At 38.9% G+C, this 72,089-nt stretch overlaps 3 protein-coding genes and 2 long non-coding RNA genes across 12 annotated transcripts; 3 read left to right on the top strand and 2 right to left on the bottom strand.

Annotated features, from left to right (window-relative positions):
- Positions 1-10,084: 10,084 nt before the first annotated feature.
- Positions 10,085-12,453, bottom strand: LOC147514796 (uncharacterized). Of its 2 annotated transcripts, none has more exons than XR_015213293.1 (2): positions 10,778-12,453; positions 10,085-10,578 (listed from the first exon to the last, which is right to left on the bottom strand). It is a non-coding gene; the product is annotated as an uncharacterized LOC147514796 (long non-coding RNA). The 2 variants fall into 2 exon arrangements; XR_015213294.1 differs by having other exon boundaries at positions 10,201-10,578; positions 10,997-12,453.
- A 4,887-nt stretch (positions 12,454-17,340) lies between these two features.
- Positions 17,341-24,835, bottom strand: LOC147514795 (uncharacterized). Of its 7 annotated transcripts, none has more exons than XR_015209669.1 (7): positions 24,306-24,833; positions 22,512-22,810; positions 22,282-22,398; positions 20,728-20,845; positions 19,553-20,299; positions 19,017-19,472; positions 17,341-18,726 (listed from the first exon to the last, which is right to left on the bottom strand). XR_015209669.1 is itself a non-coding variant. In XM_086585181.1 (7 exons), exon 2 carries the CDS (start codon positions 23,036-23,038, stop codon positions 22,619-22,621), a length of 420 nt encoding a protein of 139 aa, XP_086441307.1. In that variant the 5' UTR covers positions 23,039-23,458; positions 24,306-24,835; the 3' UTR covers positions 17,341-18,726; positions 19,017-19,472; positions 19,553-20,299; positions 20,728-20,845; positions 22,282-22,398; positions 22,512-22,618. The 7 variants fall into 7 exon arrangements, 5 of the variants coding, with proteins under 5 accessions (XP_086441307.1, XP_086441311.1, XP_086441314.1 ...); XR_015209670.1 differs by having other exon boundaries at positions 19,553-20,272; positions 24,306-24,813; XM_086585181.1 differs by having other exon boundaries at positions 22,512-23,458; positions 24,306-24,835.
- Positions 24,836-45,215: 20,380 nt separating this feature from the next.
- LOC147514794 (uncharacterized) lies at positions 45,216-63,604 on the top strand. Its single transcript, XM_086592689.1, is given in 9 exon segments — positions 45,216-45,488; positions 45,798-45,923; positions 46,104-46,274; positions 46,365-47,590; positions 47,658-48,164; positions 48,632-49,143; positions 49,146-49,438; positions 49,440-49,554; positions 62,532-63,604. Coding segments are annotated over 9 exon segments (4,296 nt in total).
- Positions 63,605-65,154: 1,550 nt separating this feature from the next.
- Positions 65,155-66,056, top strand: LOC147514793 (uncharacterized). The gene is made up of 4 exons (XR_015213292.1): positions 65,155-65,508; positions 65,610-65,676; positions 65,773-65,910; positions 65,991-66,056. It is a non-coding gene; the product is annotated as an uncharacterized LOC147514793 (long non-coding RNA).
- A 3,324-nt stretch (positions 66,057-69,380) lies between these two features.
- On the top strand, positions 69,381-71,239 carry LOC147514792 (O-fucosyltransferase 13-like). Its single transcript, XM_086594411.1, has 2 exons — positions 69,381-69,709; positions 70,312-71,239. The coding sequence occupies exons 1-2, from the start codon at positions 69,594-69,596 to the stop codon at positions 71,042-71,044; spliced, it is 849 nt and encodes a 282-aa protein (XP_086450537.1). The 5' UTR covers positions 69,381-69,593; the 3' UTR covers positions 71,045-71,239.
- The last annotated feature ends 850 nt before the right edge of the window (positions 71,240-72,089 follow it).

Genomic DNA, 72,089 nt, shown 5'->3' with positions numbered 1-72,089 from the left:
CTTGAGACATGTTCGTTGTTATCCGGACGATGATAAGATGTTGAAACATTTGAACGAATCTGGTGAACAAGAATGGGCCACCATTTGGCAAAGGCTTATCTTTTGGCGCAATGCTAAGGAAATGCATTTCACTAAAGAAGACGCCAGACCATCACCACATCCTGGATGGTAAACTTGAGTAAGGAATTATACATATATCTAACTGTATATAGTTGTATATAATGTGCTATTGTTTTTCTTTTTTTATATAATATATTATGTTACCACAACTTTCTGTTCCAACAATCCAGCTCTAATTTTGCTCACGGTTCTTAGGTAATTCCTTTCTTTATCTATTTTTACTTCGAGGACTAAGTATCATTCAGTTTGGGGGTGCTTTAAACCTGTAGCAAAAATTAGGCAACTTGTAAGCTGAATATAGTTTCTATTTTCTTGTTAGTAAATGTATTTAGTGACAAAGTCTTGTTTCATTTTCAATGATAAAAATTGTTTAGAAGTCTCACATTAGCATTCAAATTAGGATTCATTTTTAAGAAACTTAAGATAATACGTACGCAATAATTTTTATATCTTTCCATGAGTATTCATGCACTGAGTATCATTGATTGTACATAGCAGTAAGTTTCTGGAACCCACGGTTAGTCTACTTAAACTATCAATCCTATGAGAATCTAACCAAAAGCCTCGATATGAGTGTTTTGTGAGTAATGACACAAAGGAGTAGTTTTTCCGAATAGAGAAAATCACGTGTCTACTTACTTGATCACCATCCGAACCCTAGGGGAGAATATAGGCCTTCTTTGGATCGACATAGCTAAAAATTCTTACCTGTTACAAATTTTACCACTAGTCACTCCACTAAACCTTTCATCAAACCTTTCACTTTCACCAAAAATTCCTTACCCATCTATTAACCCCAAATAAAGAACCTACCTAAATGATGAGTATGAGAAATATGATGAAATGTAGAAAAATAAAGAGAAACCTTTGCCCCAAATAAAAGTTAGTTACCTGTTTCAAAAAAAATAATAAAAAAAAATTGAAATAAGTACAAAGGCTTAAGAGCAAAGTAGGAAAACTCAGGTAGAAGTAGGAAAAGAAAACAAGGATTTCTCGAGTGTAAATATCTTGAAGACCTTATTCTCTCATACTTATCATTTTTTATCTTCCACTTCTATTATTTTTCTACACCACCACCTAAGCCCCCTAATACCTAACAAAGACCTCTAGCTCAATTAGGAGTAGGATGGTGTGATAATAAGTAGTAGATGTGATTAATCGACCTCGGTTCCTCTGACTGTCATCGAGTATATGAGGAAATGTGTGCCCACTACACACTGAAGTTAACAAAACCTGAGTGGAAGAATTATGAGCAAATTTGTGTTTCAACATATACTTGTGAGAACCTATTTAGGTACGCTCTCTAAAGAATCCAGAAACGGCCCTGCTTGTGCATTTCAATGTAAAGTTCACTGTATGCATGTTCATATGTATATGTTTTAATTATTGTATGCATATTAACTTGAGTTTCAAAGGAATTAATCCTCATTCCCCGCTAAGGAGATGTATAGATATCTGAGATTAATTTAGGAAACAAGCTTTTGTTACTGAGTCATTGTAGTATAAATAAAGTTGGTGAGTATCGTCTCTGGAAAACTCTCACGAGGCTATAACTCATCCACTATGGAATTTCTAGTGATTTAAGGTCTTGTTGCATACGGTCAATGCAACCGCACTCTGCGAAACGAGACTTAGCTTAGAATGCACAGTTTTGGCCACTTATCTGTTTTAATGTCTTTTCTTTGCTTGAGGACAAGCAAAGTGCTATTTGGGGGGGGGGGTGTGATAAGCACCCAAAACTGTATTATAAAACTATGTAGAGACGTAATATTTCGGTTAATTTTGTGCTTAATAATCATAAAATAATCGCATTTTCGTCCTTTTGCAGGTTAGAGCAACTAACGTAAAAATAATGATAAAGCCAACATTTAAGCACGGAATAGGGAGTATACATAAGCTTTCCGATCAAGCCCATGTGAAGCCCAAGAAATCTGGACTAAAGCCCAAAGACTCAAACAGTACAGAATCTAATCAGAAATGGAATTACGTGCACAGAAGCATCAAACTGCCGAAGCTCATACCTCTTGAGCTCGGACTCTGACTGCGACAACTGAGCTGCTCAGATGATCAGTGTGACGAACTCTACGCATAGGTGGGAAGTTGCAAAAATGCCAAAAGACCAGACTGCCACTGGACACTGCACATGGACCCACTATGCAGGCCCGCAAGAGTTGATGAGTCATTATGCAAGTCAAGACAAAGGTGTAAATAATTGGTGCAAAAGTGACACCTTGCATGTAGTTAATGAGGTTAGATGAGATTAGGTGCTAATAGTAAAACAAAGCAAGGTGTCACTTTGTTTGGATTTTATGGATAAGGGAGAAATAAATGTGTGTGTGTGTTTCACGTGGGATGGAAGGAGAATGTTCTAATATGAGAGAAAACAAAACAAAGCATTCACTCCATTTTACTTCCTTATTTTACTTTTCCTTATGCCATTCCTTGTTTTAGTTTTTTAGTTTTTGGTTTTTAGTAAAAAGCTTGTAACATGTTAATGGTGAAAACCAACTTCTAGTTATTGAATAAACTACTTTCTTCATTAGGTAATACAGGTTGTTACATCTTGTTTACTTCTTTCTCATCTCTCTTTTACATACCTTTCTTGTAGTTTTAAAACAATCCTAGGATCATGAGTTAAAACCCTCCAAGGTGGTTAATGATGCTCATGTGAGGATTCGTAGAAATTTCTTAGAAATAGGATTCACTGCCTGGACTTAAAGGCACATATAGCACACTACCCCAAAATGGTAGTGTCCGGCCAAACTTGAGACCTGGAAATTAAGAAGGACTCGCATGCACCTCCCTTTTTATGGGCAAGGGGCTGGCTTGCCTTGAAGTCTTCTCTAATCTCTTATTTTCATAGTTAACAGGATTATGTTGTATGAGTTTAGGAGTTAAGATGGGATTTCAGAGATGAAATCCCAATTCAACTTCTTATGCTAGGGAAATGGACTTAGAGATGAGTTCATCTCGCTAGGGATCGACGCTCAAGCCGGTTCGGGTTTGATAATGAACCCAAAACAACTTAGAGAAGGTAGTAATCTGATTTTAAGAGAAGTTAATAAGACCTCGCATGAGTAGAATGATCCTCCACCTCTTCTTTCTCTTTGATTATCTTACAAAATTCTTAGTTCTTTTTCGTTTTTGTTGTGTTTTGCATTTTAAGCGTCTGTAGGATTTAAACAACAAAATTAAATGTAGCTAGTAATCCAATATGAAACTTACTCACTAGTTTCCCTACTTAGAGTATAAGAAAGTTGTATGCTGTCCTAGAATTTAGGTTGGTTTGAATCCCTACTCGAGCTAAGCGCATGAATACGTGAGTAAGGACTTGATTCTACACCGAACGGAAATGAGATTTCATATCTTTAAAACCCAAAGTCTAGATGTCATCGGACTGTAGTTATAAGTCCGCATCTGTAGCGTTGTGCTTGTTGGAAGGGATTATGCTAGACGGTGATCGGTAGGACCTGGATTCGAAGGATCTGGCTGAGAACCTACGAGCGTTGGACCGTGCTCACTGCTTGGTAAATGCCTAACTACGACCTGAAGTTGACGCTTTTTTTGTATGAGCTTTGTTCGTGCTTCTTACCATGTTTATTTTGCTACAGATTATAGCTGGGTATCAGAAGATGAAGACTGTTGTTCAGTTTGCTAAAATGGAGAAAAACAAACTGGAAAAGCTGAGGGACGAGCTCGCCGGTGTTCGAGCGTTGCAGGAAGCTGAACATGCCGAGTTGAACGACCTCAAAGCCCAAGTCGTTAACCTTCCCTTGGAGAGAATAGTCGCAGAGAACCGAGCGACCAAGCTAGAAGGGAAGTTGATTACAATGAATAACTTTGCTGATAAGTGCAAGAAGGTGGCAATGGAGGCTAAGGAGGCTTACGAGCAAAATTTCACCGAACTAGAGGAGCTGGAGGAAATGCATGAGCAGCTAGGGATAGAGCATGAACAGCTCAAGGAGGAGTATGCTCGTGTGGTTGCAAGCCAAAAAAAGGTTGCGCCCCTCGTAGATGCTAATGTCGCTCTTGCTACGGTACCTACTGTTATTGTTCCTGTTGGTGATTTGCTTGGGGCAACTGAGGTAGGAATGACCTCTGAAGTCCCTCCTGTCTTGACCTCACCCCAGGTCGCCTCTGGCCCTTCATTGGACCCGCTTCAAGTTGATGAGTTAATCATTTCTTTGTAAGAGTTTACGTTTCTTTGATTGGACGTGGGCCTGATACATTAGAACTGATAACCTGGGGAAACCTGGGCAGTTCGCTCCTATGATGTGTTTTTTAACAAGATTGAACGAACTGGTTTCCCGGATTGTTCTAGGCAGTTCGTTGTGTTATGAATGCTTTCTAGCCGAGTTGGTTTTCTGGGATGTCCTAGCGATTCGGCTAGTAGATGAACTGGTTTCCTGAGTCTGTTCAGGCAGTTCGTTTCTTTGCCTTTATGAAATGCATGCTTTTTCTTGTTGCTCCTTTCTTGATGTGTTGAATGCGTTTGTTGATGCTGTTACACTTGCCTAGCATTGTAGAATCCAACTGGTCAGGTACGTCAAGGCATTGAATCGTTTGAGCCTGATTAAGTGTCATGCTCTTGGGTAGCGTTCTTGCTTAGTCAGTTCTAATCGTTGTAAGGATCAAGTAGCGTGGGGAGCTAAGGCTATGTAGCCTGTGAACTGGAGGGAGAGGGATGCTTGTATAGATCGAGCATGCTCCATCTTAGAGCGTTCTAATTAGGGAGGACCTTAGCACATGTGCGGCACGTGTGAGGATGTGAACCATTTGGGAGCCACAAAGGGTAACCTCACTATTTTATGGAATTTTCAAAAAATGGCGGTTCCTTCAACACGTCGGTTAGGGTTTTGGTATATTTATGGCATGTCGCAGGTTCAATAGGCATATGACCAAGTGTGCGAAGATTACGCATTACTGGAGGAGACGTACTTTAAACTGAAAGAAGAGCGTGAATGTGGGGCTCAAGATGCAAGTGTGCTTGTTGTAATTGGAGATGTTAGTAACGCTCCATCTACCAGTATTGTCCCTACTGATCGAACTCTCATGCCTGATGAAGATAAACATGTTACTCCTGATGCGTGACCACTGCTATTGCATTTCTTCTTCTTTGGTGAGGTTTGTTTCTATGTTCTCTCTAATTCCAGAATTGTCAATAGTTGTAAAACAATAGAACTGGTTTCCTGGGCATGCCTGGGCAGTTCATTTTTTGAAATGGTGGGGGCTTAGCCCAGATACATTAAGAGTTGGAAACCTGGGCAGTTTGACTTATCTATTGCTTTATTTTTGAGATCTGGACGAACTGGCTTCCACCTGAGTGGCAATTCGGTAGGTGTTAAAGAACTGGTTTCCTGAGTGTGTTCAAGCAGTTCGAATTTGCACTTATGAAATGCATGCGTACTTTGAAGTATGTTCGTACTTTTGGCTGAATGCATGTTGCATATATTTTCGTACGAATTTAGCCTAGAAATATATATCTCGTTGTCTAGCCAGACATAGGATGATATGAAGCGTGTGAGCTCGTTTGAGAGTTTTAGCTTAAGCATGTGTGGTTCTCTTAGAGAGCATTCGTTACTACGTTAATCCTAGTAATGTAGGTTTTGACCATAGCGAGAGTTGTGTAAGTTATCAGCAACGACTTGACCTTTCTGAGATGTTCTTGGGGCGAACTCAATGTGGTGTTCACCGAGTTCTTCTGCCCATACTGCCATGCAAGTTGTCTTATTGGCTTTAAGAAGGATCTTCTTAAGTGGCAGATTGGTGAGCACTTTGATTGGATGTGCTTGGAAGTAGGGCCTGAACTTTCTTGCTGAATAAAGCAAAGGCGAAAATCTTGCGCTTTTCAATGTGGGAGTAGTTCTTTTCAGCTAGCAGCAAAGTCTTGCTTGTGAAGTAGATCTGTTTCTCCGCGTTCAGGTCCTCTTTGAAAAGAACTGAACTGATAGCGAAGTAAAAAATAGCTAGGTACAGCCCCAGCATTTCATCATCAATCGGTTTTGCCATCACAGGTGGTGTTGTCAAATATTCCTTGAAAGTAGAGAATGCTCGGTGGCATTAATCATTCTAGGAGAATTGTTCCCCTTTCTTGAGGATTTGCAGGAAAGGTTGACACTTATCTAACACTCTTGATATGAATCGGTTTAGGGTGGCCACCATTTCTGACAATTTCTGTATTTGTTGTTTTGTTTTTGGATCGGGCATATCCAAGAATGCTCGAATCTGGTCTGGGTTCGCTTCTATCCCTCGTTGGGATACTTGATACCGTAGAAATTTCCCGGAGGACACGCAGAAGATGCATTTCTCTGGGTTGAGCTTCATCTGAGTTCGTCTGAGTCTGGAGAACGCTTTTTCAAGATGGTCTAAGTGATCTCCGGATCTCTTGCTTTTTACGACCATGTCGTCTATGTATACTTCTATGGTGTCTCCTAACATGTCCTAGAACATTTCAGTTACCAATATTTGGTAGGTTGTTCCAGCGTTCTTTAGGCTGAACGGGAGGACTTTGTAGTAGTAGATACCTTGTTCTGTGACGAATGATGTTTTCTCTTGGTCTTCTTCAGCCAGAGGAATCTGGTTGTAGCCACTGTAGGCATCCATGAATAACATGAGTTCGTGGCCTGCGGTTTGGTCTACGAGCTGGTCGATTCTTGGTAAAGGGAAGCTGTCTTTAGGGGTATTTTAATTGACGTTGGTGAAGTCGACACATAGGCAAATTGTGCCATTCTTTTTTGGGACTGCTACTATGTTAGCAATCCATTCGGGGTATTCCGCCTCTATAATAAAGCTTACCTTTTTGAGATTGTTGATCTCATCATTTATTGCTTTTCTGAACCTAAGAGATAGTTTCCTAGGTTGTTGGCAAACTAGCTTAGCATTGGGGCTCACATTTAACTTATGGCATGCAATATTAGGATCGATTCTGGGCACATCAATATACGACCAAGCAAAAACATCTTTATTCAATAATAAAAAGCTTACAAGTTGTGTCATGAGAGTAGGATCAAGGTTGGCTCCTACATAAACAAACTTGGGGTCATCCTCCATTCCTAGGTTGACCTTTTCCTTCATCACGGTCTGGGTAACCACTTCAGTGGGCTGGGCGACCTCTGGTGTCTTAGTCCCCTGCGATGTCTCCTCCGCTTGTATGGGTGGAGCGATTTCTGGGAGCTGGAGTCCTGGAAGGACATTTTCTGCCGAGCCGCCAGTGTTTTCTTTAGCAACCTCGATACAGGGAGTATTGATCAATGTCTTGACCTCAGAGATGAAGTCTTTCGCTAGCTTGGTTTTGGCGATCTCTCCCTTGTTGCTGAGGGGAGCCCCAATGGGTTTGCTAATTGAGTGGATCTGATTACAGTTGTGAGCATCAAGCTGGTTGCTTCGGAGTTCCATCATACCTCTCGGGCCAGGGAAACACAACACTTGATGAAGTGTTGATGGGATGGCTTGCATCTTGTGGATCGAACGGCGTCCTAGTATAGTCGTGTAGGACGAGTTGACATCCAGGACGCTGAAGCGTGTGTTGATGTTGACCTTGTCTTCATGCGCTCCCACTAAGACAGGTAGAATGATATCACCTATTAGATCGACCATGACCGACTTGTGCATGTTCATCTCTTTCAAAGTTTGATAGAATAGGATATCTCATGAACTGCATGGATCGATGATGATGCGTTTGACAGTCCAGTAGCTGATTTTGACGTGGACTACCAAGGCATCATTATGAAGGAGGCACACCTTGTTGAGGTCGGCCTTAGTAAAGGTGATGTCTCCTGAGCTGCGGCCATTTGTGCATGGGATGGGGGCTGCTTGTGAGGAGAACTTGGAGACTTCCTAGAGGGCGCCTACTCATTTCCTTTTTTCTCTGGAGGATGTGACAGAGTCATCCTGGAAGGTGATCATGTTGATTGTTCTATCGGTGTCTCTGTCAAAGGAGTGCTAGCGACACTCGTGATGCGATCACTAGTTTGAACGTCCTCTAGCATGAGAGCAAGCTCTATTGGTTGATCGTGATGGAGTTCGGCTTCGCTCCCTGTGAGCCATGAGTTTGTGGCGCAGGTCACCATCAGGTATATCGGTGTAGTGTTTAATATGCCCTACCTCGATGAGGTCTTGAAGGTAGCTCTTGAGCCCCCGGCATTCATTAGTCTCGTGACACTTTGCTTTATGAAAAGCACATTACGGCTTCCCTGGTGTGTCCTCTGGGCATTTTACCTCAGGTCGATAATAAGCCGTGTTTTTTATCTTCTCCAATATGTAACTTGGAGATCTTGTGTTTGCGAATTCTCTTTGCTTTGATTCACGATGCGGTCCGCATGGCCCCGCGTTTCGGGTCGCTTGTTAGAAGATGGGGCGTTATCCAAGATCGCAGCAACCTCGCCTGCTATCTTCAACCTTTCTTTCTCGAAGCCTTCGGCAAATTTGATGTATTTCTCCACTCGCATGTACAGCTCGGCAAGCGTTTCAGGGTGCTCTTTCATGAGCGACCTGGATAACTCAGTGCTTTTCCTGATTGCATTGGAGAAAGCTACTGTGGCGAACGACTCCTTGAGGCCGCTTTCCATGGACAGTAGCTCTATCTTGAAATGTCCGAGGAAGGTGCGAATTGGCTCGTCACTCTTCTGAGACAGTTGGTAAAGTGAATTCAGGTCAGCCGTTTTACGTCTATTATGGACGTACTGGCTGGCGAACTAGTCAGTGAGCTTTTCGAAGCTGTCGATGGAGTTTGGCCCTAAGGAGTAAAACCAATCAAAAGCTCCATCCTTTAAACTTGCTGGGAATAACCGGCATTGTAGGTTGTCGAACTCCTGTGCACTGTAGAGTGCAAGGCTCTGAATGTAGCGAGCTACGTGATGATCGGGGCACGTACTGCCATCTTACATTGCGAACCTAGGCTGAATGAAATCCTGAGGGGAGGCTTTGCTAAGTACCTCGAGTATGAAGGGTGATGCCCGTTACGTCTTTAGCATCTTATGGATGACCTGGGTGGCATCTTTCTTTCCATTGCTCTGTTCGATCCGCTGGGAGAGGCTATTAATCTGCTAGTTGACCTCATTAATCCCGCCCTCAGCGGTAACTCCGTTTAGGTTCTGAGAATCGACCTGTGTTTTAAGAGTGGCATTCTCTTGTCGGAGTTGGGCAATGCTACCAATCATGGCTTCCATCTAGGTAGCCATATTCTGCACTTGTTCTTGAAGGCTTTCCATGCTTCGTGGGCTTGAAAATTTGGGAATCGAAGAAGATTGTTGGAAGTGATGTAAACTCTGAGTATATGAATTTTCAAGTAATTCAATCCACAGATGGCACCAATGTAAAGGTTATATTTGGTTTTACCTTACAGATTCAAGGAAGTGGGGGAGATGATGTGTAAATATGGTATTGACCGAGCTCGTATTGGCAAACTGCCTACGTACCAAGTTCTCTCCTCCGGGGGGAACTTGAATCAGGTCAGACGTAGTTCCTCATCCTCTTTATATAGGCAAGGGGTTTGCGCCTCCGGCTCTCATGCATCAAGTCAGATCCAGGTCTTCAGGTCACTCGCGCACCATGATGACAAGTTAAAGACATTTATGGTGAAGCGTGCCTGAAGCTCCGATCTTGATAATGTTATTTAAGACTTACATTACCTCCCATTGGTGTGAGCGAGAATCTTGGAGATTGTTGTTCGATCGAGGTCGTCCGTGTGTAGCGAGTTACTATGGAGCGAGCTCGTGTGACGAAGACTTCAGGTCGGTTGACTACTATTTAGTCAGATCGATTGTCATAGTTGAGTCGCTATGAAGCGAGCTACGAGGACGAGGATTGAAGGTTAATATGCATTCACGTCTGTGCTGAACACGTGCTTGATATTCATTAGATGTGAATATTACTCTCTCACAATCATCTAGGTCTGTATATCAAAGAAGAGAAGTGGGCGACGTAGCTCTATATTTTCTTTATCTAATCTGTTTCTATTTTTCCATTTCTTATTTTTTATCTTATTTAAATTACATCTGAATATATTCTTTTTTTTATATAATGAATCTGAATAGATTCATATGAAGCAACAATAAACCAAAAGAGGTTAACAACAGCATATTAAGGAACATGAGTCGTAAATAAAAACACTTATACATCACTGTAGAATACAAAGTAAGAGTCCAACAGAACGGAGTCCGTGAGTGAGGATATTTTCTTATGTGAGGAAGTAACTTAATGTTGCCCTGCCTCTCTGATCTGGTGCTCCAACTTTACTACTTTTAGATTTAAAAAGTTGGTGTGGGCATTCTTATCCTTCTGCTTCCCTCCTCTTTTACTATTTCGGGTATAGAAACACATACCACAAAGGAAGAAGAAGAAAGGCCGCCTTTCTTCCTGCTTTCATCGAAATCATCATTTTACAACCACTACAAGCTTTAATGGCGAGTTCTTCGCAACAAGCTGGTGACTTTCCACCACTTCCATCTTTAGCTCAAGCTGGAACACAACCGCAAACAGTAAGGGAAGAAACACAGGTACATGCAAGTCCTTAGAGTTCACTTTTCAAAGGTACAAACTCAAACAATGAACATTAATTATGTTAATGGAGTAGCAGAAATTCCTATGGATATAGGGAATAAGGATCTTTGTGAATGGAGGAAATATGTGGCGGGATTTTTTGTTGGAAAAAGACTACCTTTTTCTTTTGTAGCCCCAGGACTTCTTGCAGAAGAGTTGGAAAATCAAAGGTGGATATTCAATTCTATCACAACAGATAAAGATTTTTTTAATTTTAAGTTTAATTGTGATGAAAACATGAAGTTAATCTTGGAAGCTAACCCCATGTACATAGCTAGTAAGTTGTTTGGCGTAAGGCAATGGACGCCTGAGGTGGAGAACAAGTTTTTGAACTTACCAAAGCAATTGTGGACTAAAGCTGGCATCATTTTTGCATCCTGTTTAATTGGTAATTTGTACTGATAAAACTACAAAACTTAAGTAAAGGTTGTCATTTTCCAAAGCTTGTATTGAAGGTTAAAGTAAACCATGTATATAAAGATTCAGTGAAATTTAAAATGGGGGAAAAGGAGGTCACTCTTGACTTGGAATATCCATAGATACCTGTTGTTTGTACCAACTGCAGTAGGTTTGGTCATAAGGATAAGAAGTGTTAAAGTAAGGACAAGGTTAAGAAAGTGTGGGATGTTAAAAAAAAGTCAAACAAATGATTTTAACATGGCCAAGCAGAAGGAAATTGAAGCAGTTTTGGAAGTGGTTATGGTACCAGGTAACAGTGGAGATAAGTAGATAACCTTGAAGTACTACAACAAAAGGAGAATGAAGCACCACCAGTAAATCGATTAGGAGGGACTTCAACTAGCAGTTTTTACTAATGCATTCCCATTCCAAGTTCTTGAGGCGTAAGAGGATAACAATGTCCAAGAAAAAGGAGTAAACAAAGATACTAGCTCTGAAAATGGCAACAATGACCAAGGGACTACACCAACTCATTTACAAGTTCAGAACTAGGATGAAGAGGTGACGATGACACCAAGACATGGTGAGAGTAATATGGTGGAGTTTCAAGTATACCCAATCTCCAACGGCAAATAACCTCTCTGTTCTTTTCTTGTCAGTATAGAATTTCATCCTCTCTTGGGCCTTGTACAAATCGTCTTTAATCACTTCAACCATGGACTGACTTTCTTTCAAATAATCATCAACTGCTGCTATGAAATGAATAACATTAGCAGGGATAGCCAAATGGGGAGAGTAGCCATACAAGGCAGTAAATGGAGCCATTTTATGGCTGGTGTGGTAGTTGGTATTAAACCACCACTCAGCAAGTGGCAACCACTTGACCCAACTCTAAGGTTTGTATCTGTCATGCATCTCAAGTAGGTCTCAAGGCAAGCATTAGTTCTCTCTATTTGCCCATCTGTTTGGGGATGATAAGAGATGTTGAGGTAGAGTTCAGTTCCAAGTACTTTGAAGAGATTCAACTAGAAAGAGTTGATAAAGATTTTGTCTCTGTCTGATGTAATGGATTAGGGAAGGCCATGTAACTTGTATATGATGTCCATGAAGACCTTGCAACCGTAGTAGCTGTGTATAGGTGACTGAGGTTAATGAAGTGACTATATTTAGTCAATCTGTCCATAACAACTAATATAATTTCTTTACCTTCAGCTTTGGGTAGTCCTTCTATCAAGTCCATGCTGGTGTGTTGTCAGGCATGATGTGGTACAAGTAGTGGTTGTAGTAAATCACCTGGAAAAGTGTGTTCTCCCTTGCATCTTTGACAAACATCACATGTACTAACAGTGTCTAAGACCTCCTTCTTCATGCGAGGCTAATAAAAATGTGATTTTTCCCTAAGGTAACTACCTTGATCAAATGCTTGAGTGACCTCCAACAAAAGAAAAGTGCTCATTAGCCAATAGTCTCTTCCTCAAGTCATTGTTATTGCCAATATATAGCCTGCCTTTATATCGCACCATCCCAGCCATATATGAATAGTTCTTGATGTTATCTAGTGTCACTAACAATTGTGAAATGAGTTGTTGTAGCCATAACCTTGAACATATCTCCTGTAATAGCCAATAAACCCCAAAAAACCTAGTAGACCTTTAATTGTTTTAGGTTTAGGCCATTTGACCATGGCCTCAATCTTAGAAGGATTAGCAGCAACTCCCGTAGGTATAATGAGGTGGCCTAGATATTCTAATTAAGGTTGAGCATGCAAAGGTGCATTGGAGAGCTTGGCGTATAGGGTGTGTGTTCTAAGAGTGTCCAACACCTATCTTAAGTGTATAAGGTGTTCTTCAAGTGAAGTGTTGTATACTAGGATGTCATCGAAAAAGACTAAGACAAATTTCCTGAGGTAAAGGTTTAAGATGTCATTCATTAAAGCTTGAAATGTCACAGGGGTATTAGTAAGTCCAAACGGCATTACCTTAAACTCATGGCCTTGGTGAGTTCTGAAGGTAGTCTTGTATATGTCAGCATCATGTACCCTTATCTGATGGTATCCGGACCTGAGATCAATCTTGGAAAATATTTGAACCCCATGTAACTGATCGAGAAGTTCATCAATAATTGGCATAGGAAACTTGTCTTTTATGGTCATCTCATTCAGTTTTCTATAGTCGACACAAAATCGCCATAAGCCATCTTTCTTTTTAATAAGTAGAACTTGAAAAGCAAATAAAGGACTATGACTTGATTGGATGAGGCCTGAGTGTAACATTTCATTCACGAGTGTTTCCAACACAACCTTTTGAATATATGAGAGTTTATAGGGACTTTGATTGGTGGATTTTAGATTTGGCTTAAGAAGGATATGATTGTCTAGGTTTCTAGAGGGTGGTAATTTAAGCTTTTGGGTTCCTTAAAAACATCGGAAAATTCTTGTAACAATGAAGTGACTGATTCTAGGTTGTCTTGCTGAAGTTCTGTAATAGTGATTGAAAAGATTTGTCCTACTAAGGCATGTGTATTCTTCCTCAAAAACTTGGTTAAGGCCTTAGCATAAATCATTTTCACATAAGTGACCTCTTCTTTCCCTTTCAGAGTTATCTCTTTCCCCCTTTTTTGAATGACAGATGCAATTTCTGAAGGTTAATCAAAACATCACCACATTGCTTAAGCCAATCCCCGCCAAGCACCATATCACAGCCTCCTAATGGTAAAAGTCTTATATTGTCTTTGAACATGTGACCTTGCATTTCCCATTTTAACTTATTACATATGGCTCTTCACACAGTTCTATCTCCGTTAGCTACTGTCACCAACATATAAGCAGCTGGTTCTATGTGACAAGCCACTTGTTTAGCAACTTCGGGGTCCAAAAAGCTATGTGTACTACCAGTGTCGATCAAAACAGTAATGGGTCTCTTCTTGATCATGCCTTGAATTCTAATCATGTTTTGCCCCACATTCCCTGTCAATGCATGGAGGGATATGATATCTCCATATCAGTTTCTATCTGCTGCAATGATTTCTCGTCCTCGGTTTCAGTATGTTGATCCTCTTCACCGTCCTCTTCTTCTGTACCCACCAACATGTACAAGTATTGTGTCTTGCATATGTGCCCAAGCTTGTATTGTTCTACACAGTTGTAGCAAAGTCCTTTCTCTTTTCTAATTTTCATTTGAGCTGGTGTGAGTCTCTTAATAGGAGGTAAGTGAGTAGTTTGTGTTGGTGGTGTATTGGTGGGAAGTGTAGGCTTTAACGTGGATGGTGGTTTGGGTGTGATGGTTAGTTGGAGAGGAGATCTGTTTATTTGGGTTGTTGTTACTTGAAAAGTATGAAGTGGTACTGGGAAATGTTTTGGCAACTAGTTTGGTTTTCTTGAATTGAGTTTCTAATGCGGACTCTTGCATTCTTGCGAGATACCATGCGTGGTGTAGACTGGTAGGTTTAAACATCTAAACTGAAGTTCTAATTTCATCCTTTAACCCACTCAAAAAATTGAGTACAAAATACTTTTCGGTTAGCTGTTTATTCTTGCTCACCATGATAGCTTTCAATGCCTCAAAACGTTCATAATACTCCTCTACTGTGTTAGTTTGAACCAGTTTATTAAAATTTCCTACATAGTTATCTTGCCCCACTTCTTCAAATCATTTGCAGATCTGTTCTGTTAACTCATTCCATTCAATAAATTCTCTGTCCTCTTGATACTCAAGGAACCATGAATCAGCCTTTCCCTCTAAATACAGTGAAGCTACATTAACCTTTTTACTCTCTTCCATGAGGTGAATGTAGAAAAACTGATTACACTTGTGAACCCAAGCTCTTGGATTAACTCCATTAGTAGAGTTGTCCATGTCGATTGTGGTCCTTTGTCGCAAGCCATTAGTGGAGCGTTCATCATCGATTGTTGTCGCTAATGGAGTATGTGAACTAGAAGGTAACCCCATTGCTACTGTACTCTTCCCCTTTTCATTTAACAACTTGAAAAGCTGGTCGAATATGTTGTCCATCTTCTTCTCTGAGAGATCAAATCTAGCCTCCAGTTTCTTTACTGAAACTTCCCTTACTTGGACTTCCCTGATTAATCTATTATTTATTTGATTAACTAAACATTGCATCTTAGTGACCTCATTCTGGATTCCCTTAGCCAGTTTCTCTACTTCTAAGAAAGTCATTTTCAGCGGGAAAGAATGCTCTTGATACCAATTGTCCTATACTAGGGACTGAAACAATAGAAACACTAATAAAAAAATCTAAATAAATGAATCAAACAACCTGTGATTCAAAGAATACAGAGCCTCTTTTCTTTTCTAATATTTTCTTCTTCCTTTTCTTACAACTCTCTTTGCTTTTATACCAGTTTCTCTACATCATATCCAAGAGGATTTCTGGTACTTCTATACTACCTACACGTGGCTCTTACTAACAGCTGTAGGCCACTCCATACCTAATATAAGGAAAATACTAAAGGGGTCCTGTATTGGGCACTCATCAAATTGGAATGGGCAACCCCCAAAAGAAAAAGAAATATTACAAGTTTGTCATATTACAAGTTTGCCATCAAAGCCCAGGCCCAACAACCAATCCAACCGGTCTCGCCATAACGAATCCCTCAAGTCGTTTGAGTATACACTCAAATGTTCTCGCCATGTCATTTGAGTGTACACTCAAACAACCTCACCATGTAGTTTGAGTGTACACTCAAGTGGTCTGTGCGTGTCGTTTGAGACAAAACTCTTGGTTTTTTGCTAGATGATATGGCGGCAGTCTCCAGGACAACATGGTGGGGTTGTTTCGAGACTCTCTTGGGTGACATGGCGGGGTCGTTTGGAGACTCTCTTGGGCGACATGGCTGGGTCGTTTGGACTTAAAAAATTCGGTTTGTTTGTCACGATGTTCATTTTAAAAATCAATTTCCACTTAATCAACCCAAACTCAAAAATGACTTCATCAAGCTTGGACAAACTCGAACTCAAGTTTAATTAACCCAAACTCCAAAAAAAACATCAAGTTTGAAATCATCAAGTTTAATCAACCCAATCTTCCACCCCAATCAAGTTTAATTACCCAATCTTCTACCCAATCAAATTTAATCAACCTAATCAAGTTTAATCAACCCAACCAAGTTTGAGTATATACTCAAACAGGACACGACTCGAATTGGGTGAAATCGTTAACTTCAATTCCCATTGTTGATTCACAAGTCAACACTCAAAGTATGAACACGACAGAAAACACTTTTTTTTTTTTTTTTTTTCTAGGGTTCACTCTCGCAAGAGAGATTATACCGGCTACAAAAGGTTTGAAAAAAATGGTAGCAAGTTTGCGTTGAGGTGGGGGGTGTATTGGGTTATTGTTGTTGGACTTAGTTGTCGGGCTTGGGCCGGAGGCTGCCCAATGCAATTTGATGAGTGCCAGATTAAATCACCTTAAAGTACTCATAAACTAAAGAGATCTCTATGTATGTCCTAATAGGACATGACAGAGATCAAAAACCAATCTTTGATGAAGAGAGTGAATACCTATCTTCGCTTCAAACTTAGCTTTGACGCCATAAATGGTGTCACATTTCAACTTGAAGCTTAGTGGTTTTCTTTTCTAGGTCTATCACGAATATATGCATCGTCCCTTGTCTCTTCTTCTTCTTTTCAAGCCTTCTTATTAAAAAGTCTTCCTGAACAAATATAACATAGATCTCCAGAGTAGTGGAACAAATCCAAAGGGCGGTCTTTCTAAACCAATGGTTAATAATCCGTCTCCAATAAGGACTCGGATTCGGGTCAGTTTCTAAATATCGATAAGCTTTATCGAGAAATAAAAAAACTTTGCCAATACACGGCTTACCTAATCTATATAATAAAAAACAATGGTGTGGGGCCCGCAGGGCCTCCATCCAGTAGTTGTCATTGTCTTTTAGCAAGTTGTGACATGGCCGATCTAAGTGTTTGGAGGGTTTGTACAATTTTGTTAAGTGTAATCAATATTATGAGATCTGTCCAAAAATCAACCAAAAGTCAACAATTGCGGCTGGGCTTATAAATTGTTGGGTTAGCCCATAAACTGTTGGGCTTATAGATAATGGGCAATTGGGATGGCCTTGTGGCTGGGCTTATAAATTGAGTTGTTGCGCCGAATATTTTGCGCCTAAGATGCGTGTACGCCTTGCGCTGAAGTCGTGACGAGTTGTCGGGATAGCGCCGTAGGCGCATCAGGTCTTGCGGGCGTAGGCACGGGCATACCCTAGTAACTCTATAAATACACAACACTATCAAGAATTTGGTTATTGTTCTCGCCTACAACAACAATTCGTCATGACTGCTGCGGGTTATTATTTGTTAATACTGTCTATTTGCTGTTACTTCTTCTACTCCTCATACGCAACACCAACACCACCAGCCTCTAATGAAGCCAGTCATAAACGCGTAGTTTTCTTTCAACTAGGATCTGAACATCCTCATTATGGCCATGAAGAAAAATCTGAAGAGTTTTGGAAGCAAAGAAGGGAACAGATAGACCAAGCTATACGTCGTGATTATGCTAGGGCATGCAATCGTAATTTCCAGTTTTACCTACGTAGTTTAAGATCCCAGTATCCTTCAAAGCCCCTTGCAGAACTGGTGGATCCTAACTGGGGATACAACGACAACGGCTTCCCTTGTTCAGCACGTAAATATGTAGATCGGTTGCGCGGTCTGCAGGCTTGACGGTCTTCTGGGCTCGTGTGTGTGGATAATGATTGATTAGAGTATTATTCTGAATGTATTGATCTTACATTGTTGTTGTTGTTGTTTGAATTTGAAGATGTTTTGATTGCTAGAGGCTTTGATCTTGCACGTGCCCGTATCAAATTAAACCACATCAATTGTTGTTCTGTCTATGATTTTTATTTGTATCTTTTTTCGCTTGTTTGTTTTATTGAATATGATAGAGAAGGGCACGCTTCGTATGAATTTTTCAACGGACAGCATTGCCAATTTCCCACAAGGAAAGGTATTAGTTGGTCTCTTTTTCATCGCCTTGTTGAAGAAGCAAGACAAGATCACATGTTGTAGTGCAAAACTGCAAATAGGTTCTGATCTATAACTGCGCGCAGAGGCGAAATGCGATGTTTTGTAACCAATCACCTTGCAAATATACTTCGAGTCCTGCACTCGGATGAATTTAGTAATGAATTTTAACTTTTTGGATTAGTACGATGTATCATGCTGATACGACTTTCGGACGATATATTTGTGCATTGTCGTGTGTATAGGCTCGTGTAACAACTACATATAATAAGCAGTCTTACGAGAAGGAAAGCCTGGCTAGTGTAGCGTCCTGAGAGGGAAACAAGTTGTTCTGCAAAAACCCTTCAATGAGACGAGTCTCGTGTATTTGATCCTTTGACCTTTACAATCTTCAGCCATACCAAAGTTTTGGAGTTAACAAGGTCCAAACTGCAACTGGTATAATCTCATAACGAGTTACTTTCCTGTGTTTAAGGAAAAAAAATCAACAAAAAACAGCATTTTCCATAAAGAAGCATTCTGGCTGGAGTCTGGACGTTAATTCTGTAGTAAGCTTCTAACAATCGTAGAGACTTGGTTACCGCCATTGTTACTTTACCACTGCCAGTATACTGTCTTCAGAAAATGCCAATGCCACATCGCAACCATTCTCTCATGCAACCTGAAATTGCAAGGATGGGCATATGATTGATATAAGAAACAACATATGCATTCAATAATAGCTTTACCAAAGATCAGAGCCTGACAGTATTTTACAAGCAAACCAAATATTAGATCAACATAAGAACAATTTGTTAGATCTTATGAAAAGACTATTAATAAATATAAAATCCAAAATCAACTGTTACAAAAGTAGAGCCTATAATACTTCATCACGTGTATATAATTTCCAAAAAAGTAGTTGTCTATCTTCTGGTTAGAGAATTGTCATTAAGGTCTGAGGGCACTTACTTGACTGAATAAGGCAATGGATGGAAGGTCCTTCCTTGCTCCAGTTTCAATAGGCTATTGATCCGTTGTTCCCCATTATGCACTTGAAACGTTCAGTATTCTAAAGAAGTTGTATAAAAGAATTGAGGCTCCCCTTCAAGGCCATCTCTACTTCTGAGGTTGCTACCTGTAAGATTGTTTCATGTGCAGACGTGCTACCCCCAACAACTAAATCAAATCCACCAAGGGTCATAGTTCTCCAGCTTATCTGCACTCAACTGTTGCACATCATGTTCAACAAGGTCACTCGACTTGTTCGTTTGTTCCCACCAGCTACGAAATCTCTTGCACTTCAGCGGAATACCAAGTTGCTGCAGTGGAAGGTCAGCACCTCCAATCCCAGAAAAGAGACAACCTAGTGATGCCACTAGGAAACATGTTCTTTAAAAGAGAGAAATGGCAAGCCACTGTCTCAACCTGCGACAGATATATTGGTAGCTAAGTAATGAGAAATAGTCGGAGACGGTAGAAACTGGAAAGAGTACGAGAGTGCAAACCTGATATGAAGTGCCAAGGACTTATATCTCTCAGCTCCACTGAATCCCATAGTATGGTTCTCTGGATATACCAGAATCATCTCTATCTCTTCAGGCTCATCAGGTGCTGCTCTATTATTTCCAGTCCACACCAAAATTCCAGATCATACACTCACAAAGGACATAATTTTGAGTCTCTAAAAGGAGGTGTTGTCCCAGCATCTACGCATTTTAATCCTCTGTAAAGTTTGCAATACCAATACAAGTATGCAAGCAGTTGAACATATCTCTACTGTCCCATTAAGGCCCACTTTTTTGAGTCTCTAAAGGAGGGTCATCGTCAGTGGTAAGGCTCTCTGAATCGTAAGTTGATGAATCAATTTGAGAGGGTATCTGTTGCCGATTGGAAGGTTGTGAAGATACCGTCTTTTCCTTGCAAGTGAGTCAACAGACTCAGGTTTAACTTTGTACACAAAGCGAAAAATTGTGCTCTAAACCCTTAATGGAGTACAATCCACTTTTTCAAAGTAACATGTGTCCTGATTGCTGCCTCAGGGAGCTTTCGCTGGAACGTTGGTCTGTGCTCATTCAGAACTCCACCCAATCATAAGATTAGGGATATTAACTCCATCTTCCTCTCACATAGTCTCTTACAATTTGTTCTAGATTCCTGTTGCTGCTTCCTTCCATATCAAGTTTTCTTCCCAATCTTTCCTCTGCATCAAAGAGCTTTTTCCTCTCCTGAATGTAGGAGGAATCAGGAAGTGTCTATAACAGAGCAGTAAAAAGCAAACGTTATGAAGAACAAAATAACTCCATGCATCATTTAGCAGAAAGAATATGAGATTACGATTGTACTGAGCTTTCAGTTATGAAAGAGAAGCATTTATTCTTAATTCTTAGTTTTTATAAAAAGCAGATACATTATATTATACACAACCACAACTCTAAAAAAAGCAACGCAACAACATCAGGAATCAGATGATGACCTGGAAGCTATAACAGACGAATAAAAAAAAAGAAATAGAAAATAAAATATTATGAAGAAGAAAATCCCTGCACCGTCCAATAGGAAGGACGGAAATTATGCATACAGTGAGCTTTCAGTTACGAATGAAAAAGAAAAACTGAAAGATTACTACTAAGTAAGCATGCATATCATGTCATACACACGCATTGAGTCATAACAACCGCACCTCATCATGACCAGAGCAGGTGAGGTGGCTCTCTAGCCTGTCTAAGAGAAAAATCACCTCTTTGGCATTCGAGCAGCATATATAAAATCTACCAGATCTGTAATTAAGGTCTCACAATCTGCAAAACACAAAAAATTGTGACAGTATGAGAAATAGAAAAGGAATCGGCAATATAGCTGCAGTGCTGCACTAGTTACTATTAAAACTTGGCTAAGTGACAGTCAAATAATCAAACTATATCGCACAGTTCACAGATTTGGGAAATATCATAACTATGTTGAGTAGATTTATTCAGTCCAAAACACGGGAAGCTGACAGAAAGAGCATGTCAAAAATGCAATTCATCAAGCTAACATGGACATTCCATGTTTTTAGCAAACTCATTTCACATGAATGCACGGGTGGAGGGGAATGATTATACGATAGACATGTTATTGATGAGTAAACAATAGGTCTTGATAAATCCTTGTAAGGCTAAATATAATTGCTGTTAACTGCTTTTGAGTCCAAATCCAGGACGACTCAAGACTTCTAAAAAGTTTCCATGGAAGAGACTGGATTTGGACCTTAAGAATTAGTTAATACTTGAAACGTAGACACATTGGTCTTTTTGCATCTAAGACAAGGCACGCACAGAAATAATGCTATGACTGAAAAGAGACTTAGCATATCACTTAAAAATGACTGAAAACCAAAAATGTCTATACTGAAAACCAAGAAGGGCCATACCGTGAAGATAGTTTGAGTTATTAATTGTGGGAGAAACTAAAAAACAGAAAAAAAAAAAGTAGATAATTCAAGTACTCCCCGAAAGAACACTTCAAATCGCAACCGGTTTTGAATATGGAAATGACCATCTTAAGATTTTGGTCATGAAAAAAGATAACATAACAAACCATACAAGCAAAGTATATGTGTTTTGGACCTCTAGAAGCCTTTAATGTCAGGAAGCTGGAATCTACATCATCTCAATTAAGTACACATGAGCTTCTCACATTTGTCTGGACATATCATCATAAATGGCTCATATACAAAATAATAAACTAACAGCATCTAAAAGGGCCATTACTACGACATGAGTTCTGGATACACACTGCATGCATGATGCATCCCAGGCCGTTATACAGCGCAAAAACAAACTTTCCTTTTTCTCCAAGTATGCATAGAGTCAAAGGCGTACGGAGATACATATTACAAAGTATGAGAGTACCTTATATGCACCCACCACAATCACATGCAAAAGCAGCGACCACACGCAAACACCCACCATATCTACAGACAGTTTAGAACTAATACATGAAGCTGTTTAATCTTTTGAGCTAGCATTTATCAGTACTAGTTCCACAGCTTAAGTAACACAAGATTAAACATATTTTACAAAAATATATTAATATAATTAAAATGTTGCCAACTTTTTCAAAATTATGTGCTATATGCCATGCTCTATATTATTTTCATGGAATGCTTATCGGCTGAATATGGTTGTTATATGATTATCGTAAAAAAAAATATGGTTGTTATCGAAAATGGCATATATAAGGTGGCTTGATTTACCTGGATACAGAATCCAAACCAAAGAAACTATATTAGTCGCATAAGCTTCAAGGATGTGGCGGAAAAGATGCGTGAGTAGGGAGATAAAACATCTTGCACAAACATCACTGTGACAACCTGCAACATATGTGTAATGTGTTTGTAGCCAAGTAAATGAAAATTATCAGAAGGCAGAAGCGGGAAAGAGTATGTGACTGCAAACCTAAAATAAATTAACAGGGGTTTTATACCTCTCAGTTCTACCGACCGCTGATTATGGTTCTCCGGGTAACCCAAAAATCATCTCTATCTTGTCAGGCTGAAGAGATGCTACCTTATTCTTTCCAGTCCACACCATTCATGGTTGTGGGGGAAAGATGCGTGAATAGGGAGATAAAACAACATTTTGCACAAACTTCCTTGGATTATTTAAATCACGAACCCAACGGATTTCACTCATATTAGGTGTCTCGGCAAATGTCATAGTAAACTCTCCCACCTTCTCAGTCTTCCCTCTCCTGCCTGCCCTCAATACCAGAAGGTTGTTGTTCTGGTATGAGAAAATGCCATTAGTTAAATGGATTATATCACCAGGCTCAAATGCATCACACTCAGTTCCCCACAGCAGGAAGTGAACTGAGGCAGTGTTATCTGCAACTAAGGCTAAACAAGTCTTTTCCTGACCTTCTTTTGACAGCTCATCGTCCTTTTGTACTAGTATAAATTGTGTGTTTATTGCGTTCTGAGCAGAAACACTTATGTCCTTTAGCAGCACCATTCTGAAATTTGGGGTTTAACTAACCTGAGGGTTTGAACTAGGGCTCGATGAGAAGTTCTGAAGTTTGAAGAGCAAAATAATAATAAAAGCTTGGAGAATTTGGGCTATTTTCAGACTCAATAAAACGAGCTCACCTCTCTAAAGGCCCAACTTCAGTGGGTCCCTTGGATTGACTGGCCCAGATTGTCCCAAAGTTTAGATCGGCAAGGGGCAAGGGCAGAATGAACGTTCAGAAGAAACAATCTCTTTTTCAGGGGCAGTTGAACCGAAACGTACTGGAAGTCCGACCCACTTTGTAAGGACAATCTGACTGTGTAGATTGAAACGATTTCCGTATTAACATGTTTCTACATTTTAGAGTTCCCTACTGGTTCTTTGCAGGAGACTGCTAACTCTCAGTCTCCAGACTTGTTTTTTCACCTGTATGAATTACACGGCCAACTAGGTGAAAACTGAAAAGCTAGGCCTTGTGCTTTTAGGCACTATCGGCAAGTTCATTGGCTCAACCATTACTATAGTTCTAGATATCCGATTAAACCTTAAAAACTAGAGCACCTACTTTTTGTGGGAGAACCAAGAGTCTTGCCAAAACCTGTCATTAAGTGACACACAAGAGGCTTGCAGTGGTTGCAAAGTAAATTTGCTATTAATCCTTCATCAGTCATCAAATAGTGGGTAAATTATGCAAGACGCCAGTTTTGCCTGAAAAGCACTCTAGCGTAATATATACTTGACTCGAGTACTTCAATAATGAGGTCATTTTACTGCTTTGTTTCTGCCAAAACAACCAATAAAGAGGGCAGAAAGCAGAAACCATGTCCTCTAAATTGATAGTGCTTAAACGATGTCACGGTAATGCCTTACCCTTCCAAGCAAACTGAACTGAACAAAATAGTGCATCTACTGTCAATAGACTTATAGAAACTTTGGTAAGTAGTAGAAGATAATGCTAACACTACTAATAGATAATACACTGGCATCTATCAACAATTTGAATATATTTCATGCCATATAGTGCAAATATCCATGGATGGATATTAAGAACCTGTTGTAAGGAAAGTCTCAATTGTTTATCTAACAGTAAAGAGCATCCGGAAAAAAAAAAAATGTATTAAGCGTAAGAATATTGTGATTTCAAATCAACTGTATTACCAAACTTTGGTATTGTGGTAAATTCCCATCTTGCGCTCAACTTGCAATTCAAGTTGCAAACTCAAAATTAAAATTTGACAAAGCAATAAGGGATTAGGTTACCCAAACTGGTTACCTTCGAATTGCTCTTAGTTCCCAAAATTGAAAGGAGAAGCCTACTCATCCATCAGCTATAGAGGACCAAGTACACTAACAACTGAATTTGATAAAAAATAATTAGTTGTCCATAAGTCATAACTATAGTAGAATCATTGGAATGGGAAAACACAAAAAGTCAATGTGTAAAGAGAACGAATAAGAATAATACATGGCTAATATTTTGTGGGGGAAAAGCCTAATTTTGTAGACAAATTTTAAAACTTCATTGAATTTGTCTATCTCAAGCAACTGGCTGAAAGCACGTCTATAATTCTATAAAGCAGTGAAAGTACTTGCTATAACAATAAGCAAGAAAGAGAATGTATAATCATGGTATAAAACATGAATTTCTATAATTCTCAATTGAAGGTTGTAAATATGTTAAATAAAACCTAAATACAGCTATGCATGAAGATTAATATCAAAGAGCCCGACGGGTAACCAACTGCATTTGAATTCAAAGCTTTGATTCGTATGCTCATTGATCAACTGGTTAAGCAATAAAACGTCAAGTTGAAAATAAGAAAAAACCCAAATTGGTTAAGTCTAAGGGGGTGTTTGGATCCTATTTATTTATTGCCAAAAAGTGTTTATGTTGAAGTATTCACACACGGCTATGTGTGACTTGAGTCACAAGTGTTTCCTTCCTTGTGATGCAAGTATTTCTTTTCTCAGCTGATTTGGTTGTTCCTTTTATTGTATCCCTTGGGTAGCAAGTACTTTCCCTTATTGTAATCCTTGGTGAAGAAGTCACTTTCCTTGAAGGAGAAAGTTTCTATTTTGTATATTGTAAAGTTCATTATAAAACAGAGAAATTTAGTCTTCCAATATATTGGAGAGACACCAAAACTTCTTATTTATCATGGTATCAAGAGCTAAGTAACGATCCTTTCTCTTTTTTACGTTTTTTTTAGTCCTCTCTAGCTAGCTATCATGACTAAGCCCGACAATCACAAAACTCCACCATCTGATTTGTCCTCTAACAACTCTCTCAATGATCAAGGATTAACCAATGATCCTTTCTTTGTTCATCACTCTGATAGCCCCTCCGCTATTCTCGTTTCTCCATCTCTCTCGGGTGACAATTATGGAACTTGGGTTCGAGCTGTAACGATAGCTCTTCGTGCTAAAAACAAGTTGGGTTTTGTGGATGGTACAATCTCAAAACCTGAATCTCAAACTGATCTGCATAAGTGGGAGCGTTGTAATGATTTGGTTAGTTCTTGGATCTTAAACTCGGTATCTAGCGACATTCGCAGCAGTATCTTGTATGCTAACACGGCTGCAGAAGTTTGGGCTGATTTGAAGGAGCGGTTCTCACAATCTAATGCTCCGAAGATCTATCAATTGAAGCAATCTATTGCATCACTAAAACAAGATGAGTCGTCTGTGTCCGCTTATTTTACAAAACTCAAATCTCTTTGGGATGAACTCAATTCATTATGTGTTATTCATCCGTGTTCTTGCGGTAATGGGAAAGCTAACATGGAACGAACTCAACAAGATCAAGCAATGGAATTTCTCCAAGGTCTCCCACGATCGTTTTTAGGCTATTCAAGTCAGATTTTGTTAATGGAGCCTTTTCCCAATGCCACAAAAATCTATTCTTTGGTGCGTCAAGAGGAGAAACAAAGAAGAGATTCACTCTATGTTGTCTCCTACACTGAAGGCTGCAGCACTCAACACCACAAAATCCGGATTTCATATGAGCAGGTCCTCATTGACCCTAATGTTTTTGGCAACAACCAAAGTGGAGGATATCGAAAACCACGACAACGCGACTTTGTGAATTTTGTGGTAAGGATGGGCACTGGAAATCTACTTGTTACAAGTTACATGGGTTTCCTCCAAAGTCAGGGGACTCCGTTGGATCTGCTTCAACATCAAAACTTGAAGATAAGCCTATTGTGAATCCTCCAGTTATCACTTTCGGGAACAATACAATAAGTTGCTTGCAATGCTTTTCGTCGGTAGCAATAATTCTAATGCTCACCTAGCGGTATAGCTCTTCTTGTTCCTCCTAGTTCTATTTGGATTATAGATACTGGTGCAACAAACCATATGTGTCATTCTTTGTCTCTGTTTTCTTCATATAAATCTTGTTCCATGCCCTCTTATGTCCAATTACCAGATGGAACTAATTCTTTAGTTACACATATTGAATGCTGTTATTCTCGCACCTACTATTAAGCTTGAAAATGTTTTCTACATTCCATCTTTCAAGTTCAACCTCATGTCGAGTTAGTCAAATTTGAAATCTCTTAATTGTCAACTGATTTTTTACATGATCGGTGTGTTTTCGGGACCTGTTAACGAAGAAGAGGATTGGACGGGGTAGCTATCATGAAGGGTTATATTATTTTCAGTCTTAAATCGGCTTTTTTTAGCAGTTATCAAGCCACCTAGTATCGATCTTTGGCATTGGCGTTTAGGGCATTTGTCTTATCGTTCTTTAGAAATTTTAAGCCAAGATGTTCCGTTTATTTTGTGTTCAAATAAAAGTGTTTGTCAAGTTTGTCCGCAAGCTAAGCAACACCGTTTACCTTTTCCTTCTAGTAATATCACTACTAGTGAACCTTTTCAATTAATACATTGTGATATTTGGGGTCCTTTTTCTTATCCTTCATTAAATGGGTCTCGTTATTTCTTGACTATCGTAGATGATTATAGTCGATGTACCTGGATCTACCTGATGCATGTTAAATCTGAAACAAAAAGATTATTACAGTCCTTCTTTGCCATGGTTAGAACACAATATAAAACTCACATTCATACACTGTATTCAGGGAATGGTCCTCAACTATTCTCACAAATCCAAAAGATACGTTCTGATAATGGTACAGAGTTTCTTTCTAATGACATGCAGTCTTTCTTCTCAGATCATGGTGTTATCCACCAAAGAAGTTGTGTGGCCACACCACAACAAAATGGTGTAGTAGAGCGCAAGCATCGTCACCTCCTTGAGGTTGCTCGTGCTTTACGTTTTCAGGCTCATTTGCCTTTAAAATTTTGGGGTGAATGTGTGCTCACCGCAGTATACCTCATAAATAAAATGCCCTCACCTCTTTTGTCTGGTAAAAGTCCACATGAGGTCTTGTTTAATACTAAGCCTTGTTACTCACATTTACGAGTGTTTGGTAGTCTTTGTTACGCTCACAATAATAACATCAAACACAAATTTGATCAAAGAGCTCAACCTGGAATTTTTGTTGGTTATCCCCATGGTCAAAAGGGATATCGTATTTTTGATATTACTAGTAGCTTTATTTATGTCTCCACGAGATGTTATTTTTATGATGAAGGAATTTTTCCTTTTTAAGTGATCTAAATAAATCCGATTCTTCACCACCTTGTGTTATTCCTCTTCCCTTGAATGATAATGATGTTATTGACATTTCGAATCACTCTCATAATCCGGTTGAAGTTGAGATCGATACTAGCAGGGAAGAAACTGTTGACAACACTGTTGTTAATGTCGACAACTTGGAACTCCCTGATGTGGCACCTGCTATTGTTCCTGATGATCAAGGAAGGCATATGCCACCACGTGATCGTCGTCCTCCTGTAAAACTTGCTGATTATGTATGTAACAATGCCACTCATGATAGCTCATCCACTCCTTCCAATTCTAAGTCAATAGGTACTCCCTATCCTATGAATCATTTTCTCTCCAATTCTAATTTTTCAATTGCGCATAGAGCATTTCTTTCCAATGTTTGTTCTAGAGAAGAGCCTAAGTATTTCAATCAAGCTGTTAAGTGTCCACAATGGCGAGCAGCAATGCAAAAAGAAATAGAGGCCCTTGAACAAAACAATACTTGGAGTATCACATTTCTTCCTTCCAACAAGAAGCCAATCGGATGTAAATGGGTATTCAAAATCAAGTATCATTCTGATGGGACAGTGGAGCGATATAAGGCCAGGTTAGTGGCCAAAGGTTATAATCAAGTGGAAGGGTTGGACTATCATGACACATTTGCACCTGTTGCAAAACTTGTTACTTTTCGTACTTTGTTGTCTGTTGCTGCGGTTAAGAATTGGCCATTACATCAATTGGATGTCAATAACGCCTTTCTACAGGGTGATCTTGATGAAGAGGTTTACATGACTTTGCCACCGGGTTTTGCACGACAAGGGGAGAATAAAGTTTGTAGGCTAAATAAGTCTTTATATGGCTTAAAGCAAGCTTCACGTCAATGGTTTGCAAAGTTCTCTTCAGCACTTATTCAGGCTGGATTCATTCAATCAAGGTCAGACTACTCCTTATTCACTAACATCAAAGGTACCTCCTCAACCTTTGTGTTAGTTTATGTTGACGATATTGTTATAACTGGGAATGATGATCCAAGAATCAATCCTTTAAGAAATTTCTTGAAGCCAAATTCTTCATTAAAGATCTTGGACGTCTTAAGTACTTTCTTGGTATCGAAATCGCTAGCGGCTCGTAAAGGATTATTTTTATCTCAAAGAAAATATCTTCGGATATTCTCAAAGATCTTTGGTTTGAGTGGTGGTCGTATTTCAGTTTTTCCTATGGAACAAAATATACGGTTATCTCTCGATGATGGCACCTTGCTTCTCGATCCGACTTCTTATCGGCGACTTATTGGGCTTAACTTATCTATCGACCGTCACTAGGCGGATATCACTTATTCTGTTAGTATTCTCGGTCAATTCATGACATCTCCAAGAAGTAGTCACATGGAGGCAGACGCCGAAGTTCTTCGCTATCTTAAAGGTTCAATCAATAAAGGAATTTTTTGTCATCAACAAACTCTCTTCACTTGCATGGTTTTGTGATTCAGATTAGGCGGGATGCCCAATTACTCGGCGGTCTACCCTCGGGATATTGTATTCTTCTTGGCTCTAGTCCTATCTCTTGGAAGACAAAGAAGCAAAGTCAAGATATCTTGTTCTTCATTTGAAGTTGAATATCGTGCTATGGCAACTTTAACTTGTGAGCTTCAATGGTTGTATTATCTACTTTCAAATCTTGGAATTCATCATTCATCACCGACAAGATATGTCTCTGCGATAATCAAGCAGCTATACATATAGCTGAAAATCCAGTCTTCCATGAGCACAAAGCACATTGAAATTGACTGCCACTTTGTTCGTGAAAAGATTCAAAAAGGACTTGTCACACCTCATTATCTGCCTTCTTCAAATCAAATTGCAGATTGTTTCACCAAACCGTTAGGAGCAGATTCATTTCATCGTCTGATCGGCAAAGCTGGGTGTTATTGACATACACACTCGGCTTGAGGGGAGTGTTGAAGTATTCACACTGCGGCTATGTGTGACTTGAGTCACAAGTGTTTCCTTCCTTGTGATGCAAGTATTTCTTTTCTCAGCTGATTTGGTTGTTCCTTTTATTGTATCCCTTGGGTAGCAAGTACTTTCCCTTATTGTAATCCTTGGTGAAGAAGTCACTTTCTTAAGAAGGAGAAAGTTTCTATTTTGTATATTGTAAAGTTCATTATAAATACAGAGAAATTTAGTCTTCCAATATATTGGAGAGACACCAAAACTTCTTATTTATCATGGTATCAAGAGCTAAGTAACGATCCTTTCTCTTTTCTGTTTTTTTAGTCCTCTCTAGCTAGCTATCATGACTAAGCCCGACAATCACAAAACTCCACCATCTGATTTGTCCTCTAACAACTCTCTCAATGATCAAGGATTAACCAATGATCCTTTCTTTGTTCATCACTCTGATAGCCCCTCCGCTATTCTCGTTTCTCCATCTCTCTCGGGTGACAATTATGGAACTTGGGTTCGAGCTGTAACGATAGCTCTTCGTGCTAAAAACAAGTTGGGTTTTGTGGATGGTACAATCTCAAAACCTGAATCTCAAACTGATCTGCATAAGTGGGAGCGTTGTAATGATTTGGTTAGTTCTTGGATCTTAAACTCGGTATCTAGCGACATTCGTGGTGATATCTTGTATGCTAACACGGCTGCAGAAGTTTGGGCTGATTTGAAGGAGCGGTTCTCACAATCTAATGCTCCGAAGATCTATCAATTGAAGCAATCTATTGCATCACTAAAACAAGATGAGTCGTCTGTGTCCGCTTATTTTACAAAACTCAAATCTCTTTGGGATGAACTCAATTCATTATGTGTTATTCATCCGTGTTCTTGCGGTAATGGGAAAGCTAACATGGAACGAACTCAACAAGATCAAGCAATGGAATTTCTCCAAGGTCTCCACGATCGTTTTTCGGCTATTCGAAGTCAGATTTTGTTAATGGAGCCTTTTCCCAATGCCACAAAAATCTATTCTTTGGTACGTCAAGAGGAGAAACAGCAAGAGATTCACTCTATGTTGTCTCCTACACCTGAAGCTGCAGCACTCAACACCACAAAATCCGGATTTCATATGAACAGTCCTCAGCCCCAGCCTAATGTTTTTGGCAACAACCAAAGTGGAGGATATCGAAAACCACGACAACGCACGCACTGTGAATTTTGTGGTAAGGATGGGCACTGGAAATCTACTTGTTACAAGTTACATGGGTTTCCTCCAAAGTCAGGGGACTCCGTTGGATCTGCTTCAACATCAAAACTTGAAGATAAGCCTATTGTGAATCCTCCAGTTATCACTCAGGAACAATACAATAAGTTGCTTGCAATGCTTTCGTCAGGTAGCAATAATTCTAATGCTCACCTAGCAGGTATAGCTCTTACTGTTCCTCCTAGTTCTATTTGGATTATAGATACTGGTGCAACAAACCATATGTGTCATTCTTTGTCTCTGTTTTCTTCATATAAATCTTGTTCCATGCCCTCTTATGTCCAATTACCAGATGGAACTAATTCTTTAGTTACACATATTGGTACTGTTATTCTCGCACCTACTATTAAGCTTGAAAATGTTTTCTACATTCCATCTTTCAAGTTCAACCTCATGTCAGTTAGTCAAATTTCGAAATCTCTTAATTGTCAACTGATTTTTTTACATGATCGGTGTGTTTTCCAGGACCTGTTAACGAAGAAGAGGATTGGACAGGGTAGCTATCATGAAGGGTTATATTATTTTCAGTCTTCGTCGGCTTTAGCAGTTATCAAGCCACCTAGTATCGATCTTTGGCATTGGCGTTTAGGGCATTTGTCTTATCGTTCTTTAGAAATTTTAAGCCAAGATGTTCCGTTTATTTTGTGTTCAAATAAAAGTGTTTGTCAAGTTTGTCCGCAAGCTAAGCAACACCGTTTACCTTTTCCTTCTAGTAATATCACTACTAGTGAACCTTTTCAATTAATACATTGTGATATTTGGGGTCCTTTTTCTTATCCTTCATTAAATGGGTCTCGTTATTTCTTGACTATCGTAGATGATTATAGTCGATGTACCTGGATCTACCTGATGCATGTTAAATCTGAAACAAAAAGATTATTACAGTCCTTCTTTGCCATGGTTAGAACACAATATAAAACTCACATTCATACACTGTATTCAGGGAATGGTCCTCAACTATTCTCACAAATCCAAAAGATACGTTCTGATAATGGTACAGAGTTTCTTTCTAATGACATGCAGTCTTTCTTCTCAGATCATGGTGTTATCCACCAAAGAAGTTGTGTGGCCACACCACAACAAAATGGTGTAGTAGAGCGCAAGCATCGTCACCTCCTTGAGGTTGCTCGTGCTTTACGTTTTCAGGCTCATTTGCCTTTAAAATTTTGGGGTGAATGTGTGCTCACCGCAGTATACCTCATAAATAAAATGCCCTCACCTCTTTTGTCTGGTAAAAGTCCACATGAGGTCTTGTTTAATACTAAGCCTTGTTACTCACATTTACGAGTGTTTGGTAGTCTTTGTTACGCTCACAATAATAACATCAAACACAAATTTGATCAAAGAGCTCAACACGGAATTTTTGTTGGTTATCCCCATGGTCAAAAGGGATATCGTATTTTGATATTACTAGTAGCTTTATTTATGTCTCACGAGATGTTATTTTCTATGAAGGAATTTTTCCCTTTTTCGTGATCTAAATAAATCCGATTCTTCACCACCTTGTGTTATTCCTCTTCCCTTGAATGATAATGATGTTATTGACATTTGAATCACTCTCATAATCGGTTGAAGTTGAGATCGATACTAGCAGGGGAAGAAACTGTGACACATTGTTGTTAATGTCGACAACTTGGAACTCCCCGATGTGGCACCTGCTATTGTTCCGATGATCAAGGAAGGCATATGCCACCACGTGATCGTCGCCCCTCTGTAAAACTTGCTGATTATGTATGTAACAATGCCACTCATGATAGCTCATCCACTCCTTCCAATTCTAAGTCAATAGGTACTCCCTATCCTATGAATCATTTTCTCCAATTCTAATTTTTCAATTGCGATAGAGCATTTCTTTCCAATGTTTGTTCTAGAGAAGAGCCTAAGTATTTCAATCAAGCTGTTAAGTGTCCACAATGGCGAAAGCAGCAATGCAAAAGAAATAGAGGCCCTTGAACAAAACAATACTTGAGTATCACATTTCTTCCTTCCAACAAGAAGCCAATCGGATGTAAATGGGTATTCAAAATCAAGTATCATCTCGATGGGACGGTGGGCGATATATAAGGCCAGGTTAGTGGCCAAAGGTTATAATCAAGTGGAAGGGTTGGACTATCATGACACATTTTTGTTGCAAAACTTGTTACTTTTCGTACTTTGTTGTTCTTTGCGGTTAAGAATTGGCCATTACATCAATTGGATGTCAATAACGCCTTTCTGGGGTGATCTTGATGAAGAGGTTTACATGACTTTGCCACCGGGTTTTGCACGACAAGGGGAGAATAAAGTTTGTAGGCTAAATAAGTCTTTATATGGCTTAAAGCAAGCTTCACGTCAATGGTTTGCAAAGTTCTCTTCAGCACTTATTCAGGCTGGATTCATTCAATCAAGGTCAGACTACTCCTTATTCACTAACATCAAAGGTACCTCCTCAACCTTTGTGTTAGTTTATGTTGACGATATTGTTATAACTGGGAATGATGATCCAGTAATCACACGCCTTAAGAAATTTCTTGAAGCCAAATTCTTCATTAAAGATCTTGGACGTCTTAAGTACTTTCTTGGTATCGAAATCGCGCGCTCTCGTAAAGGATTATTTTTATCTCAAAGAAAATATCTTCTGGATATTCTCAAAGATGCTGGTTTGAGTGGTGGTCGTATTTCAGTTTTTCCTATGGAACAAAATATACGGTTATCTCCTGATGATGGCACCTTGCTTCCTGATCCGACTTCTTATCGACGACTTATTGGGCGACTTATCTATCGACCTATCACTAGGCGGATATCACTTATTCTGTTAGTATTCTCAGTCAATTCATGACATCTCCAAGAAGTAGTCACATGGAGGCAGCACTTCGAGTTCTTCGCTATCTTAAAGGTTCAATCAATAAAGGAATTTTTTTGTCATCAACAAACTCTCTTCACTTGCATGGTTTTTGTGATTCAGATTGGGCAGGATGCCCAATTACTCGGCGGTCTACCTCAGGATATTGTATTCTTCTTGGCTCTAGTCCTATCTCTTGGAAGACAAAGAAGCAAAGTACAGTATCTTGTTCTTCAGCTGAAGCTGAATATCGTGCTATGGCAACTTTAACTTGTGAGCTTCAATGGTTGTATTATCTACTTTCAAATCTTGGAATTCATCATTCATCACCGATCAGTATGTACTGCGATAATCAAGCAGCTATACATATAGCTGAAAATCCAGTCTTCCATGAGCACAAAGCACATTGAAATTGATCGCCACTTTGTTCGTGAAAAGATTCAAAAAGGACTTGTCACACCTCATTATCTGCCTTCTTCAAATCAAATTGCAGATTGTTTCACCAAACCGTTAGGAGCAGATTCATTTCATCGTCTGATCGGCAAGCTGGGTGTTATTGACATACACACTCAGCTTGAGGGGGAGTGTTGAAGTATTCACACACGGCTATGTGTGACTTGAGTCACAAGTGTTTCCTTCCTTGTGATGCAAGTATTTCTTTTCTCAGCTGATTTGGTTGTTCCTTTTATTGTATCCCTTGGGTAGCAAGTACTTTCCCTTATTGTAATCCTTGGTGAAGAAGTCACTCGCAGAAGGAGAAAGTTTCTATTTTGTATATTGTAAAGTTCATTATAAATACAGAGAAATTTAGTCTTCCAATATATTGGAGAGACACCAAAACTTCTTATTTATCATGGTATCAAGAGCTAAGTAACGATCCTTTCTCTTTTCTGTTTTTTTAGTCCTCTCTAGCTAGCTATCATGACTAAGCCCGACAATCACAAAACTCCACCATCTGATTTGTCCTCTAACAACTCTCTCAATGATCAAGGATTAACCAATGATCCTTTCTTTGTTCATCACTCTGATAGCCCCTCCGCTATTCTCGTTTCTCCATCTCTCGGGTGACAATTATGGAACTTGGGTTCGAGCATAACGATAGCTCTTTTCGTGCTAAAACAAGTTGGGTTTTGTGGATGGTACAATCTCAAAACCTGAATCTCAAACTGATCTGCATAAGTGGGGCGTTGTAATGATTTGGTTAGTTCTTGGATCTTAACTTCGGTATCTAGCGACATTCGCAGATAGATCTTGTATGCTAACACGGCTGCAGAAGTTTGGGCTGATTTGAAGGAGCGGTTCTCACAATCTAATGCTCGAAGATCTATCAATTGAAGCAATCTATTGCATCACTAAAACAAGATGAGTCATGCCTCAGGTCCGCTTTTATTTTACAAAACTCAAATCTCTTTGGGATGAACTCAATTCATTATGTGTTATTCATCCGTGTTCTTTGCGGTAATGGGAAAGCTAACATGGAAGCTAACTCAACAAGATCAAGCAATGGAATTTCTCCAAGGTCTCCACGATCGTTTTTGGCTATTCAAGTCAGATTTTGTTAATGGAGCCTTTTCCCAATGCCACAAAAATCTATTCTTTGGTGCGTCAAGAGGAGAAACAGCAAAGAGATTCACTCTATGTTGTCTCCTACACTGAAGCTGCAGCACTCAACACCACAAAATCCGGATTTCATATGAGCAGTCCTCATTGACCTAATGTTTTGGCAACAACCAAAGTGGAGGATATCGAAAACCACGACAACGCACGCACTGTGAATTTTGTGGTAAGGATGGGCACTGGAAATCTACTTGTTACAAGTTACATGGGTTTCCTCCAAAGTCAGGGGACTCCGTTGGATCTGCTTCAACATCAAAACTTGAAGATAAGCCTATTGTGAATCCTCCAGTTATCACTCAGGAACAATACAATAAGTTGCTTGCAATGCTTTCGTCAGGTAGCAATAATTCTAATGCTCACCTAGCAGGTATAGCTCTTACTGTTCCTCCTAGTTCTATTTGGATTATAGATACTGGTGCAACAAACCATATGTGTCATTCTTTGTCTCTGTTTTCTTCATATAAATCTTGTTCCATGCCCTCTTATGTCCAATTACCAGATGGAACTAATTCTTTAGTTACACATATTGGAATCTTTGTTATTCTCGCACCTACTATTAAGCTTGAAAATGTTTTCTACATTCCATCTTTCAAGTTCAACCTCATGTCGAGTTAGTCAAATTTGAAATCTCTTAATTGTCAACTGATTTTTACATGATCGGTGTGTTTTCCGGGACACATTAACGAAGAAGAGGATTGGACAGGGTAGCTATCATGAAGGGTTATATTATTTTCAGTCTTCGTCGGCTTTAGCAGTTATCAAGCCACCTAGTATCGATCTTTGGCATTGGCGTTTAGGGCATTTGTCTTATCGTTCTTTAGAAATTTTAAGCCAAGATGTTCCGTTTATTTTGTGTTCAAATAAAAGTGTTTGTCAAGTTTGTCCGCAAGCTAAGCAACACCGTTTACCTTTTCCTTCTAGTAATATCACTACTAGTGAACCTTTTCAATTAATACATTGTGATATTTGGGGTCCTTTTTCTTATCCTTCATTAAATGGGTCTCGTTATTTCTTGACTATCGTAGATGATTATAGTCGATGTACCTGGATCTACCTGATGCATGTTAAATCTGAAACAAAAAGATTATTACAGTCCTTCTTTGCCATGGTTAGAACACAATATAAAACTCACATTCATACAATCGTATTCAGGGGAATGGTCCTCAACTATTCTCACAAATCCAAAAGATACGTTCGATAATGGTACGAGTTTCTTTCTAATGACATGCAGTCTTTCTTCTCGGATCATGGTGTTATCCACCAAAGAAGTTGTGTGGCCACACCACAACAAAATGGTGTAGTAGCGCAAAGCATCGTCACCTCCTTGAGGTTGCTTTCGTGCTTTTACGTTTTCAGGCTCATTTGCCTTTAAAATTTTGGGGGGTGAATGTGTGCTCACCGCAGTATACCTCATAAATAAAATGCCCTCACCTCTTTTGTCTGGTAAAAGTCCACATGAGGTCTTGTTTAATACTAAGCCTTGTTACTCACATTTACGAGTGTTTGGTAGTCTTTGTTACGCTCACAATAATAACATCAAACACAAATTTGATCAAAGAGCTCAACCTGGAATTTTTGTTGGTTATCCCCATGGTCAAAAGGGATATCGTATTTTTGATATTACTAGTAGCTTTATTTATGTCTCACGAGATGTTATTTTCTATGAAGGAATTTTTCCTTTTCGTGATCTAAATAAATCCGATTCTTCACCACCTTGTGTTATTCCTCTTCCCTTGAATGATAATGATGTTATTGACATTTCGAATCACTCTCATAATCCGGTTGAAGTTGAGATCGATACTAGCAGGGAAGAAACTGTTGACAACACTGTTGTTAATGTCGACAACTTGGAACTCCCTGATGTGGCACCTGCTATTGTTCCTGATGATCAAGGAAGGCATATGCCACCACGTGATCGTCGTCCTCCTGTAAAACTTGCTGATTATGTATGTAACAATGCCACTCATGATAGCTCATCCACTCCTTCCAATTCTAAGTCAATAGGTACTCCCTATCCTATGAATCATTTTCTCCAATTCTAATTTTTCAATTGCGATAGAGCATTTCTTTCCAATGTTTGTTCTAGAGAAGAGCCTAAGTATTTCAATCAAGCTGTTAAGTGTCCACAACAATGGCGAAAAGCAATGCAAAAAGAAATAGAGGCCCTTGAACAAAACAATACTTGGAGTATCACATTTCTTCCTTCCAACAAGAAGCCAATCGGATGTAAATGGGTATTCAAAATCAAGTATCATTCTGATGGGACAGTGGAGCGATATAAGGCCAGGTTAGTGGCCAAAGGTTATAATCAAGTGGAAGGGTTGGACTATCATGACACATTTGCACCTGTTGCAAAACTTGTTACTTTTCGTACTTTGTTGTCTGTTGATTGTTGCTGCGGTTAAGAATTGGCCATTACATCAATTGGATGTCAATAACGCCTTTCTACAGGGTGATCTTGATGAAGAGGTTTACATGACTTTGCCACCGGGTTTTGCACGACAAGGGGAGAATAAAGTTTGTAGGCTAAATAAGTCTTTATATGGCTTAAAGCAAGCTTCACGTCAATGGTTTGCAAAGTTCTCTTCAGACTTATTCAGCTGGATTCATTCAATCAAGGTCGGACTACTCCTTATTCACTAACATCAAAGGTACCTCCTCAACCTTTGTGTTAGTTTATGTTAACGATATTGTTATAATGGGAATGATGATCCAAGTAATCCTGCGCCTTTAAGAAATTTCTTGAAGCCAAATTCTTCATTAAAGATCTTGGACGTCTTAAGTACTTTCTTGGTATCGAAATCGCGCGCTCTCGTAAAGGATTATTTTTATCTCAAAGAAAATATCTTCTGGATATTCTCAAAGATGCTGGTTTGAGTGGTGGTCGTATTTCAGTTTTTCCTATGGAACAAAATATACGGTTATCTCCTGATGATGGCACCTTGCTTCCTGATCCGACTTCTTATCGACGACTTATTGGGCGACTTATCTATCTGACTGTCACTAGGCCAGATATCACTTATTCTGTTAGTATTCTCAGTCAATTCATGACATCTCCAAGAAGTAGTCACATGGAGGCAGCACTTCGAGTTCTTCGCTATCTTAAAGGTTCAATCAATAAAGGAATTTTTTTGTCATCAACAAACTCTCTTCACTTGCATGGTTTTTGTGATTCAGATTGGGCAGGATGCCCAATTACTCGGCGGTCTACCTCAGGATATTGTATTCTTCTTGGCTCTAGTCCTATCTCTTGGAAGACAAAGAAGCAAAGTACAGTATCTTGTTCTTCAGCTGAAGCTGAATATCGTGCTATGGCAACTTTAACTTGTGAGCTTCAATGGTTGTATTATCTACTTTCAAATCTTGGAATTCATCATTCATCACCCGATCGGTATGTCTTGCGATAATCAAGCGACTATACATATAGCTGAAAATCCAGTCTTCCATGAGCACAAAGCACATTGAAATTGATCGCCACTTTGTTCGTGAAAAGATTCAAAAGGACTTGTCACACCTCATTATCTGCCTTCTTCAAATCAAATTGCAGATTGTTTCACCAAACCGTTAGGAGCAGATTCATTTCATCGTCGATCGGCAAAGTTGGGTGTTATTGACATACACACTTTCGGCTTGAGGGGGAGTGTTGAAGTATTCACACACGGCTATGTGTGACTTGAGTCACAAGTGTTTCCTTCCTTGTGATGCAAGTATTTCTTTTTCGGTGATTTGGTTGTTCCTTTTATTGTATCCCTTGGGTAGCAAGTACTTTCCCTTATTGTAATCCTTGGTGAAGAAGTCACTCGCAGAAGGAGAAAGTTTCTATTTTGTATATTGTAAAGTTCATTATAAATACAGAGAAATTTAGTCTTCCAATATATTGGAGAGACACCAAAACTTCTTATTTATCAGTTTATTAGTGAAAAAATATTTTTTGAAAAAATAAATGTGTTTGGTTTCTATTTTAAAAAAAAATAGTTTTTCTTCCAAAAAACATTTTTTGATCCCAAAAAGTTGTTTTATGATAATTAGGTAAAACTTGTTTTTCAAGTTAAAAAACTATTTTTCTTTGAAAGAAACACTTTGAGTGCTAAAGGCAAATGAACTCCCCGGATGTTTTAGACTTTAGTGATTTATGCCACGATATGCCAAAATATATCGAGAAACATAGTGCAAAATCTGTTTTCATAAAATAGTTTTTAAGAAAAATCACAACCAAACATGTTTATTGAAAAACTGTTTTTAGAATAAATACTTTTTCATAAAAATATTTTTTAAGAAAAAATGATTTTTTGAAAAAATGAGAACCAAACACCCACTAAACTTTAAACCTTCAATGCTTTTGAATTATTAAAGAAAATGGTACTAGATAAAGAAAACTGAAAACATGAATTCAAATTTCCGATGACTTATAAAAAAAATGAACTATACCTGAACAATAAGTCGATAGAGTCGATAAAATTATGAGAATGTGTTGAATTTCAGGACTTAATCTTCTTTCATTATTACTTGAATTTGTCGTAAAAGAAAGACAAAGAGAAGGAGAGAGAGGTCTTAACGTACAACTTAGTTAATTGTGATAATTAATTGGGAATGAGAACGAAGGGTTTGCCCATTTATTTTCACAATTAAGACTCCTGATCTCTACACTATATATATGATAGCCGGGTTTTAAGTAACCCCTCCCCACTATCGAGTAGGCTAATTTAGATTTCCTTATTTACTTAATTTAGAAACACCTCTCTCATTAAATTTATCCCTCACTAAATTTAGAATAAATCCTACTTTTATTAATATAATTTGAATAAGGTCCTTTTTGTATTAATAATTTAGAAACACCTATCTAATATCACTTAAATTAAATAATTACCCCCATTTCCCACATTGAAATTAAAACAAGTCCTATTTTATTATTGATAATTTAAAATAACCTCTCTAATATCACTTAAATAGCATAATTATCTCCCATTTTGTTTTAAAAAAATAAATAGAGGAGTCTTTCCTATATAATTACAATTACGATTTACAATTATAATCCAAAAAAACCATACTAACTATCAATCTAGAGGGGCGGGTGAACTTAAGAAAACCGATGTGTAGCACAGTTTGCATACTTGTCTAATCTAATTAAGTAATGGACTAATCTCTCGATCTCACACTGTGGTCGAGGCGTTACAGACCCTTGATTTATCGACCGTTAGATTGAATCCTAGCCAAGAGATCCATATTTAGAAACAGACTCGAATCCAAGACCTTATTGGAGACGGGCTGCACTCCCTCAGAAAGAATATTTTAATAAGAAGGCCTTGGAAAAGAAGAAAAGAAGAGACAAGGAATCAACAATGATACATATATTCGTGAGGAGCATAGAACGGAAAACCACTACTCTCCAAGTCGAGAGCAGTGACACCATTTACGAAGTCAAGGCTAAGATTGAAACCGAGAGAGGTATTCCCCCTTCTATGCAAAAACTGATTTTTGTTGATAAACAATTGGAAGATGGCCGTAAACTATTAGAAGATGGGTGTACCCTTGCAAAGTGCAACATTCAAAATGGGTTGACCGTTTACCTAGTTTTGAATCTTGGACAGGACTCAATTTTGGACAGGACTCGGTGACAGGGAATTAAAATTGATAGAAGAAAAAGCGGTGTGAGGGACTCGTCTATCGTGGATGACATAACGTACTCTGCCCAGGAATCAACGATGATACAGATATTCGTGAAGAGCATAGAACGGAAAACCACTACTCGACCGTTTACCTGGTTTTGAATCTTGGACAGGACTCGGGGACAGGGAACTAAAATTGATAGAAGGAAAAGCTGTGTGAGGAGGGAATCGTCTATGGTGGATGACATAACGTACTCTGCCAAGGAATACAACAGTGACGGGTGCTTCTGTTCTCCATCTTGAGAGGTGGTCTTTGAATATTACTTAGGGGTCGTTTGTTTTTTGAGCCTCCTCACGAATCTTTGAATCTTTGAATCTTGAATGCTAAATGGCCTACCCTCTGAATGCTGAATGCTGATTGCTAAATTCTGAAAAACATGTTTGTTTTCTGTCAGAGTGACCTGGCTCTGAATGCTGAATATAAATCATTTGGACACTTTTATCCCTGTTATCAATTTTGAACACAAACTTATTGATGCTATAAACTTCCCTACACATAATTTTCAATATGATTCACCTTGGGTGCATGAGCTTGTGATCATGATCAAATAGATGTGATGAGCTTGTTTTCTTGTTTTACTTTTACTTTGATTGTCTAAAATGAGGAAAACAAATGGGTTTTTACAAATTTGTTGTAACAGAATACCCAACAACACATTTACTTTTGTCTAGACTTGGTACCAACTTAGTATAAACAGTGTTCTTAGAGCTATCACACAGAAGACTTTTATTTAGGCATAAGAAGATATCTCTAATAATTACTAACAAATACATATAACAGTTTTAGCACTAAGCCCACTAAATAATCAAAATAACAAGGTACCCATCATGAATCATTAGATGTAGAGTTGACGAAATAAACTGAAAACACAATAGAGGCAGAATCAGGAAACAAGTAGAAAAGGAAAAAAATAGAAAAAAAAAAAAAAAAAAAAAAAGCCTCTTGCTTTGGAACCTCAGAATTAGTGTCTTCTTCAACTCCCATATTTGATACCAAGTCACAAGTATAAACTTCCACAACTCCAAGAAACTAAAAGAAGCACAGTGATGGGTGAACCCAAGTACTTAGAATGAAGAAGAAGTCAATAAATAAGATAAACGAAGAGTAAGAATTTTGGTGAAGTCGACAGTGGTGACTTTTAATTTTTTGGCTTCTCGATATAATGGCAGTGTTCGAAGTGGGTTTAAGTATAAATTTTCGCATGATTTGAATATTTAGAGAAAGAGTGAAAAGATTGATATTTATAGTGATAAGCGTGATGATGAAGGTGGTGACATAATTTTAATCTTATGGTTTCATTTCTTTGTTGTTTGATGTTTCTGTTGGTCACATTGTCTTCAACCTATTCCCAATCAGTTTCGATAACTTGCTCCTTCAAAAAAAAAATATCCTCCTATTCTTCTCTTCAATCTCTCCCTCTTCTCTCCATCGGCTATCAGAGAAGTTCTCTCTCTGATCTCTCTCACTCTCAACAATGATTTGAAAATAAAAATATTGGATGGGTTTTTTTTGGATCGCAGGTTTGGAGGCCAGAGCATGAAGATGAGCAATTAAACAAAGGGTAAGACTGGTACTCACACTTTCAGCCACTTCAATTCAGCATTCAGGAGCAACTTTAACGCGGAATGCTGAAGTCCAATTTAGTCGCTGAACGCTTAAACCATTTAGGAAAACAAACAACAATTTGTGTTCTTTGAATCTTTGAAACTTAAGTTCGAGAGGTCTTTGAATCTTTGAAACTAAAAAACAAACAACACCTTAGTGTTCTGAACGCTTAATTTTCGCATGGTGGATGTTCAAGTTTGGTTCTGTTTCTTCTCTTTTTTTGCTTTATTAGAAATCCTTTTATTGACATTCATATATATTCTCATGCATGTTCCTTATGTTGTTGTCCTCTTTTGGTTGGTCGTTGCTTCATGTGAATCTATATACATATGTAATTTAAACTAGAAACTATACAGCAGTGGGCGGGACTGCGTTAGCGGAGGAGGACCCCAGATTTAGAGTTGGTTAACAAGTAAAACGTCCATTTGCACCAATTTAGTGTTATTCAGTATCAAGGCCGAAAGTTTCGGAATTTGAATATATTTCGGACCCTTCCAAAACCGATATATATCGGAAAATTTGAAAAATCGGATCGATATATCGTTTTTGCCCATTTTAGTGATAATATTAAAAAAAAATCAGAAAATCAGGATATATCAGAAATATTGTCGATATATATCGGGATATATCGGTCAATAGTCAACAAAATCGGTCAAAAGTCAAACTGTCCAACCAAATCAAATGATATATTTCAAATATATCGAAATATGTCGGAATATATCACTGATATATATCTTTATATCGGTTTTACCGATATATATTGGTTTAAAATTAATTTAATTTTCGGAGCCGATATTTCAAATGTTTCAAAGTCGGTAGGTTGAAAAAACGATAAATATCAACAAAAAAATCGATTTTTCGACCGATATTTTCGGCCCTGTTCAGTATCACGTCCCTACAATCTATGGGCGTCTCTATTTGCCGAATTTCTAATTTTTCCAAAATCCGACCCAAAATTGGTCCGGCTTTAGGTTAGTTTTCATGGTCCCGATATCCAATTTTATGATTTTCGAAAATTCCAAAAAAAAATTGGATCGGATTCGGATATAACTCTAAAAACTGATCCAATCCAATATCCGATCTGAAAGTTCCGATATATAGTCGATCTAAAATTTCCGATATTATTGCCGATTTATTTTGAAAATATGTACTTATAAACTAATAAATCTCCACTGTCCACTTGATTAGATCTCGACCGTTTATTCATTTTCTAGTTTTTGTACTTCCAAAAACAAAACAAACAACTATATTGTATTCCAAAAGTGTTTTATTGCTATTGTATATTTTGAAATTTAGTGATGTCAATTTTTTTTTTCCAAAAATAATTGAAAGTAAAGAGATCTGTGAAAATTTACTAAGTATTCCAAAATTTTCGAGTTATTTCCAAATTTCCAAAATTGGAAATATATTTTGAATCCGAAAAAAAATTAGATCGGATTTGGCTAGCATATTAGGTTCCGAAAAAATTTGGAAAAAAATCTGAAAGAGGTTAATCCGATCCGATATGAAGTCGGGTACTACAGTCAATGCTCTCCAATTCCTACTTGGCATGTCAAGGAATTATCTTGGCAATGCGCATAATGATAATGCAAAGCAAAATAATTTCTCTTGATTCTTGAAAATGCAACTCAATATTCCCTAGGACATGCGGCATTCTTATTTCTCATTATTTTGCTCAACAAAGTGTCTCTGTGTGTGTGCGTGTTTCTTTTCCCATACTTTTGCTAAGCATGCTTATATTCATATGTTCTTTTCTTCATCTCATTCACCTAACCAACGCTGAAACTTAGCACTTGTTTTCTTATTAATTTTAATACTCGTTTGTCCGAAGTAGCAATCCCTGTGGGATCGACCCGTTAGCCGCAACTATTTTCAACGATAGTTGTGCGCTTGCGGTTTAACTAGGGTTAGATAAGTCTATTTAATTAGACTGACTAAATTCCTATCAAGTTTTTTGGCGCCGCTGCCAGGGATTACAGTGGTGCAATCGAGTTTTAGGGTCTTATATTACTTAACGTAATTCATAGTTTAGGTTTAGTCGTAGTTTAGTTTTATTCCGTAGTCTAAGTGTTTGTTTTTTATTTTTACAGGTTTAGGAAAAGAAATATATATAGCATACAGGTTTGAAGCTTAATAGAGAAGAATCAAAGGAGTTTGTTTGTTGTCACCCGGCGTCGCAAGTGGCCCTTAAAGGCTCACGCCGGAGGTACGCTTTTAACTTTGTGAGGTTGAACTTGTGTGTTTTGTTTGTTTTCGTTTTTTTTTTCTTGCATTTAGAATTGGTGAAGTCACCTTTGACCTGCCTTAGACATATTGCATTAGGACAGGTTTTAACCCGCTCACTAGGAAAGCTCGTTTGACACATGGCTCGAGTGACGGTGCTTTTAGCACAAGAACTGGGAATCATGTTATTCGGGTTTAGGAGCACTTATTTTAAACCTTAATTAAAAATTCAATTCGGTTTGAGATTTGTTGCCTATTTTCTGTGATTGTGCATCGTCCGTTGTCTTTCATTTTACGTCCGTTGTCTTTCATTGTTTATGGTAGAAATCCATTCTGAAAATCCTAATATAGCACCTTTTGATCCGGAAGTCAAAAGAACATTTCATAAGGGACCTACTAATCCAAACCAAGGCGAGTTAGAAAATCATTTGTTAGAAATGGCAACAAAACCCGAAGTTAAAATCCTTAAGGACTACTATTATCCAGTTCTTAATTCTAATCCTTCTTGCATAGATTTGCTTGCGTGTGATGTTAATTTTGAGTTAAGAGCAGCCATCATAAACTTGCTTCCCCAGTTCCATGGTTTTGATTCCGAAGACCCTTATCTTCACGTTAAGGAGTTCTTAGATATATGTGGTACTCTTAACTTCCCTAGAGTCCAACCAGAGATTATCAAACTCCGCCTCTTTCCTTTTTCACTGAAGGATAAGGCAAAGTTGTGGTTGAATTCCTTAGAGTCTAAGTCTATCACTACTTGTGATGAGTTGAACATTAAGTTTCTCATTAAATTCTTTCCCATGCACAAGACTACTAGCCTTCGGCGACAGATCATGCATTTTACTCAAAAAGAGAGTGAAGAGTTTTATATATGTTGGGAGAGATTTAAAGATCTTCTTTTGAGGTGTCCTCACCATAATTTTGTGAAATGGCAATTAGTGCAATTTTTCTTTGAGGGGTTGTGGATTTCACACCGTCAGTTTGTTGAGTCCCAAAGTGGGGCAAATATCCTTTCTTTGTAGGAGGACGCAGCTTGGAAACTTCTTGAGACAATCTCTGAAAGTTCTCAGCAATGGGAATCTCCAGGGAGGGTCTATGATAGAAGTGTACAAGTAGCTTCTGAACCAAAGAAGGGTAGTGTTTATGAGGTGAGAGGCGATTTTGAGATGGTGCCAAACCAGCCAATCTTACTAGGGAGGTGGAATCTTTGAATTTAAAAGGGGAGAGTTCTCACGTCAAGTCAGTTAGTCAAGTATATCAGCTATGTGAGAGTCCCGCGCACACAGCCCAAACGTGTCCTTCTATCTCTGCGTTCAATGAGTGTATAGCTGAACAACCTAATGCACTCAACACATAATAAGAAACCGTTTGGTGACCCTTACTCTAACACATATAACCCTGGATGGAGGAATCATCCCAATTTCTCATGGAAAAATGGGCCGCATCAAACTGATCTAGGGGTGTCACCTGTGAACCCTCCTTCCCAGTCATATGCTCAAGTTCCTTCCAACTAGTTTCAGCAATACCAACAACCACCTCCACCATCTAAGAAACCATCTCTTGAGGACACTCTTAGTCTTTTCATGCAGAGTTCCCTTCAATTTCATCAAGACACCCAACGATTTCAAAAGGATACCCAACAGAGTTTGCATTCAAACGCACAATCTATTGCGAAGTTGGAAATTCAAATGGGTCAAATTGCTAATACTTTGAATGAGAGGGAAAATGATAGGTTTCCTAGTCAACCAATGGCTAATCCAAAGGGACAGTATGAAATAGGCTCTAACTTGAGCCAAGAGCACCACCAAGAGCAAGCCAAGTTTATTACTATTCTTAGAAGTGGTAAACATATTGATGTAAGTGTTGAGAGCACCACCAATAGGGTTGAGATGCCTAGGGATGTTGAGGTCAGATCTGATCCTATAGAGTGTGAGGGCGAGAAGAGTGATGTAAGTGGTTCTAATAGTCGTGATGCTTCTAAGAAGTGCTTAGAGCCTCATACGTCTTTTGAGTCTAGTCCTGTACCATCTTATATACCAAAAGCTCCTTTTCCTGAGAGGTTAGTTCATGCTAAGAAAGGAAATACTTTTAATGAGATAATGGAGATGTTTAAGCAAGTTCATATTAATATTCCATTACTTGATGCTATAAAACAAGTTCCTTCTTATGCCAAGTTTCTTAAAGATATGTGTACGCAAAAACGTAAATTGAATGTGCACAAAAAAGATTTCCTTACTGAGCAAGTGAGTTCGATTATTCAAAACCGCACTCCACCTAAGTTTAGAGATCCAGGATGCCCTACTATTTCCTGTGTTATAGGTGATCATATGATTGAGAAGGCATTACTTGATTTGGGGGCTAGTGTTAATTTGTTACCTTATTCAGTTTATTTACAGCTTAGTCTTGGTAAATTGAAACCTACGCCGATTACACTTCAACTGGCGAATAGGTCTGTCAGGGTTCCACGTGGTATTGTTGAAGATGTTTTGATTCAGGTTGATAAATTTTATTTCCCAGTTGATTTTATTGTTCTAGAAACACAACCTGTTCAAGATCTTAAACACCATATTCCTGTCATCTTAGGTCGTCCATTTTTGGCCACATCCAATGCTATCATTAAATGTCGTAATGGAGCGTTGAAGGTTTCTTTTGGTAATATGACTACAGAACTTAATGTGTTTAATGTGAGTCAACAACCTCCTGAACCTGATGATCTTTAGGATGTTAATCTTATTGACAGTATGGTTCACAAGACTTTATTGGAAAGTTATTCTGATGACCCCTCTTGAGTCTTGTTTAACTCACTTTGGTGGTGATTTTGATGTGGATAATTCTATTTGTGAAGTAAATGTTTTGCTTGATGCCACCCCAATCTTAGATACTAATAAGTGGAAAACCAAGGTAGAACCTCTTTCTCCTTCTGAGTCTAAACCAGTTCCTTCCATAGAGAGTCCTCCTAAGCTTGAGTTGAAACCATTACCTGATACTCTTAAGTATGTCTTTTTGGGGCCTGATGAGACCTTGCCTGTTATTATTGCTTCTAATCTTGATAGTGAACAAGAGAGTAAATTGCTTAGGGTTCTTAGAGACCATAAGACAGCTTTAGGGTGGACTATTGCTGATATTAATGGGATAAGCCCCACTGATTGTATGCATCATATTCATCTAGAAGAGAATGCTAAACCAACCCGTGAGTTCCAGAGATGGCTTAATCCTAACATGAAAGAGGTAGTGAGAGCCAAGTTTCTCAAGTTGTTAGATGCGAGTATCATTTATCCCACCTCCGATAGTAAATGGGTGAGTCCAGTTCAGGTTATCCCTAAGAAGTCTGGTATTATGGTAGTTAAGAATGCGAATGGCGAGTTAGTTCCTACCCGTATGACTACTAGGTGACGCTTTTGCATTGACTATCGAAAGTTGAATCTAGCCACTAGGAAAGATCACTTTCCTCTTCCTTTTATTGACCAGATGCTTGAACGGTTAGCCGGTCATAAGTATTATTGTTTTCTCGATGGTTATTCTGGTTATTACCAAATATGCATTACACCGGAGGATCAAGAAAAGATAACTTTTACTTGCCCTTTTGGAATTTTTGCCTACCGTCGTATGCCATTTGGGTTATGTAATACACCTGGTACCTTCCAGGGATGCATGCTTAGCATTTTTTTTGACATGGTAGAGAGGTTTCTTGAGGTGTTTATGGATGACTTCTCTGTCTTTGGTGATTCTTTTGATGAGGGTTTGCACCATTTGGAATTAGTGTTAATTAGGTGCAAGGAGAAGAATCTTGTGTTGAATTGGGAGAAGTGTCATTTTAGGTTCAACAGGGTATTGTTCTTGGTCATATCGTTTCTAGTAAAGGCATTGAGATTGATAAGGCCAAGATTGATGTCATTTCTAGTCTTCCACCACCTAAGACTTTGAAAGATATTAGGTCTTTTTTAGGTCATGCTGGATTTTATAGGCGATTCATTAGGGACTTTAGCAAGATTTCTCGTCCCTTATGCAATTTACTTGGTAAGGACGTCGATTTTGTCTTTGATGATGATTGTTTGAAAGCTTTTGAGAAGCTTAAGCATTTATTGGCTACCGCTCCTATCATACAACCACCTGATTGGAGTGTACCTTTTGAGTTAATGTGTGATGCGTCGGACTATGCTATTGGGGCTGTTTTAGGTCAACAGTTTGATAAGTTAGCCCATTTAATTTATTATGCGAGTCGAACTCTTAATAATGCCCAAATGAATTACACTACAACCGAGAAGGAGTTGTTAGCTGTTGTGTTTGCTTTAGACAAGTTTAGGTCTTATCTCATATGGTCTAAGGTTGTCGTGTTTACTAATCATTCGGCTTTGAAGTATCTTCTTTCTAAAAGGATGCTAAAGCGCGTCTTATTCGTTGGGTCCTCTTATTACAAGAGTTTGACATTGAGATTAGGGATAAAAAAGGTACAGAGAACGTGGTCGCTGACCACTTGTCTAGGCTTATAGTAGAGTCTTCTACTAATCTTTTACCTTTGAATGAGTCCTTCCCTGATGAACAACTTTTTGTTGTCTCCCAGTTGTCTTGGTATGCAGATATTGTTAACTATCTTGTTATAGGTCAGTTTCCTTCTCATTGGAGAAAACAAGATAAATCTAAGTTTCTTGCTGAGGTTAAGTATTTTTTTCTGGGATGGGGAATCATGCCCTGATCAGATTGTTAAGAGATGTGTTCCTGAGAGTGAGTTTCGTAGTATTCTCTCCTTTTGCCATGACCATGCATGTGGTGGTCATTTTGGTCCTGTTTGGGTAGAAACTCGCCCAAACACACCAATGGTTTCGTAAGGGAGGTTGTTGCAATGAACTGTTGAGACTGTACCTTCAATGGCTGCCTACGTATCCAAATCGTTCTCTGGAATCAAGTCTCTCAAATGAACGTAGTTCTTTGTTTCAGAGGAATGGGGTATTTATAGGATAATAATGATATATATTATTTCCTTTATTGCTACATAATCTTCTGTAATTATGTAAAGTTTTAATATGGAAGCGTATCTTGCCAAATATATTTTCTAAATCTGAAACTGCTATATCTAGCTTATGATGCCATAAAATTGGACAGACAGGCACGCCATAAAATTGGGCAGGCAGGCACGCCATAAAATTGGGCAGGCAGGCACGCCATAAAATTGGGCGGCGCTAGCACGCCATGATTTTGGGCAGCGCACACGTTGGGTTGGGTGGCGCTATAACGGTACCCAACCCAACGCCGATTGTTTATGGGGGTGCAGATATGGTGGCACATACACCGCCCCCTCATTGCCAGATGGAACTAGTTCCTTGTGGTGAAGAATAATAAAAAAAAAAAACTAGCTCAAAGAGGATGTGACGGTGGACGTTAGCTAAGGTACTTGACCCTATCCAAACCTGACCAAATCCCAACGCTACGACTCTCGTGTGGATTGTGCGATTATTAGCAAGAGAGGACGTCAAATTTAATTTACCATATGTAGCTATTAAGACCCATGCAAAATCTCACTGCTCTTAAAATGGGTTTAATAAGGTTGGCATGTGCGAATAGGAAGTTTTGGATAAAAAATGGGTTTAATAAGGTTGGCATGTGCGAATATGAAGGTTTGTATAATAAGCAACCTTTGGCTATAGAAGTTTGACTCAATATTTAAGAAATAAGAAACAATAAAGGGTAAATATGTGGGGTATAGAAACATTGATCTAAGGGTTGGTTATTAGTGAGGTCCTTGAATGTCGAAATAGAAGGATAGGAACGTGAAGATAGAAAGTTGCTCCCCATGCCAAAGTTGTGAGAATCATAAGAAGCTTATATAACGAGGGTTGTTTCACGTGTATTTCATATCATAGTGATACTAAGAAAATTTAGGGCGTGGTAACGTTTCAAGAAACACGTACAGGCCACAAAGTTGTGCCGTCGAAAGATACTATACGACCATATGGTGCTTGTGACAGAGAATTCTGGGGAGGTGAAGGCTAAGGTTGGCGTTAATGGGGCGAGATGGATGATGACTAGCTTGTCGGGCGAGACGCTGCAGCGCAGATGGGCAGAGCGCTCTTCCTTACCCACAAATAAATTTGCTCGAAGTACTACTGCTAGTGATCTGAAGAGAATGTTCCACTTGAGGAACCTTTCTGTTGAAGAACTCCCCAAATTTGATAGAGGACACGTGGTGAAAGAAAACGAGTTGGTGGTGACGTTCGCACAGATGGAGTATGGGTTGGTGCTTCCCCTTGACAAGGAGATATCTCGGGTATTATCTGTATGGCGCATATATTGCTCCGATTCAGGTGTCGATGTCACTGTGGTTAGTATTTTCGCGGTCACGCACTTTGGCTGAAGTATATCGTTGTCCTTTTGGGGCTGACGAACTGATGTTGTTAATTTGTCCAAAACGTACGGAAGAAAAAGACGGGTTGATAACGTATCACGTAGAATGGGTGTATCAAGATATGAGATTTAGAGGGCTCCCAAAAGGGTACTTTAACTGGGACAAGTATTGTTTCTTAGTACAAGGAGATTGGAATCCTCATGGGTATCGCGTTCCCAATAGAATCCTAAGTATGAAAAGATTCATACCTGCGTGCTTTATTATAGATATATATTAATTATTGTTACTTTTTATTTTTAGTGATTTGTCTGTTTGTTTGTACTTGTAGATAAGCGACCAAACATCCCGAGAGCTGACGTGAGTCAAGAAGCTTTGGATAACCTTCAATTTTACTTCAGCAAGGATCGAGATGAAAATATTTTAGATTTGTCATGGCCTAATGAAATAGTCCCTGGCTGTCATTATGGTGAAGACAAAAGGTATGAGCGCCCGCTTTATGTGCCGAAGAGCCTTTATGGAACTAAGCTATTAACTGCCAAGCAGCCAGAACTTGAAGCTCAAGGTCAAGGTATCGAACAACATCAGAAAGGGAGAGATTCCCAAAGGAGTATGTCTCCGAGTTCGGATGCTCTTTCGAAACCGAAAAGGAAAAGATTAAGTAATGAAGAGGAATTGAATGCACTGGAAGTACTTCATAAAGCCTCCGCTGCTGTAGAACAAAGGAGCAAGCGAAAAGCCGACAAAGGATTTAGCGCGAACTTGCAACCCGAAGTGGTCGCTGTCGATGAAGGCGTGAAGGTTGACACAAACGGAGTTAGGTGTGGTCAAGTTGCCGAAGATGTAGGGTGTCGAGTGGACTCTGCTGCTATGAGCAATGAGGCTATAAGGAATGGTGTTGCTGTAAGTGAAAAAGGGTCTGGAACCATGGAGAGACATTCTCAGTGTACACGACCAAAACATATCCATGCCCCCCCAATCATGCTAGTGAAGCTAGAGTTATGCAAGACATGTCTGGTGTCTCTTTACGTGCTGGAAATATTACACTGGACCCGTCCCCAAATAGCGTCCCGATGGTCTTTCTTGATGATGACGTGATAGATGCGTTGAAGCCAGCAGATGACATAGTTTTCTCTAGAGAGATGGTCGAAGAGTATATGAATAACCAATTTGCCTCGGAAATTTGCTCAAGCAACGTGAAGAGCATAGGGGAGACGTCAGAATTGTATATCATGGGAATGCAGAAATTGCAAGAGGTAAAATGGATATATAAATACCAATGTACTCCCTGTGTCTTTTTTTTTGTATAAATTTAAATTTTTGGAACTTATTTACAGGCTAGAGAGAGTTTAGCTAAGCTGATGGCAGTGTTGGGCCGAGAAAAGGAACTGACTCCAATGCCCTTGATGATGGATGTGTTACAGAAAGAAAACGAACAAGCAAAGGCCGAGGTTTGTCGCCGTATGGACGAGGAGGCAATCGGGTCTGAAGGAAAAATTGGACATGTTGACCTCTGAAAAGGACGGTTTGGTGCATCAAAATTCAGAGATGGCGCAAGCGATCATGGGGAAAGACAAAGAGTGTAGGAGAGTTATCCGAGAGTTGCGCGAGGAGAGAAGTACACAATCTGAATTGAATAAAAAACTCTCATCGGCCTTGCTTGAGAAAGCTCAACTTGAGGCTTTGACGAAAAAATATGTTAACGATTTGAGTGGCGCGCACGGTGTACTGAATGATGCCTTGCAACATTATACTTCAATGTACAATTGCTGCCCGAAAAAGGAGATTTGTGGTGTACTGATGCCAAGTTCCTTGGAGGATGCAATTGAAGATCTTGGACTTGATGGAGCAGGAGAGGCTCCCGAGTTAACGGGGGATGACTACGGCTCTCCTGCTTAACGTGGCATTCTACCATATTCTATGGGCAGCATTAGTAGGAATTTATTATCTATAGCTGGATAGGTGTTTGAAATGGCGTTTTCATGTTTAGTTATTTTTGTGTAATATAGTTTGGAAAAAGAGATTAATAAAATAACCTTGTTGCTCCACGTATCTCTTGTAGTGCAAGTGCTTGCATATACTGCCGATTGATTGATCATTGTTATATTTATGCAACTGATTTTTCAGCAGGAAAACAGTCTTTGTAATATGCAAAGTTGATTGGGAGGTGTGGGTTTGATATCATTTCAGTGTTGTGTTATTGATTGTGAATGTCTTAGAGAGTTAACTGTGGAATTTAGGAGGAGGATTGTAGTGTCATATGTGATACATGATTATGGTGCCAATTGTTGGACTGTAAGCTCATACAATATTTCGGATGTGCAATAGCGGCAGATCTTGAACATATGTATGATCCAACGGCTGCACAACAACACATGCACTCCGCATACAAATTCAAGATCGATGCTCTCTCGACATAATTGTTCTGAGACAGTTGCACCTAGTTTTTGTAATGAAAGACCAGCCTGAGCACTATTCTATACAATCTAGCTAAGTATTAGAAACGGAGAAGGAAACTTATGGATTGAGACAGATGGTGTGGTATTTTACAAGAAAATGAGGGGTATATTTTTTTTGTCAAAAGAGTGGTGAATCATAATTCATGATTCATAAATGAGTGGTAGGTAGTTTACCTTGAGGGATGCAGAAAGGAGATAAGATTACAATTGCAACCATTAGAGGAGAAACCAAGCATGTTGATAGTTTAACTTGTTTGAGCTGTTGGGGCTCTAATTTCTGTTCCATCATCTTCACATGTCCCTTATTTGATAATAAAATGGAAGTTTGCAGGAAGATACAACAGATAGAGGCATCATCTCTTTTTTTTTTTTTTTTTTTTTTTTGTGTCACTGCCTATGCTAGCTTCACTGGAAATGACTGCAATAGTTGTTTGGCCACTTACCTTTAAGAAGTAAAACTATAGGAATGTTTGTATTTTGGCACCTGAGAAGTGTCCTCCTGTATTTAGCTGTACAGGAATTTCATATTAGAAAATGTTATTACATACTTGCCTTTATATCCACTTGTCTTTCTATCATTAAGTCATAACATATCTTGTTAAGAAACAAGATATGAATGTTTTGCCTATATATGACCCCATATATCAGGGATAGTAAAACTGTTAGAAGCAAACCCAGTGGAAAGCTCACTTTACCCGGAATGGCCTTTCAAAGTCTCAATGAGTAAAACCACAAACGTTCTTTACCAAGAATTGCATACATGTCGTGTTGGGATCCAGTTTGGGCATGATTAATTCCATGAGAAATGTTTGGCTTGTATGTACGGGGTGGCAACTGGGAACTCTAAAATTCTTAACCAAAAGCAAGCTCAATTTACCACTAGAGAAATGGCCTTTCAGAGGCGTGCCGTGGCTTCACAAATTTTACTATGGAGTATTTGTGAAGCCATAAACTGTACATTAACGCCTGAAGATTGAAACAGTTAACAAGTATACAATGTTAAGAGCTTGGACTTTGGTAATCCATTTTCTCACATATTAGTGGATTTAGAACTTTTGCACGACTACTAGGCAAAATGCCTAAGTACAAGGCAATGCATACGGGCATACGTCAACCTTCTCGATTTTCATCTTGACGAGTTATACTCGAGGACTACGTTATATGATTAGCGTTCAGGTCCTGGAATTGGAAGGCTTGTAATTAAGTGCCGGTGCGTGAGCATTATCTTTTATAGTGAAGAATACCTTAGGTGATAATGCAAAATTTGGGGAAACAAAAATTCAATATTGTTGATATACACTATAAACCATTTTGCATTTATACAGTCATTCCCACTTGATCAATTTACACAAGTGTAATTTGTAATTGTAACTTGTAGTGGTTGGAATCATATAATGTTCAATATATATATATATATATATATATATATATATATATATGAGTTTTGATGAGTGGAGTAAGGTATTGGAAATGCGAACTCCGTGATTTGTTTTTTTATGTAGAGTAAGATGTTGTAAGTGCAAACTAAACGACTTTGGATGCGTGGAGTAAGGTGTTGCAAACGCCAACTCCACGACTTTCTGGTGCGTGGGGTAAGGTGTTGCACATGCAACCCCCACGACTTCTTCATACGTGGAGTAAGGTGTTGCAAACGCAAACCCCCCGATTTTTTGACCCGTGGAGTAAGGTGTTGCAAACGCAAACTCCACGAATTTTTGACGCGTGGAGTAAGGTGTTGCAAACGCAAACTCCACGACTTTTTGATGCGTTTGAGTAAGGTATTGCAAACGCAAACGCAAACTCCACGACTTTTTGATGCGTGGAGTAAGGTGTTGCAAACGCAAACTCCACGACTTTGAATTTGTATAGGTTAAATACTAATCTCACCTAAACTACTGTAGTGGTGACTGAACTAGAGTAATCGACATACACTATTTTTGAGTAATTGACATACACTATGTTTGCCTTGCTGAATGAAAGTAAAGAAGTCAAATATGGAAGAATGGACTTTATTGATGATTTGAAATCTGAAACAACATAGCTAGTTTGTCTCATGGACAAGTACTAAGGAGCTGTCAATTAAGCTACCAATTTGAACTAATGGGAAACAAATTTAACGATAAAAATGCCTAAGATGGAGCGCATTCCATGGTTTCGGGAGAGGGGTTCCCGAAATTGTGCGAAGGAAATATGCTCCCTTAGAAGCAGTGCGGTCAATGATAAGAGGTCCTTCCCAGTTTTCGCCTAGCTTCCCTGCATCAATGATCTTTGATTGTCTACACAAAACCCAATCGCCCGGATGAAAAACTTTCAAGCGAAGCTTCTTGTCATATTGCTTCTTCATTGCAGCTTGGTAATGGAGGAGACGAGCAATACTGTCCTCGTGCACTTCATCTAGATTGGCCTTTGAATGAGCTAGTAATTTGTCATTATTGCCATTGTTTAAAGCAGCGGTGCGGGTCGTCCCAGCAAAAAATTTCGTGGGTAATACCGCTTCTGCTCCATAAGCCAGGTTAAATGGTGACATTCCTGTCGAGCGCTTTGGAGTTGTTCTATACGCCCATAGAACGGCTGGTAACTCCCTTGTCCACTTGCCTTTAGCCTGTTCGACTCAACGTTTGAGGATTGCTAAGATAGATTTATTTGTCGCTTCGGCTTGCCCATTTGCTTGGGGGTGATAGGGTGCAGAAAAATTGTGTTGAATATGGAGACTAGCACAAAGCCTGTGTATTTCTTCTGCATCAAATTGCTTTCCATTGTTTGATATTAACTCAGCGGGGATACCGAATCGGCAAATTATATCCTTCCATAGGAACCATTTGACGTCCGAAGCTTGTATGTGCACCAAAGGTTGTACTTCTGCCCACTTGGTAAAGTAATCTGTAGCTATGAGTAGAAAACGCACATTCCCTGGAGCTCTAGGTAGGGGCCTAATGATGTCTAAACCCCATTTTGCAAATGGCCATGGTAAGAAAATCGGGTGCAGCTCAGTGGCTGGAAGAGTACCCAAATGATAATGTTTTTGACAAGGAATACATGTCTGGGAAATGTTTTTCTCATCCAATTGCATATGAGGCCACCAATATCCTTGCGTCATTGCCTTATGAGCCAAACTTCGACCACCCGAGTGATTTCCGCATATCCCTGCATGGATTTCTTGTAGCACGGCTGCTCCTTCCTGTGTTGTGAGACACCTCAGCATAGGAGACAACGAATTACCTTTCCTGTATAATTGTAGAGTTCCTGTGGATGAAGATACGAGTATAAACTTCCATGCGTCTCTTTTGACGCTATCCGCGATCTTGGGCTCTGAAGGGACTATGCCATTGCGTAGAAATGCAATGATCGGTGTGTGCCAATCGTCGATGTCTGCCGCGACGTTTGGGTAAGTGAAGTTGTCGGGCTCTTTTGCAATTTCGTCGTCACCTTGATTGTTACTTTCAGGTATAAGGCAGGAGTCTGCATCATTTTTTTGAAGAATCATGTTTCTATCTTTCTGGGAAGCGTCTTCGCTGGGCTTGTCTTGTAGGGGAATATCATACTTCCTTTTCCGCGTATTGACAATATTAATGTCTGATGGAAGATGTTCCCTATCAATACTGAAAAAGCAACACGCATTGATGTAGATGTCTGTGAGTTGTTCTAAGGACAAGTCAATGCTCGGGTCTTGCTGGAAATCAACGTTAACTTGTCTTGGTCCATCAATGTCTACTGCTGCGGATAGATATGCTAAGGCGTCTACATGTCGAACATCATTCCGAGGCCTTTGTATAATTTGGATGGTTTCAAACTGGTGAGCAAGTCTGTGAATTAGATCTAGGTATGCTGCCATTTTATCGTCTCGGGCTTCAAAAGAGCTAGAGAATTGTCCTGCCACCAACCGTGAGTCAGTGAAAATTTGTATTTTTTGAACTCCTAAGTCCAAAGCTGTGCGCATTGCATACATGACAGCTTCATATTCTGCTACATTGTTGGAGGCCTTGAACCCAATACGAACTGAGCGCTCAATGGTTGATTTATCTGGCTTGATAAAAACACATCCTAATCCATAGCCAGATTTGTTGTGTGAGCCATCCGTGTAAACAATCCATGAATCGGATGAAGGGTCAGTATGCTTTGGCGGGGCTTCCTCGCCCCCAACTATATCCATTTCACTATAGATATTTTTGTCTTGGTTGACTTCGAGGACTAAATCGTCGATAGGGAAATCTGCCATTAGGGATGCAAGTGCATGACCCTTTTCTGAAACGCGAGGTTCAAAATTGATGCTATAAGCACTTAAGTAGATGTCCCATTCCGCGAGTCTACTTGATTCCTGGGCACTTCGGAAAACTTTGTGTAGAGGATATTCCGTGTATACTTTGACCAGTCTTCCTTGGAAATACGGCTTGAGGCGTCTGGCAGCATGAACCAACGCTAGAGCAATTTTTTCAATTCTCGAATATCTACTTTCCGCCCCCGTTAGTGTTTTACTAATGAAGAAGATCGGACGACCGTCTTCTCCATCGATGAACAGGACTGCACTTACTGCAGTATCTGTAGCGGCCAAGTAAGCTCCAACAGGTTGCCCTGTAGCTGGGCTGGCCAAGATTGGTGGTGAGACCAGGTAGTTCTTGATTGATTGAAAGGCATTTTCACAATCGTCATTCCACCTTGCTGATTCTTTTAACGTCTGAAAGAAAGGACGACACCGGTCCGAGTATTTAGAGATGAAACGATTTAGTGCTGCTAAGTGCCCTATGAGCTGTTGAATCTCCTTTTTTGTATTTGGAGAGGGCATGGCTTGAATGGATCAGATCTGTTCTGGGTTCGCTTCGATACCTCGATGAGTCATCAAATACCCTGGAAATTTCCCTTATACCAGTCCGAAAGCACATTTCAAAGGATTTAGCCGCATGTTGAATTCATCAATTTTGTCAAAAACTGATTGTAACTCAGAATTATGATCTCCACTGTGTTTGAATTTTACAACCATGTCATCAATATAAGCTTCCATTGTCTTGCCCAACATATCTCCGAATATGGTGTCGATCATCCTCTGGTACGTAGCCCCTGCGTTTTTTAAACCGAAAGGCATAACTTGGTAACAAAAAATCCTTTGGTCAGTTATGAATGCAGTTGCTTCTTGGTCCTTCACAGCTAGTGGGATCTGGTGGTATCCCGAATATGCATCCATAAATGATAATCGTGGGTAGCCAGACGTGGCATCCACTAATTTCGATATTCATGGGAGAGGGTAGGGATGAATCGGGCAAGCTTTGTTAAGGTTGGTGAAATCAATGCACACTCTCATTTTACCATCTTTCTTGGGTACTGCAACCACATTAGACAACCACTGCGGATATGAAATTGGCCGTATAAACTTAGTTGAGAGTAACTGATCAATTTCCTCTCTGACTTTGAGTTTTCTTTTTGGGGCCATGCGCCTAGGCTTCTGCCGAACTGGCTTGATGGTAGGATCAATGTCAAGTGTGTGGCATGCAACTTCTGAGCTAATTCCTGGCATCTGCTCGACTGACCAATCAAAAATCTTTTTGTTCTTTCTGAGGAGTGCTACCATTTCCTTTTGTTCATTTTCCGTCAGTTCTGCCGATATGAAAGTTGTTTCTCCGCCTAAATTCCCAATCTGAACTTCTAAGAGGTGGTCTATGGTCGGCGGTCCTTCATTTCTTGAACTAGCAGTGTAAATACTGTGTGGGACTGATTCTGATTTAGATACTTGCTGCGCATTACTGAGAATTGTATTTCCCCGCATATCCGACTGACGATATTCCTCCAAGACCTTTTCGTGACAGTTGTGGGAAGCCATCTGGTCGCCGTGCACCTTACAAATTTTGTCAAGAGATGGGAACTTTACTACCTGGTGAAATGTAGAGACTACTGCGCCCATGCTGTGGAGCCAGTCCCTTCCTAGGATTGCATTATAAGGGGATTTGCAATTCATCAGAAGGAATTCAATGTTGATTGACTTGTCCATTAGCGTGACTAGTAAAGAGACTCTTCCTACTGGGGTTGTAGTTGTTCCGTCAAACCCAGTGATTGGATTATTTTCTGCAATAATTAAATTTTCTGATAGCTGCATGTTCTTGTAGCAACCTGCAAAAACGACGCTGACAGAACTTCCGGTATCTATCATGATGCGCTGTACTCGCCATAATCCAACGAAAGCTGAGATGACGACATCATCATAATGAGGATGATGGACGCCAATTAGATCTCTATCACTAAAACATAGGGGACCAGGCTCTGTAGTTTCTAAACGTATTCCTTCAACAAAATCAATGTTATTCACGTGATAAAATTCACGCAAGAAACCGAACTTAGCTCGTTGTTCACACTTTTGCCTTGATCGTGAAATGTCATTGATTTTGGCATGACCAGCTAGTATGACATTGTGGCCAGTCATTGCTAAATTTTGCTTCACCGTTTTTGAAAGCAAAAACTCGTCTAATTGTCCCTTGTCGACTAGTCTCTGTATTTTTCCCTTGAGGGATCTGCACTCTTCTGTTTCATGACCGAAATCATTGTGGAAATGACACCAAAGATTTTTGTCACGTTTAGACTTAGTGTGTTCAGGTAAGGGAAGCGGAGGAAAAAGTAAGTTGCGTCCCTTGATCTTCTCATATATCACATCATACTTGGCATTTAATGGAGTGAGCTTCATTTCCTCACGAATTGTGTTAACCTTTTTGTATTCTGATTTCTGTTGTTGCCCTTCCGATATGTTTTGCTTCTGTTTGCCTTTAACTTCGTTTGCATCTTTACTCCGAAAGTCTTTATCTCTTGAGGCTTTTGATCTAACATCTTCCTCCACATTAATGAACTGTTGCGTTCGTGCAAACAAATCAGACTTTGATTGTGGGGGGTCCCGTACAAGGGAGTTGTAGATTCCATTTTTATCGAAATGGACTCCTTCTTTGAATGCATAAATGATCATTACGTCAGGGACATCGGTGACTTCTGCTTGCACTTGGTGAAAACGAATTACGAACTTTGCCAGCGCTTCATCCTTTTGCTGCTTCATGTTTAGTAAGATGTTAACATCCTTAGGGCATGTCCAATTATGCTTAAACCGATCTGTGAACTGGTTTGCCAATTCCTGGAATGACGCAATAGATCGAGCTGGCAAGCTGGAAAGCCAACGTAGAGTTTCTCCTTTTAATGTAGACGGAAAAAGTTTGAATAAGAGGGGGTCATCTCTGCGCCAGAGAATTAGCCTACTTTTAAATTCCATAACATGATCGTTCAGGTCACCTCCTGCTTCTTTGAACATAGGAAGGTCTGGTTGTTTGAATCCTTCCTGATGCTCTGCATTTTGTATCGTTAGAGAAAATCTCCCGACGACATCTTCGTTCACTGCAAGGTCTTTCCATCGTGCATCAGCGACACCCACATTGGTTATTGTTTTCTTGACAATGTCTTTGATTTGTTGTTCCGTGAATGGTGCTCCTATGACTTCTAGATTTCCGATTTGAGGAGTATGTTCACTACGTTGCATCTCGCGGTGTTGTCGCCCCCAACTATTGATTGTTTCTATACTTGGTTGGTTCCTTGGGATGCGAGACCTATGCCGATAAAAAGGGCTAGGCTGTCGAACTGGGGAGTTGCTTCTTTGGTGTCGTCGTACTCTGGGCTGACCTTCGTTAGCCTATATGTATCGGTTTGATGCATTCAAACTATATCTAAGGTCATGTTGCAATTCATCTCTGAGGTCCTGATCTTGGCGTCCAGCATTGCGTCTTATGGTGGATGTTATCCACCTTTCTGATGCGCTCTGATCAACCTTCAATGATCTTGTCATGTTCTGACCACTGCTACGCCTATTGTTGTTGGTATTTCGAGATCTGGATCGCCTTCTTGAATGGGATGAATGTCTGCTTGACCTTGAGTGATTCTGATGATGCTCAGGGACAGGCTCCAATGGATGGGATGTACCGTACTTAAATTGTAGTCGGTTGAATACACTCCGTTGTTCACCAAATCTGGGGGCTCTTGCCGGTGTGGAAGATGCAGCATCGGCGTCATCCCTTTGTACTTGCTTCCCTTTGTCCAGTTGCTTCTGCAAGTAGTTGCTATGTTCTTTCTCTCTTCTGAACCTCTGACGCAACACTTCTAAAGGAACATCTTCATCTCCTATCCCCATATTCTCTGAATCCGCTTTGCTTGCCTCTAAATCTTGAGAATGAGTTATTGGAGCCTAAAGTCGTGTACGTCTAGATCTGCGTTGTCGTGGCACCTGGAGGTTTGAAGGCTGAGCTTGTAGATCTGTAGCGACTGATTGATTCATCAAGGTCTGATTAGTCAGAACTTCGGGATTGGGTAAGTTGTTTTCTTCTTCTTGTTGTAATCTTGCGTTCTTGCTCACTTGCTCACTTGTTGTTTTTGCCATTACCAGATCTTGGAAAAAAGAATGTGGACGAAAGTTCGTTGGTAAGAACCACAGACGGCGCCAATTATGTTTGGGTAGAAACTCGCCCAAACACACCAATGGTTTCGTAAGGGAGGTTGTTGCAATGAACTGTTGAGACTGTACCTTCAATGGCTGCCTACGTATCCAAATCGTTCTCTGGAATCAAGTCACTCAAATGAACGTAGTTCTTTGTTTCAGAGGAATGGGGTATTTATATGATAATAATGATATATATTATTTCCTTTATTGCTACATAATCTTCTGTAATTATGTAAAGTTTTAATATGGAAGCGTATCTTGCCAAATATATTTTCTAAATCTGAAACTGCTATATCTAGCTTATGATGCCATAAAATTGGGCAGACAAGCACGCCATAAAATTGGGCAGGCAGGCACGCCATAAAATTGGGCAGGCAGGCACGCCATAAAATTGGGCGGCGCTGGCACGCCATGATTTTGGGCAGCGCACACGTTGGGTTGGGTGGCGCTATAACGGTACCCAACCCAACGCCGATTGTTTATGGGGGTGCAGATATGGTGGCACATACAGGTCCTAAGAAGACGGTTGCTAAGGTTTTGCAGTGTGGTTTTTATTGGCCTACTCTCTTTATAGATGCACATGAGTTTTGTTTAGGATGTGATCGATGCCAGCGTACGAGTAATATTTCCCATAGGAACATGATGCCTCTTTTCCCTATTTTGGTTGTTGAGCTTTTCGATGTGTGGGGTATAGACTTCATGGGTCCTTTCCCTCCTTCCTTTGGTTATCTTTATATCCTCGTCGCAGTAGATTATGTTTCTAAGTGGGTTGAGGCAGTGTCATGTAAAACGAATGATCACAAGGTTGTAGTTAACTTTTTGAAATATAATATATTTTCTCGTTTTGGTACTCCTCGTGGAATTATAAGTGATAATGGTACTCATTTTACAAATCGTGCGCTTGAATCTTTAATGAAAAAGTACTCTATTACTCATAAATTTGCTACCCCTTACCATCCCCAAACTAGTGGCCAAGTTGAAGTATCTAATATGGAAATTAAACGAATTTTAGAAAAAACGGTACGACCTGACCGTAAGGATTGGTCTCAACGTCTTAATGATTCCCTTTGGGCTTATAGGACTGCTTATAAGACTCCCATTGGTATGTCTCCTTATAGACTTGTGTTTGGGAAGGCATGTCATTTGCCTGTGGAATTAGAACATCGTGCTTTTTGGGCCATTAAAACTTTTAACTTTGACATGCGTAGAGCAGGTTCACAACGTAAGCTTCAATTGAATGAGTTAGTTGAGTTAAGGAATAAGGCATATGAGAATGCCAAGATTTACAAAGAGCGGACTAAGATTTTTTATGATAAATCTATTCTGCGCAAGTCCTTTGAACCTAATCAAAAAGTTTTGCTATATAATTCTCGTTTGCGTCTTTTTCCTGGTAAGTTACGTTCTAGGTGGACTGGTCCTTTCATTATTAAAACTGTTTTTTCTCATGGTGCTGTTGAGATAGAGGATCCTACGGATGGTCGTGTGTTTAAGGTTAATGGTGAACGCTTGAAACCATATCTTGATGGTTTTGCTAATAAGGATGTGGAAGAGGTGGATCTTATTGATCCTGTTTATCATGACTGAATGAGTATGCTTGTTGTATTTTAGTAGTTTAGGTTTTGTTTTTCTTTCGTAAGAGTCGCTTTGCATTGTTCCCAAATATTTCATTCCAACCCTAGTCTCCATTTGGGTTAACTAATGAGAAATATATTATTGTGATTTTCAAGTTATGACAGGTTTTATATTTATGAAATGTCGAAAATACAGAGGAGACTCTGTCGAATTTTTTTGAATTTTGGGGCGTTCATTTTGCTAATCTAAGAATTGGGTGTTCGAAGCATTCGTGTACTAGAGACGCTAACTGTAGCGCTTATGGGAGGCAACCCATGTTTTTATTTTTGTTGAGTCTTTTGTGCACGTGTATCATGCATTCCACTCTAGCACCTTTTCTCCCCTTTTTTTTTCGGAGACGTGTAACTCTATGGAATGAGACACGCAACACATTTTAGTCGTTGTAGTAAATTGGTTCTTTATATATTATCGTTGTTATATCTTTGGCAAAGTACTAATTTCTACATGTGAGTCAGAGATATTATTTTTCGTTCGTGGAGCTCTTGGTAACCTCTTTCCTTATATACTTTTTACTTGTCCATGTTGTTATCTTTTAAATTACGCATCTATGTTAACATTGAGGACAATGTCTATAATAAGTTTGGGGGTGGGAACAAAATGTTTGTTTAGCGAAAAATAAATATGTCTAACATGGTATGATTAATGGTGATTTTCTATGATGAGTGGGAACAAAATGTTTGTTTAGCGAAAAATAAATATGTCTAACATGGTATGATTAATGGTGATTTTCTATGATAAGAAATTTAAAAAAAAATTGATTTCTAAAGCCACTGATTTTCAAGGAATCTATGAAGTTAAGAGTCACTTTTGAAGTTATTGTTGCTTTTAGACTATTTTCTACCTCTAGGAATAGATTTTGTTGATGAAAGTCTAAGCCACAGTGGAATATGCACTATTAGCCACCTGATACATGTCAACTTGAAGAGTAATTTAATCTCCTAGTGAACTAAAAGAGGAATATAGAGACTTAACATGTGAGACTTGAGTCTTTGAATTTCTTGGAGAGTTTTTACGTAAATTCAGAGTCCAAGTGGACTCAATCATTCTTCTGTGCTTAAATTCGTTGTATAGCCTCATTTTTTTCTTGTTTTGGTCGATCACGAAGTGACATCAACTGAGGAGATAGCCATTAGGTCTTATAGTCTATTTGAAGCAGAATATCATACTGATAAGTCAAGTAGTAAGCCAATTAGCATTTACCCCACCTAGTAGGATCTTCATGTTAACCCATTTTGAGCCTTATATATTAAGTCTTTTCTTCTCAAACCAACTATCCTTAACCCAGCTCCAGATAAGGAGTGTAAACCCATATTATTAGCCTTACCCATATTTCTGAGGATTTCTAAAAGACTAAGAAGAAAACTAGAAGAAAGAAGATTCAGAAGGAAAATTTACCAAAATCAAATGAAGAAAATCATTCTTTTTGCTCAAAGTGATTCAATAGGAAATATATATATATATATATATATATATATATATATATATATATATATATATATATATAGGGCAGGCTATTTAGACAGCAGAATTCAAAACAGCATCCAAACAGCAGAATTCAAGCCGTTAGATCATAGCTGATCAGATCAAGATGAAAATGCGATATTTCAGAATTTGGGTTTCGTTCTTCTTTTACGAAGGGTTTGGGTTTCGAAATTTCTTAACACCAAACAACAAACTACGATCATCAACAAACAACAAATTCAAAATCAAAACCACCGAAATCATCAACAACAAAATCAAACCACCGAAAAACCCAAAATCAAACCCAAAAATCATCAACAAAATCAAAACCACCCAAAAACCCAAAATTCAAACCCAAAAACAAATCATCTCGTGCTTGATTCTTAATTTATCTGGTAAGAATTTATCGTTTTTAGTTCGATCTTGTGACACACTATTTCTGCTTCTTGTTATTTGTTTTTTTTTCAACTGTATTTATTATATGCATTTGATGTAGATCTACATGATATTCGGATGGTTTAGTTTAAAATCGATGTAGATCTGGCTTGCCAAATAATTTCAAGGTAATTTGTTTTATTTCACTTGACATTTCATGATTTTTTTCCCAGAGTTAGTTTAACCCGGTTATAATTTGTTGGCGGGTTCTTGTACTTGAGAAGCATCATACATCAAAAAGATCAGATTTTCCTGATCTCCAGTCTTTGGTGACGTTTGGATTTCGAGGGGAGGCATTAAGTTCCCTGTGTGCACTTGGGAATATCCGAAAGGAGTATGCAAAGCTAATTTCTTTATTGAATGTGAGTGCTTAGCTAATTTCTTTACTCATCTTGAAACTGTGGGATTGTAGTTTGGTTTTGACAGCGTTGTTATATTTCAGGCGTATGCCCTTATTGCCAAAGGAGTTCGATTAGTTTGTAACAACACATTTGGAAAGAACGCGAAAATCTGTGGTTGCCGAACACAAGGAAGCGGCTCCATTAAAGACAACATCATAACTGTATTTGGCATGAATACATTCTCGTGCTTAGAGACCTTGAGTGTTTGTATATCAGAAAGCTGTATGGGAGCTGTATGGTTGTACTTTTGCATATCAGAAATCTATGTCTCGGATGTGGTAGAGCGGGACACCTCAAGGAAGACTGCCCCCAAGAAGAAAGACGGAGTAAAGGTATCTCAATCAGAGAAAACAGTGGCCAGGTGGTGAGGCGGTAGTGCACCCGCTATAGAAGGAGCCGGGATCAATAGCGGATGAAGGAGAACCTGATCGGGCGTGCAAAGATGTAGCAGCAGCATGGGTAACAGATGGTAGTCTGGTTTGGTGCCAAATCACTTTTCTAGTGGAGACAAGTGTGCTAAGTAGGCGAGGGTAATCTATTAATCAAGTAAACAGCCGTACCCTTGAGTATTCTCTTTGGTGCTTAGAGCCATCACAGATTCATTAGTTGCTTGTGCCCATGTTGTTGCTGTTGTGCTGGATTGGCGAATTTCGCGGTGTCTCTTATTAAGCTACCAATTAGTATAATCAGATGGTTCATTGATCAGATTCCTTGTTGATCTTGAAGATGATTGTCAAATAATTCTTTGTTGTTTCACTCATTTTTTTGCATTGGTGAATTTTGGAGTATCGTTCTTGTAAACTTTCAGCAGATTGGTTGTTAATGTAGAGGATTTTTTTTTCTGACATTTCTGTTTGTTTTCTTGCTTTAGTGTACCATTTTCTTTTGTTCAAATCGTGGATTGCCAATCTGTTAATGTGTATTCCCAGTTTGAATTGCTTTGATGGTGGATTGATTTGTGTCAGGCTGCAGCTAAATCTTGGATTACTAGATTTGAGACAAACTTAAACCCAACAATGTAAGGCGTGAGAAATAGGTGCTTAGAGCCATCACAGATTCATTGAAGTTTGAAATAAACTCTGACAGAAATAACCAAAATTCGATAAACAACAAAAACCAATATGGGCAGTTCGAAGTTTTCTCTCACAGAACTTGTTATGATCAGTTTCTAGTACCAATATGCAAAAACCAATAGCTTCTCATATGCAGTTCGGAACCAATATGCTATGTTCTGACAGAACTTGTTCTAATCAGGTTCTAGTCTCTATATTCTCTGACAGAACTCCATTTGATCAGTTTTAGCTTATTGAGCTGAGCTGAGCTGGGCTTGGACCTATATCTGCACTAAAAATAATTATGTATGCAGAGATACAAAACTTGCACCAAAACTTGCAAAGATACAAACACATCATACAAAACTCTGACAGCCCACTTTGAACTGGGCCTTTAACAATTTCTGTAGATTTTCGAACTGGGCATAAGGATTTAAGCTAGCCTTTTTAAAGAGCGGGACAATTCCTTTTGAAAAGCCTAGCCAAGAAGACCGCCAAGTCCATCAAAGTTGAAGCAACCAAAAACTAAGCTAGGGCCTAACATATAAGAAAATTGAAAAATGAGAAAATTGAAGATATCAAAAGACCATCCATCTTTAGTACGACCAATCACAATTTTGTACTGGACCATCCATCTATGAAGCAACCACAGGTTTTGTCTGGACCATCCATCTTTCTAACATATAAGAAAATTGAAAAATCTAAACTTCAGTCACTGACCAATCACAGCAGTAATAACTAATTGAACTAAACAAAGCGGCTTCTTAGTACAACATCTCTAAAGGAGTAGTCTTGAGCACCATTTAGTATGACCAATCACTAACTTTGCTTTTAGCCTTTCCATGCCAAGCACCTTTATCCAACCACTAAAAACAATATAGTTACCCCAACAAAACTAAGCACCTTTATCCCCAATTCATCATCATTCCTACCGCCAACCTGAGAAAATAGCAATAAGAATAATAACAATACCAATAATAACAAAAATAATAATAACGATAACAAAATCCATGTATAACATCATCATAAACACACTAAAAAGCTACATTAAATATGGACCGTGGTGGATTTGGTAACTTACACTTCCTCAAGCTATTTAAGCTTGGATATCGAAAAGGAATATCTCCATAGAGCAAATTCGGATAAATCCACGATTACCCCCACATATAGGGATCCCAAGTAATAGAAGACGTTAGGCAAATGTAATGAATACAAAATTCTAATTTTCCTTTTTTGTTGCGAATTTAAAATTTTCAAACCACCCAGGGTGTTGAAGGATTACAGATTTCTTAGATCACCACAGTTGCCTATTTCATCAGGAATTTGCCCAGTCAAGTGATTCCCCTTCAAATCACTGCACACCAAAAAACAACAATAATCAAACTTTACACTTTGCTACAACTTTAAAATGATACAAGGTTAGGGGTTACATACATGGAATGTAAGTTCCTCAGATCACCAATGGAAGGAGAAATTTCGCCACCCAAATTCAAATTTGACTGATTCCTACACCGGAGAAAAAATAACCAACATTCTTCTTACACCAAGGGACAAAAAAAGACCTAGAGCGAAACAAGTACGAAGTTAATAAGAATGGATAAAACAAATCTTACGGTGAAACAACAAGAGAAGATGTGGTTATCACCAAAAACACCACGCCATGAGCAGTGATATCCATTGTGCACATCATCCCGATCCGTAGGGCGTTTACTACATTACTAAATGAAGCTTTTATAGACATCGAGACTTCCCCCGCACCAACAACAAAACTTGATCAAACACCAACATAGAAAGTGAACTACCACAAAAAAACCATTCATGGGTAGAAAAAAAAACAAAAATTGCCATATTTAGAAAAGGGTTGTAGTCTTCAACACACAGTGTGTTTATGATGATGAATTGGATCGTCCATGAAATTTGGATTTTTGGGTTTTGGGTTTTGAATTTTGGGTTTGATTTTGGTGGTTTTGATTTTGTTGATGATTTTTGTTTTTTATGAATTTTCAAAACCCTCGTGATCGTAGTTTGTTGTTTGATGGGAGGAAATTTGGAAACCCAAACCCTTCATTATTTTGTGAGGTAAAATATCGTATTTTGTGAAACAAATTCCGAAATATCACATTTTCATCTTGATCTGATCAGTTATGATCCAACGGCTTGAATTCTGCTGTTTGGATGCTGTTTTGAATTCTGCTGTCTACCTAGCCTGCCCCATATATATATCTTATCTCACACTTCTCTTCAACCGTCCGATCTCACTTCAAGATCTGATGATCTAACACTCCAAATTTCAACCACCAAAGTGGGGGTAAAAATGTCTTTTCCTTCTCTTCTTCTCAAAAACAAAAGAAAAAAAAAACAGATCTACAAAAAAAAGAAGAGAGGGATCGATCTCATAAAATATCTCGTGGGATTGAAGGGTTCGGCAGTTTCTACAACAGGTCTTACACAGGGGATGGGAATCTGAGGGAACCTTCTTTTTCCAATTTTAACGAGCATGAGAAAGATCAGTTTTTGTTCTTAGATGCAGGTTCAACTAATCAGAATGAAAAGACACTATTGAATCACGAGTTTGGCAATTCAGACCTTTACATGCACACCCAAGTCCAAGGCAAATGGGATAGTTCCAACAAAACAACCAACCTTGCTTTGTTTTTGGAGCATCGTTACATCTCAATTACACTAGCAGCAAGCCAGAGAAGGGGCAGGTATCATTTGGCAATTCAACTACTAGTTGCATCAATTCAAATTTAAACTTCTTTTGACTGTCTTTGTGGATAGAATTGATAGATATGTAATTACTATAGTGCACTTTTAGTTATGGTGCTTGCCTATTGGAACGTTTTAATTGACACTTGGATTGTCATTATATATACTATAAAAACTTGAATTTTTACGTAAGGTTAGTCTCTAAGACTGTACAACGGTTACGACCTGTACCACTTCTTACCAAAATATGAGAATGGTTTTAAAGTTTCCATTTCCCCACTTTCAGTTTTTTGGTTCTCCTAAAGCTTAAACATGTGATACAAGAAAATATTGTGTTAGATGGCCATGGAAACTTCTTTCATCTGTTGATTCGTCTGAGGTAGTCCTTCAGGGTTAGGCGTTTCTTAAATCGCGTCTTTTCACAAGGACTCGTGTCTTGGCTGTTGAATCCTTTGTTAGTTGTTGTAGTTATTTTGGGCCGATTGAAATTAAAAAAAAAAAACACACATGTATTGACTGTCATTTTGTGATCCATATGTTGAAACTCATCATTGCTTGAAAGCTTAACTTAGTTCGCAGAAATATTGCAATGATCTTGCAGGTATCCATTGTATGCCAAGGCTGCTCTTTGTCAAGGTTGTTACAAAGCTCTTCGTCTTACTGAATCTCTAGAGAAAAAAGGATCTGAGCTTTTGGATGCCATACCCAAACCCTTTCTGTCCCTTCACCTACGCTTTGAACCTGACATGGTAGCTTATAGTCAATGTGAGTACCAGAGCCTCTCTGCTGCTTCCAGAAAAGCCATTAGCTCTGCACAATGGGATCGAAAACCCTGGACTGGAGAGATGGCTCATATTTGGAGGAGTCGTGGGAAGTGTCCCCTGACCCCAAATAAGACATCTTTCATCCTTAAAGCACTTGTCATTCCAACGAACACAACTATTTATTTGGCTGCTGGTGATGGTCTCATGGAAGTTGACGGGTTAACATCTGTATACACTAATGTTTATACTAAATCTTCCCTCCTCAGTGGTCAGGATTTCACGAGCATGCATGGGAACACAAAAGTTGCACTGGATTATTACGTATCTGTCAATAGCGACTCGTATGTAGCTACATATTTTGGAAACAAGGACAAGATGGTGTCTGCAATGAGGACTTTTAAAGGATTATTTAAAACTCTTTTCTCGAGTAGAAGGGCTTTTGCAGAGTTAATATCTCAGGGTTATGTAAGAGTGAATTTGTCAGAAGCCTTATGGAAGGTTCATAGAGACGATTTTATTCTGGGCAGAGGATCTGCTTTACCTGATTGTTTTTGTGAGTGGAAGTTGTAAATTTTGGATGTCTGTGACTGTAATAACAATTTCATTTGTTTCCTTAGCGTCAATTACTTAACCCTTGTTAGTATTTAGTATTAGGTGCAACCACAAAACTGTAGGTTGTGTTTGGTCTGTAACAACTTCTTCGAACTAAAACAATTAGTTGCCTTGCCCACTTTCATTTCATTTTCAAGCAACTTGTGTCATTTGAAGTCCATTTGTTTCCTTTCCATTGCTTTTCAGAAGGAATTTTGCCTCCCATCGGTTCTGCAATTCAAAAGGATGTACCAAACAAGGACAGCAATATAATCTTCGAAAGAATCATATCACACAACCAAAACTACAAAATAACCAAAACGTATATCCAAACATTTGAATGTTTAGGTGGTTTAAGCCCAAATTACAAACTTAACGTGGGACAATTGTTGATTAGGATTGGATTAGATGATGTATTGGTAAGTTCAAATAGGAAAACCAAAATGTTCAAATATATTTGAAGCTGGGATGGCATTGATCGGATTGCAGTAAATTTTATATTTATTGGGACTGTTGAAGATGGAGCCATGTTGAAGCATCGGAGAAATGATAACGTTTTCCTTTTGTTCCTCAGTTAATAGATGCATCAATATATGTTGACAGTTAAAACTATTCTTAAGTTATGGAAACACCACCATATTACAGGAAAGTCAAGAAAATTACATAGTAAACAGATCGTTGTACATTTATTAGAAGAAAAAAAATGTAAAATGACCAGGAAGATCATGGGGCTCGGACAAACTTGCAACCCCGTGCCTAACCTTCATATACGTGAATCTCAAAAAAGTTTAAAAGAGAATATCATTCAGACAGAAGATCACTTCCCAGGCAAACTAAGTGAATTCGAATGCATTAGGGAATCAAATCCCCTTTTGAGTGGTGAGAAAGATGAGACAGATTGTTTATTCAGAAGAAGAGGATCATCCATTCAACATTCATAAGCAATATAGCGCTTCATCTTATTTTGTCAATTGTAAAGCTGTAAATTGAAGATCTGGTTAAAGAACTGATTTTTTTTTGTAGA

The sequence above is a fragment of the Coptis chinensis genome, chromosome 2 (genome assembly GCF_015680905.1).
Source record: "Coptis chinensis isolate HL-2020 chromosome 2, ASM1568090v1, whole genome shotgun sequence".
NCBI classification, from domain to species: domain Eukaryota; kingdom Viridiplantae; phylum Streptophyta; class Magnoliopsida; order Ranunculales; family Ranunculaceae; genus Coptis; species Coptis chinensis.
This window is presented reverse-complemented; position numbering and strand designations above follow the sequence as displayed.

Excerpts from the sequence above, each read along its gene's own strand:
- LOC147514792 (XM_086594411.1), top strand. The coding sequence starts at position 69,594 with ATGCACACCCAAGTCCAAGGCAAATGGGATAGTTCCAACAAAACAACC. Across the intron at positions 69,710-70,311 it reads GCAAGCCAGAGAAGGGGCAG|GTATCCATTGTATGCCAAGG; the intron begins GTATCATTTGGC and ends ATGATCTTGCAG.
- LOC147514795 (XM_086585181.1), bottom strand. The coding sequence starts at position 23,038 with ATGGTGCTGCTAAAGGACATAAGTGTTTCTGCTCAGAACGCAATAAAC.